Source organism: Rhinolophus ferrumequinum, chromosome 23, assembly GCF_004115265.2.
Source record: "Rhinolophus ferrumequinum isolate MPI-CBG mRhiFer1 chromosome 23, mRhiFer1_v1.p, whole genome shotgun sequence".
NCBI classification, from domain to species: Eukaryota; Metazoa; Chordata; class Mammalia; order Chiroptera; family Rhinolophidae; genus Rhinolophus; species Rhinolophus ferrumequinum.
Genome location: NC_046306.1, coordinates 43,805,293 through 43,876,988, shown reverse-complemented (window position 1 = coordinate 43,876,988; position 71,696 = coordinate 43,805,293). Strand labels below are relative to the sequence as shown.

General features: G+C 41.3%; 2 protein-coding genes across 5 annotated transcripts; one reads left to right on the top strand and one right to left on the bottom strand.

Annotated features, from left to right (window-relative positions):
* The first annotated feature begins 16,077 nt into the window (after nucleotides 1-16,077).
* Nucleotides 16,078-54,814, top strand: NAPB (NSF attachment protein beta). 3 transcript variants are annotated; one of them, XM_033094478.1, is made up of 11 exons: nucleotides 16,080-16,268; nucleotides 27,711-27,790; nucleotides 33,100-33,216; nucleotides 35,165-35,211; nucleotides 35,369-35,446; nucleotides 39,964-40,019; nucleotides 40,191-40,275; nucleotides 49,387-49,491; nucleotides 50,304-50,372; nucleotides 51,150-51,200; nucleotides 52,424-54,814. In XM_033094478.1, exons 1-11 carry the CDS (start codon nucleotides 16,171-16,173, stop codon nucleotides 52,532-52,534), a joined length of 897 nt encoding a protein of 298 aa, XP_032950369.1. In that variant the 5' UTR covers nucleotides 16,080-16,170; the 3' UTR covers nucleotides 52,535-54,814. The 3 variants fall into 3 exon arrangements, with proteins under 3 accessions (XP_032950370.1, XP_032950369.1, XP_032950371.1); XM_033094480.1 differs by lacking the exon at nucleotides 35,165-35,211 and having other exon boundaries at nucleotides 16,139-16,268; XM_033094479.1 differs by lacking the exons at nucleotides 39,964-40,019; nucleotides 40,191-40,275 and having other exon boundaries at nucleotides 16,078-16,268.
* On the bottom strand, nucleotides 52,818-67,585 carry GZF1 (GDNF inducible zinc finger protein 1). 2 transcript variants are annotated; one of them, XM_033094475.1, is made up of 6 exons: nucleotides 67,452-67,585; nucleotides 63,677-65,047; nucleotides 62,181-62,275; nucleotides 60,438-60,605; nucleotides 59,507-59,664; nucleotides 52,818-59,092 (listed from the first exon to the last, which is right to left on the bottom strand). In XM_033094475.1, the coding sequence occupies exons 2-6, from the start codon at nucleotides 65,026-65,028 to the stop codon at nucleotides 58,742-58,744; spliced, it is 2,124 nt and encodes a 707-aa protein (XP_032950366.1). In that variant the 5' UTR covers nucleotides 65,029-65,047; nucleotides 67,452-67,585; the 3' UTR covers nucleotides 52,818-58,741. The 2 variants fall into 2 exon arrangements, with proteins under 2 accessions (XP_032950366.1, XP_032950367.1); XM_033094476.1 differs by lacking the exon at nucleotides 67,452-67,585 and adding an exon at nucleotides 67,232-67,431.
* Nucleotides 67,586-71,696: the final 4,111 nt, after the last annotated feature.

The window sequence follows — 71,696 nt, the reverse complement described above, 5'->3', positions numbered from 1 at the left end:
AAATTGTAACTCCACCACTTTAATGAGTTATGTTAATGACCATCTCAAATTGCCAGCTGGATGGTTTCTCATTTGTGGAAGGGTTGACTACTCTTATGTTCCAGCTCGCAGTATTGGGGGACCGTGCGCTCTTGGATGATTAACTGTTTGTCCCCTCAAAAGCCCCATCAATGTAGATATTGCAGAGAGCTCACTTTAGGTCCTAGCTGCAATGGTGATGTACATTTATTCAGCCCAGGTGAATATGTATCTTTATCTCTTTTTGTGGTACCTGCTATGACCATTGCCCTAAATGTAGAAATCAGTCACATGGCTTGCTCAATGGCAAAGGCCCTGAATGCTACTTCACCGGCACTTCCTGCCATGGGACAAGAGTTAGGACAGGTCAGAGAAGCAGTTCTCAAAAACAGAGCTGCCATAGACTACCTACTCCTCAAACATAATCAAGGATGTGAAAATTTTAAAGGATTATGCTCTTTCGACCTTTCTGACAATTCTTACATAATTGAGAATAAAGTTCAACAAATTCATAACATAGTTTCCAACATTAAACAGCGGATAGGATTTTTCAGCTTGGATCTATCCTTGCTTACTTCTTGGCTTCCTAGCTTGACGAGAATTAAAGAAGCTTTTCTAATTTTTCTTCTATTCATTATTATAGGAATTACTTCATGCTGTTCCCTGCAGTGTATCTCAGCTTGCAGACCAGCCCTCGGTGGCTACAATGGCCTGGGAAACAACGCTGCCCCCATTTGAAATCGCCCATCTACCGGGGTCCTTTGGAGACACCTCTGGACCAGCCCTACCTGCCGGTCCCTTTATGCTCCTCCTCAGCCTGAAGCAGCCAGAGCGGTCAGCATCCCCACTCCTTAATGGCAGTTAGGATTTCGTCTGCAGGAGGAGATTGAGGCAGGTTAGTTAGTATGAAATCAGGCAGTTAGAAATTCCTTGGTAGACTGAGCAAAAACAGAACTTACCCATACCAGGGCAACCATACCAGGACCATGTACCAGGGCAAAAATATCATCAACCATGCTCTGGGGCGACTAAGTTGTTTCCAAGGTCTCCCCCAAGCTGAGCAGTAGAGCAAGACTGGGAAACATTGTATCTATAGGCACTGTACATACTCCTCCCAGGCAGAAACAAAGGTATATAAACAGCTTTTTGCCTCAGCTAGTAGGCATCCAAATTTCGCGTACCCCATCCTGCTCGGGAGCTATAACTCTTTGCTTGCTATAATAAACTATCTTCCTGTGCAACTCTGTACCTCTCCCTGGTCCGTGTATCCATTCTTTGGCTCCACGAGACTACAAAGCCGGCATACATTAAGGAACATCCTACATCAGCTTGTGAGGGGGAGGATTGGGTTACCACTTTATGAGGGGTTTAAATGTCTAACTATTATGTTGCTTTGTACACCTAAAACTAATTACAAAATTAAAAAAATAAAATAAAAATTAACTTGTATTTCAAAATATACAGACAACTGCACCAGAAAATGTAAAATAGTCAGGTCCTGCTTGTATAATACCGTAGGTATCTATAGTCTGTGTATATTTGCAATTCTTCTACCATAAAGGTCTTAACTTTAAAAAAAAAAAAAAAGGGCTATAACAAGAGACAAAGAAGGACCCAGTAATACCACTTCTGGGTATTTACCTGGAGAAATTCAAAATGCTACTCTGAGGGGACATGTTCTTCCATTTGTTCATTGCAGCATTATTTACAATGGCCAAGATATGGAGGCTGCCTGGGTGTTCATTGATGGATGAATGGATAAAGAGGATAATGGAATATTGCTTGGCCATGAAAGAAAATGGGTTCTTTCCATGTGTGGTAGCATGGAGGGTATTGTGTTGAGTGGAGTAAGTCAGGTAGAGAACGACAGATGCAATGTGATTTCATTTATATGTAGAATCTAAAGAATAAAATAAACAAACAAGAGAGAAACAAACTCATAGATACAGAGAACATTTTGTTGGTTGCCAGTTGGGAGGGGTCTGGGAGTGGGTGAATAAGGGGAAGGGATTAAGTAGTACAAACTGGTAGTTACAAAATAGTCATGGAGATGTAAACTATAGCTTAAGGAATATAGTCAATAATATTGTAATAACTATGTATGGTGTCAGGTGGGTACTACATTTATTGAGGTGATCCCTTAGTAAGTTATATAAATGTTTAATCACCATGTGGTACACCTGGAGCTAATATAATATTGTATGCCAAATGTAATTGAAAAATAAAATAATCATTAAAAAAGAAAACCCATAAACATACATAAAAGTACATAAAAATAAATCTGTTTAGGAAATCTGAACCTTGGCTATATGTCCATAAAGTAAGATAAAAACGAGTCCCTGGTAATTTCTATGGAATAAGAACATATATAGACCCTGACTATGTCCTTACAATAAAACCAAAAATGGAGCCTTATCATGTCACTCCTGGCATTCTTTGGCTTGTGGCAGCATTAACTCCAATCTCTGTTTCCATTTTCACATGGCCTTTTCTCCACACCCCCATATCAACCCTTTCTCTTTTAAGAACACGAGTGATTGGATTTGGGACTTACCCTAAATCCAATATGATCTCATCCTAAGATTCTTAACTTAATTAGATCTGTAAAGACAGCTACATCCAGAAAAGGTCACATTCACAAGTACAAGTGGTTAGAACTTGGGCATATATTTTTGGGAAACACTTCAACCCACTAAATGTCCCTGGAATAAGAAGAAAATAGGAAGAATGGTGTCTCTGTGTGTGTTATGGTATTTTGCCGTGCATAATGTGCACCCTCGTTTTTGGCCCAAATTTTCTGGGGGGGAAAAAATCTTTCATTTTAATTTTTTAATTCAAATTTTTATTGTTTTACATTTAGGTACTTGTTTTTTGTATTATAAAGGAATTTTAGCATTTATTTGTTAACATATTATGGTACAGGAAATTTTATGTAACAAATAATTACAAAACACAATGACAGATACAAGATACAAGAAATTTTATGTACCGGTAACAAATTTATGATATTTACGCATCATGGAAAGCCAAGAGCTCTTCATTGTTGCAAGCTCGTAGGAAGTTCAACAAAACTGATTATCATATTGCAGGGTATTATTTTGCATGCGGATATCGTTATTGATTTCTAGAGTTACACTTTTAACTCATAAGCATAAATGAAAAACTTACATTTACATAGATACAGAATTACTACTACCAATGTATAATGTGCATCCTTATTTTGCCCTCACAAATTTGGGCAAAACAGTGCCCATTATACACGGCAAAATACGGTAGTTTCCTATGGTTACTGCAACAAAGTAGCACAAACTCAGTGGCTCAAAATGACAGAAATTTATTTTCTCACAGTTATGGAAGCCAGACATTCAAAGTCATTTTCACTGGACCATCTCTCCATAAGCTCAAGGGGAGAATCTGTTCTTTGCCTCTTCTAGCTTCCACTGGCTGCTGGCATTCCTTGGTTTGTGGTCACATCATCCCAATCTCTGTTTCTGTGATCATGTCACCTCTTACTCTTTTGTCTGCATCAAATTCTCCTCTGGCTCCCTCTTATAAGGCTACATGGATGTGCCAACCTGGAAATTCCAGGATGATCTGTCCATCTCATGATCTTGAACTTCATCATATCTTCAAAGTCCTTCTTTCCCATGTACGGTAATGTTCACAAGTTCCAGGGGTTAAAGTGTGTATATCTTTTGGCGGGCCATTATTCAGTCTATCACATTGTGGATTAGAGGGAAATAGGAGAGCTGATTATTTCCGTGGAATAAGGAGAAAACTTGGATATTGGTCTAGTCCACATAATAGGAAAAACAGGAGACCTGGCTATATTTACGAGATAAGATGAAAACAGGAGATGTGGTAATATCTGTGGATTAAAGGAAAACAGGGGCACTGATTTTTTTTCCATGAAATAAGGGGAGAATACGGGTCCTGGTCATATCTCTGAAAAAAGGGAAACGGACACATCCAAGGAAATGGGGGGAAATAGGAAGCCCCATCAATTTATGCTTACGGAGAAAATAGGTGGCCAGGCCGCGTTCATGGAATAAGGGGAAAATAGGGCTCTGGTCAGGTCCATGGAATAAGGGGGAAAGGAGGAGCCTGGTTAACTGAAACATCGGGAGCCATCGCATAACTGGAAAATATGCAGCTGTGTAATATCCATGAGTTAAAGGAAAAATATAGGAGGACAGACGATTTCTGTAGACTAAGGGGGAAATAGTGGTTTCGGTCATATCTGTACAATAAGGGGAAAACAGAAGGCTGGTCATGTTTATGGAATGAGGAGAAAATAGGATTCCAGCAATGTGCATTGTATAAGGGGGAACAGGAACCTTGGTTACGATCATGGAATAAAGACAAAATAACTGGCTTGATTATACCCATAGAATAAACTGTGAGGAAAGCCAGCAATTTAATGTCTATAAAATGAGGGAAACCAGGAGGCCCATCATGTCCATGGAATATGGTAAAAATAAGGGGCCTGCCTATGTCTATGAATTAAGAGAAAAATATGGAACCTGATAAAATCCATGGAAAGGGAAAATATTAGGCCAGATTATTTCCATGCAATGAGTAGAAAATAGGGTGCCATTGTCCAGGTAACAAGGGGAAAGTAGGAGACCTGATTAAGTCCACAGAATAAGGGAAACAGCAGAGTGTCCTGATCATGTCCATAGAATAAAAAGAAAATATAAGACCTCATTATGTCCATAAAAGAGGAGAAAAATAGAGACTGTGACTATGTTCATGCAATAGGGGGAAATGGGGACCCTGGCCGTGACCATGGAACATAAAAAAAGCCCTGATTGTGTACATGAAAGAGGGGAAATAAGGACTGGCTTGTCCATGCATGAAGAGGAAAATATACAGCTAATAACGTCCAAGGAAAAGTACGAGGTCTGATTGTTTCTATGGAATAAAGGCGAAATAGAAAGCCCTAAATGTCCAGGAATAAGAAGAAAATTGGAGACATGAATGTGCCCAGGGAAAACATATGGTCTGGTTAAATCCATGACATAAAGAAGAAATGGGGGAACTAATTACATCCACTTAATAGGAAAAACAGGGAACCTAGTCATGTCCATGGAATCAGGGGAAGGTAGGGTTTCTGGACATTTCCATGGAAAAGGGGAAAATCAGGCACATGGCTATGTCCAAGAAATAACAGTGAACTAGATGCCCTGGCTCTGTCTGTGGCCTGGGGAAAATAGAGGACCTATTTATTTCCATGAAATGATAGGAAAATTTGTTGCCTGGTTACAGCCATGGACTAAGAGGAAAAAAGGGAGCCTAGTTATTTCCATGCAATAAGAGTAAATTAGGAAGGCTGGTTATGTTCATAGGAAAAGTGAAAAATAAGAGCCCTGCTCCTTTCAATAAAAGAAGGGGGGATAGGGGCCCTGGTTGTAGCACGAATGGCAGGAAAAATAGGGCCTGCATACATCCATGGAACAAGGAGAGGCAGGAGGGAGGAAGTGCAAAAGGGCAGAGGAAACTTTGGGTGATAAATGCGTTCATTCTACATGTTATGGCATAGAATTAACTCCTGGTCATTCACAAAAAGTGAAAGCATTCACAGACTCTACAAAGGAAGTTTTTTTATTAAAGTTGGGGCAGAGAGAGAATGCCCATGGCAGTGTCCAAAGATGACGGCAGCCTCGGTTAGTAAGGAGAGAAACACCAGCAGGATTGGGGATGGGGGTCACCAGGGCAGAGTCCAGACAGAGTCTGGGAGTGGACAGCTGCTGAGACAGAGGTGAAAGAGAGAAATACTGGCAGACTCCTTTGCCAGGGTAGAGCCCGATAGGAAGCTGCACCTAACTTTAGGTTAGCTTTTTCTTATGTAGGAAAGGGGGAGTGAGTTAGGCAGGTCTGGGGGCTGGTCAGGCAGGTTTGAGGGCTAACATCCTTCCTGGGGTCTGCTCTGTTTGAAGACGATGTTGTGTCTGGACTCTGGACTTGGCCTGGGACTTGAATGCATCACCAGTAAAAACTTAAAAAAGTTGTAAATTGGATTCCAGTGTCTGGGCACCTGAGGATTAAGAAATTGCTCTTTCCAGGTTAGAATGTTGTTTATTAATGAGGTATGGGTTTACTTCAGAAATGGAACAAACAGAATTCTTCAGTTAATCAGTGAGTGAGGGGAGAAACAAAAAGAAAACAGATGAATATCAGGATGGATCAAACTGCAAACAAATTAAATATAATTACAGGTAGCTAGATAGTGAGCTATGTGGTGAGTTAAACTGCAAATTAGCTAAGTCTAAGTGCGTTATTGATTCCCTGAATTTCATTCGTACAATATGGATCATAGTGATGATTTCATGGTGACACATTAGTCAAAACTCATCAAATTGTGTACTTTAAATGTGTGCAGTTTATGGTATGTCAATTGTACCTCAAGAAAGCAGTTTGGATGGATGGATGGATGGATGGATGGATGGATGGATGGATGGATGGATGGATGGATGGACAGGTGGATGGATAGAGAGGTAGACAGATAAATGAAGGGTGAGCAGGAATAAGCACAATGCTTCCTATGGAATAAACACTTGGCCTGGTGTTCCCTTCCTGCTGCCACTGTTCCCCCTTTCATGACTAGTACCTGGGGCACTGAGTGAGAAAAGTCTACTGTTGGCCAGAGCCTCACAGGGGCAAGTCTGAGAAGAGTAAGGCCTGCACTGCAGCTCTCCCACCTTCCTGTGCCCAGGCTACCTTCTCAACTGCAGCCATTCCACCCAGAGGAAGATGGTTAGCCCTGCTGGTAGTTTGTTTCTTAAGAAAGAAGAAGCATCTTTCCCAAGAGCCCCACAAACCTGGCCTGACTCACAGGCTCAACCTGGTAGCAGGGATACTGCTGGACCAGTCATGGTGGCAAGTGGGTAGGATTTATCTCAGGTCAGCCCGTGGCTATGTGGTGTGCCAGTGAGGTGCTGGGGTCCCAAAGGAGCCCTTCTATGAGCTACACACTTTCCTGGTTCTGGCTGTTGTCGTCAGGCTGCTCCCAGGGGAAAACAAGCAGGAAACAAAGGGAGAATGTGTCTTATTACTGCAGGCAGTAAGGTTGTGCCTGTATGGGCTGAGAGGTCTGAAGACCAGTTTCCTCGCTGTGGCTTTCAATTCCCTGCTTCCTCCTGCCTTGTCATTGATTCCCCTCCCCCACTTGAGATGAACTTCTCAGGCTCCTCCTTGACCCCAGCACTCTCTGGCCCGCACAGATCACCCATCAGCCTGGTTAAAACCATTGGACATCACGTTATACTTGGAAAGTTGCAGTGGGGTGTCCTTGCTCACCAAAGTAGGAAGGCACCTAGAGGTCATTCAGCAGGTAAGAATCCATGCCTTAGGATGCCGGGCAAGTTTTGGTACAGGTAACTGGATAGAGCATCCCCTGCACAGATAACAGCCCTGACATCCAGGCTGGTCAGTCCTGGTCTTGCTGTGGGACCTGGGTCAGCTGTGAGGGTGGGAGAGCTAGATAACAAGGCCAGATATGGGGCAGCCTCTCAACTATTGTTTAGCAGTTGCTTCACTTTCTAAGTCTCAGTTTTCTCATCTGTAAAATTGGTATAATAGTAAAGACTTCCAAAGATTGTGAGGATTCAATTATAAAAGGTACAAAAGTGCCAAGTACAGTGTCTGGCACACAGGGCTCAATGGTGTCAATTATTTCAACAAGAAGGGGAACCTCCCCTAGTAGCCATGGAGGTGAAGCAGGTGCAACTGCCCTGGGGTTTCAGGCTATTTCCTGTGAACTCCCCCTTCCTGCTCTCTTTGCATCCCCATGGCCATTGACAGCATCCCATAGGGGCTGAAATAAGGGTCAGGGTGTGACCCTCTCTTCATGAGCCTACATCTGCTATTGTGCATTTCTCCTCACTCTCGGAGAACAAATAAGCCCTTGCAAACAAGGGGACTGACCTCAGTTGAATTATTCTCTCCACCCTCTATTGTGCTTCTTTTGTAGCATTGTTTGATAAGCTCTTCTTTGTCCCCTAAAAAGTGCTGCTCTGAAATACTGACCGGGATGTAACTCAGGCAGGAAGCAAATTTGTCTGAGATCCACTCTACTTCCAGAAACCTTTCACACCCAGTCCATCAAGGAGCAATCTGCAATCTGGGAACCTGCCAGAGTGCTCTCCCAAGAGAGGTGCTGGGAGCATTGCCCAGGTTGCCAGCAGCAGCCCCCACTGCAGCCCCAAGCACCCTTCCCTGGGGCTGCAGAAGAAAGACCTGACTGACCTTCGCTGGAAATGCCCGCTAGTTCCAGGGAGCAGGCCAGCTGCAGGCACAGCATGTTAATAGTTACGAGGTGGTACTACAGATGCCTTATACTGGCACAGCCCCAAAAGGCCCAGTGTACATTTTCTCTTTCCAGACTAAGAAACCTGAGAAATCACGAGGCTCAGAAAGTCAGAGATGTCACAGGAGACCGGACATTCTCACTGTCTGTGTAGGACTCTCACCTGGGGATCAGAGGTAAATAAGGGCACCGAGGATGGAGGGGTTTATTGGCAGGCCATCGTCCTCATGCAGCCTTTGGTCTCCTTTCTGCAGATATTTTTCATAACACAATACAGGTTTTCCCCACTCTAAGAAAGTAGAGCATTACCATAAAACCTTTCATAAGCTGAAATGGCATAAAGTGAAGAAGCAATTACTATTAATTTAAATGGAAGAATTTGGGAGCATTTCCAGACCACAAAATAACCTACCAAACCACACCAAACAACACATAAAACCTAAAATGACACTAACACGTAGTAAAAGTAGGAAGGCTATAATAAATACACATGCTTTTTACACCCATCAATCATTCAAGCAATAGACTTTCCACTTTACCCATTACTGGATTCGACCAAAAAGAGACCACTTTGCCCTAGCGGAACCAATTGTAACCTCGGCAGCTTTCAAGATGCTTTCCCTCTGAATGTAAATAGTATGAATAGGGGACGCAGGCAAGTTCAATGCACAGTATCTTTATTTCATTCACCACGATTGAAATGTTTAATGATGTCTAGTTTTATACTAAAGGTAACCCTCGTAAGAGTTCTCTTAGACTTTTCTAATACCTTAGGACACATTTTGCTAACCAATGCACAAAATAAATCGAGATAAAGCACAGATGCTCAGACAGTTCAAAGACTTGCTGAGATGCTGAGTGTAGTTCGTGGGGAAGGAGATTTGTAAGGCCACTCTTGCTGCTCAGAGTGCACCCTGCCTATATAATGGCTCCTGAAAAACAAATGTGGAAGCTTTTTGCCTTTTTTGCATAAGTGAAAATCCTCTTTGTATTTCTTTCTGTTAGTGAAAACGGGTACTAATGTAGGACTTTCATCAAAGCAAAGTGGCTATAATGCAAACTTTGGAAAAGAGATACTTGATTTGGTTTGCCAGCTCCTAAACAGGCTACTCCCTTTAAATAGCCATCAGATCCCATTTTGAAAGCAAATAAAAAGCACAGAGGCTCTGCAGTGCTGCTCTCCTGCTTCTAGTTTCCCTATCTTTCTATTTTTCTGAGAGCAGACATGCTGTAGAAGCAATAAACAGCCAAGACTTCGTTGTGACTTTCAAGTCTTCAAGTCCTTTGCTCATTTTTCTATTTGGTTGTTTGTATTCCACTGAATTGTAGGATTTCTTTATCCTTAATCATAACTATTATGGGGTATACTCATATGTGCTGCAAATATCTTTTTCTGAATTATGGTTTTATCTTTTCATTTGACTTATGCTATGTTGGTGAAAAGAAATCTTTAATCTTAATGGAGTGAATGTATCATTTTTTTCCTTATAATTTGCAGTTTTGATGTCTGATTTAGGAAATCATGATCATGAAGCTACTTCCCTGTATTTTCATTTAAAACTTCTAAAATTTTTAAAGTTTAGCATTTCACATTTATGTCCATAACCATCTAGATTTTTGTGCATGGTGTGTTTGCTAATATTTTCTTTAGAATTTTTGTATCCACGTTCATGAGTGAGACAGGCCCAAGATTGCCTTTTCTCATACTGGCCTTTTCTGGTTTGGGTTTCAAGGTCATATTAGCCTCATACAATAAGTTGGGGAGCATTTCAGTCAGGGTTCCTTAGTAAACAGAGGCACACTTGCAATAGGAGGATTTATTTACAGAAGGATTTACAATGTTACAGGTATAAGGGGACCCAGGGCACGGGGCCATCATATGCAGCTAGAGGCCCCCATGCTAGCACTCTTGAGCCTGAAGGATGAGGGCAGCCACCTAGGAGTCAGGAAGCCTCAGCCAGCCCACTTGTGGAAGAACCAGGGAACAAATACCATGACCGCAGTCACCTTTTGCCCTCTACCTCACTCTAGGCACCCTGTTTGGCCAAATGCAACAGTCAGAGGGTGCAGATGCCCCACTGATGGAGTCCACACAGGCCAGTGTTCTGGGGCAGCACAGAGAAGGGTATGAGTGGGACTGAGGGGCAAATGAATGATCCAGCACAGGGAGATTTCCCTTTGTCTTAATTCTCTGGAAGAGTTGCTAATTTTTTACTTTTTTGTCCATTTATTTTAGGATTGTGAAAGGGAGATTCTTTGATCTGACTTCACTTAATTTTCCTTATCCAAACACACTTCCAAAGTACAGTTGATTCTGTCATTGCAGATTTGATGGGTAAAGATTTGATGGGAGTACATATGCATAAAAAATGAAAACAGTCTTGGTATTTAGAAATATGAGTGAAATTTTTCCCCTAAAACTTCTTTTAATGCAACATTAAATAATAATATGAAAGGAAATCAAAAGACAGTCTAGAAAATAAACGGTTTTTCCCTTTGAGCCATTGTGCATTTTAGAATCATAACTTCAAGAATAGAGAAGGTCTTAGAATATATCATATAAATAAAAGTTGCGTCATCTTTGTTTTTATGCCCTCTGCTATATTTAAAATCATCAAGTTTCAAAATGTTTGTGTAATTTCATATCAACTAACGAAAAGAATAACATTAATTGACATTAATATTATTTTTTCATAGGTATTTATTTTAACTTAATTTACCATTGTCTAACAGATATTTGTGTATATTTAATTTTACCTTTTGCAGCTCTTTGGTCTAAATTTTATAGAATAATTTCTTAAGGAAATGCTAAATAATATTAACAAAGTTACCTTTAGAAATATTTCTAGCAATTTTGACATGGTATGAAATGTCTCAAACACACACACATATACAAACTAATGCCGTTTAGAAAAGTTAAAAAAAGTATTTGTAATAAAAAACTCTTACCTAATTATTCCTCTGAAGTTTCCCATTCAAATACCCCTGGGTTTTGCAAGTTATGAGGAAAATGAAAAGGACTATTATAAATAGAATAATTAAATTCTACACTTAAAGTTACACAAAGTACAGAAGCCCAACCTCATCAACATGAATGGAGAACATTCATTTTCATAAATTCATTACTTTAACATTTTTGGATGAGGAGCCATCTGGAATGGCTTCCTTTCTTCCCTGCCTTCTAACGGGAGTACACTAGATGAGCCTTGGCCTTGTCTGGATGTCTCTGAGCAACTTTTGTGTTGCAGACAGAAGTGAGCCTGAGATGTCATTGAAGGAGCCAGCTGAAGATGGATAAGAGCCCCTCGGCCAGCTCAGAGGCTTCAACTTCACAGCTTTGTCAATACAACCAGAGTGGATTAAGGTGGGCACTGACTCCCTTGAACCTAATTGTGTTGGTTTTAGAACATCTGCAAATCTTTTGAGACTCTCCTATTTAATATAGGTGAGCTTGCATGATTTGCTTCAGGGAAGCAGAAGTGATACCTTGGAACTTTGAGGATTAGGTTATAAAGATGATCCCAGCAGTTACCTAGCTCCACCCCCCCACCCCGCCAGCACCTTTGGAGCCCTGGACACCACATGAGACTAGAGAGAGATGCAAAGAGCCTTGGCTACTCCCACCTTTTGAATCTTCTCATCCCAGGCAACAGGCGTGTGAATGAAGTAGCCCGAGTAGACGCCAGCTCCAGCTACCACTTGACTGAGAAGCCCTATGTGAGAACCACCCAGCTGAGCCCAGTCAGCCCCTAGAAGCACAGTGACAGTAACGATAAATGATTGTTGTTGTTTTACACCACTAAGTTGGAGTGGGAACTGGAACCCTAAGTAAAGTTATCCATAGATAAGAATGCCAATTTATAAATTTGTAATGAACACCATGATGTCTTTGGGGACCAGAACACACCTATTGGTCCTCAGTGCATAGTCTCCCTGTCTTAGTTTGTGTCCTCCCAGAAGTGGACCTTGAGACAAGGATTCTAGAGAAAGCAATTTATTGGAGGTGACACTGGGCATCACCAGTAGGGGTATGGGGTCACAGAAGAGAAGGAGGCCAAAAAAGGGTACAGAACAAGCCAGTTTCTACTGTCAGCAACTAGAGCTCATTCCCACTGGGACCTCCGGGAGACTGTAGAATATTGTTCAGAATTGTCCCGGCAGATGGGTATTTATCCTCCAACTTCCCAACAGTCACTGATTGAGGGCTGCTCCCAAGAGGCAGAGACCAATTAATTCCCATATTGATGAAGTTAATTTACCACCCCTTCCACTTACTCCTCTAGCATTCAAGCAGAGAAGACTGAAGTCCAAAGAGAATTCGCAGGAGAATTGCAAGTGCTGGCAGTTGGGACCAGGAGGCATAGGAATATTAAGTGCTAGTCATGGTCAGAAGTTTCCTACTGATTTTGGAATCAGAAGGAGAGGAGGAGGGTGACACTAAGTGAACTTAGTAACTGGTAGCTGCTGTTGCACCGTTGAGTAGTGAGAGTCAGCTGCACGCAGCTACATTGCAGGCACTCGCCCAGTGCACTGGGTACCTGCGCTGGACAGTGAGGACACCAGCCATGCAATCCTGGAGGTGCACTGCATTTGTACCCACTGCACTCTCCATTGGTACCAGAATCCACACAGGACTCTCTTTGCACCACACTCCTTCTATGAGCACATGCAGATGGATGGCCACACCTTGTTTTCCATGTAGGTCTGACCCTGCCTCTCTTAGAGCTGCATGTTCTCAAGTGGCTTCAGCCTTGCCTTTGCAGACCACCTCTCAGGATGGGTAGTTGAACACTTGACATTCCAATCTAGCTTCTGTGTGTTCACTCAGTCTGAGTGTCTGTGTCCACCCTAATCTGCTCATAGGGAAAAGCCAGAGATTCTGTTTGGTTTTGCCTCGTTCTGGGTACAGGGTCTTTCTTTCCTGCTCCATCTTTTCAGAAACTGTCTGAAGACTTTTCCCTTTTTCTTTGTCTCAGTGTCCAGGGCTGCTGAAAGGCATAGGTGTACAGACCAGCATTGTCCGTTAGAACCTTGTGCAATGACAAAAATGTTCTATATTTGTGCAGTCCAATATGGTAGCCACTAGTTACATGTGGCTATTGAGTAGTTGAAATGTGGCTAGTGTGACTGAGGAATGAAATTTTACATTTCATTTCATATTATTTGATTTAAACTAAAATGGCCACCTGTGGTGAGTGGCTTCCATCCTAATCAGCATGGGTGTAGATCCATGGATCCTTTGGATCTACTCTGGGACCAGCTTCTACTTGAGGGTCTCATTCCCTCTCTATTCCACACCAGAGCAGGTCTCCTTTAGCCTCCTCCTGCAAGGATTCCTCATCTTTTTTCTAGTCCCTACTCTGTGAGGTTTGTCTCTCTGCTCTGTTATCTCCACTCACCTACCATAGCCTCTGGGATAAGAAAACACTTGCTCTACACAACAATTAAGGTTTGAAGTTTTTTGCTAAATCTGATAGATAGCATGGGGTGTGGGCTGGGGGAAGGGTGGGAGTGCCTGTTAGGTTTCCTGTGAGAAAGAAGAAAATGGGGGAAATACCAGGAAACATAAAAAATGTCAATATATACTTTTGCAACCCTTAACTGCAAGTTCTAGTTTAGAGGAGGCAGTTAATTCTATCTCCGTTTTAGTTGACTACAGGTTTGAGAATCTAGAATTGTAAGCTTTAGAACAGTCATGGAGAGGTGTTTTTAAAATGTGTACTTCCTGGACCCCAACTCTAGGAAATACTGATACAAAAAGCTAGTGGCTTAGGAATCAGTATTTCTGGGAGTTTCCGCATTGAGCTAAGTCTGGGAACTGCTTTAATCAACAAACTGATGCTGCACTTCAGAGCTTTTGAGTTGGCCCCACTCTATTAAGTCCCCATGGACTGCTCTGCTTTTCAAATTCTTATGTCCACTTTTTTCAGTTTTCTTTTTTACTCCTGCATTTACTGCCACCTCCAATTTCCTTCCCTTTTTTTCCCCCATACTGCTCCAAAAGTTAGAATAATGCATGTAATAATAGTAAATAAACTCTGCCTTAAGATCGGAGATTTCCTTCTATCTCTAGAGTGTCCTGCAATGCATAAAACTGTGACATTTGCTTTAGTTATCTTTCTCTCTAGGAGTTTGGCCCTTCTTTCCTTGCTCTCTAAAGGCAAACTACATTTTCTTAGATATATTTTGTGTGCCAGTGCCCACAGTGTACTTACTAATAATTTGAAATTGTCACAAGTTTTCATTTGGCAGTGATTTATATGTTTGCTTTGCCACCTCTGCTTTAGCATTGCCAAATGTAATGGTCTAGACTTTGTATTAAAAAAATAATAACTCCTTCTGGGACAGTTCTGGAAATGTTTGGCATATGATTAGCATCTATCTATGGATACTTCTCTTAAGAGATTAGAACTCTTCCTGGCATGCAGGAATTGTGTCCCAGGAGACCCACCCCCTACGGCCAGCATTATATAAAGGATAAGACAGCTCAATGGCAAACATCCACCAAAAAGAATTCAGTCAATAAAAAGACTGGAGTATGTATATATTGCATATATGCAACTTATTTATAACCAAGGAAGAGAGGAGCAACAGAACGTTGCAATATGGGAAGCCTGAAAAATAACTCTGAATTTATATCGGGGGAAATGATACATTCTTAAATGGCTTGCTCTAGAAATAAAAATGGCTCTTTCTGCCAGCTGTTGCTTGTGGGTGGGTGGACGCTACACATTTAATGAAGTTGTTTTCTGTGGCTGCTGTCAATGTAAGAAACACCCATACCTGTAGAGAAGTTTAGAGTTTTTTGAGCCAAACTGATGACAATTGCTAGGAAGCAAAATCTCAGTGGGTTAATAAAACTCCAGAGAATGGCAGTTTTCCAGCTTATTTCATATATTAGGAAGGAAGAGGTGTAAGGAAGGTGGGAGAAAGCAAAGAGGGGAAATCTCTGGGATTGGTTGAAACGGAGAGACACATACTTCTTTTACATTGGTGAGTACAGGATAGTTAATAATTAACATTTTACAGCACATAGAGATGGTATTCTGGGAACAAGAGAACAATAAGGGTTCTGTCTGGTGCGATGGACTGTGTCCTGAGGGGTCTGGAAAAAAGGATTGCTCTGACATTCCAAGGGTATGTTATCTTAGATATACAACAACAACAGACTCACTTAAGATAAAGATCGGCCTTTGTTTGTCAGGGGAAGTACTGGCCAAGGATGTGACTACTCACCATGACCCCTTTTAATTAGTAATTTTTTTTTTGTTTAGACCATCCTATATGGTTAATTTCAGTCTCTGAGTTTGTAGGACCTACCATGCTGGCCTCCTCTGAGTTTGTCAGATTTAGTAGTATGTGGCCCCTTTTTCATCCACACTGCATTAGATTCCCTTTTGTGGAACTCGACTGGCCTGCAGGTGGAGCACTCCATTATGTTATCCTGTTTCCTCATCCATCCCATTGCCAACTGTCAGTCCTACTGAGAAGGAATTCCTGAACCAACTGTGATGCTGAGGGTTGAGGCGATCCTTACGGAAAGCCACGGGTAATTTCCCAATTCCCCGCATACTTAAACGATTAAACTCACCAAGGCTTAGGATCACCCTTCGGAAACCACCGGTGTGGGCGGTTTGCAAGCTCGGATCCCATCCCCACCCACTCTGAGCCCTGCTGGGAACTGTAGTTGATGCGTTGCGCAACCTGGCCGCCAGGGTGGACCCGGGACTACAAATCCCGTGAGGCAGAGCGCGCCGTGCCTGCGCTCCCCGCCCCTGCGAGGGTAGAGCGGGGAAGACGCTCCCCTGCCGGCTGAGGAGGCTGTGGTGGCTGCGGCTGGCGACATGGACAACGCGGGGAAGGAGCGTGAGGCAGTCCAGCTGATGGCGGAGGCCGAGAAGCGAGTCAAGGCCTCCCACTCCTTCCTCCGAGGGCTGTTTGGGTAAGCGTCAGGCCGCGCGTGCCCTGAGGGAGTTTCTGTCCCAAGCTCCTTCCCCGCCTGGCTGCCCTCCAAGCTTCCCTTGGGGCCTCCTAGATTCCTCCAGAGATTCCCTAGCGCCCCCAGGCCTCGCCATAACGCGATCTCTAAACCCCCCAGATCGCCCCAGGCATCCCCTACGCACCCTCCAGAGATCCTCTGGGACCCCAGAGCCCCCCCCCCCTTCTTCTGATCCCCTGCCCTCTCCGTGACCCCCGGAGCACGGCGCTATTCTTGCATTGGTGCGGGGGTTCCCACGGCCTCACAGGTCCATTGCATTCCAGGGTGTGCGTGGGCCTTCACCGCAGTGGCGAGGCCGATTTGTTCATTTCACCGCATAGCTCGGGAGACCTGTGCCAGGTCAGCGGGAGGAGCCGGAGGGACGGGTCCTGGGACTCCTGGCCGGTGCATCTGGGGGTGGGGGGATTGTCCCGCTGGGCGGTGGGCCCCGCGGAAGAGCAGACGGCCGCAGCGACCCCACTCCAGTGTTCATATGCCCATTTGCCTTGCGCCAAGTAGGGATTTAATAAATATTCGTTGTATGAACGAATATGTTTTCTCAGCGTAATATTTTTCCTTCACCAGAGATTAATGTAATAGCCAGGGCCTCCTGTTTGGTTAAGGATAATGCAGCTCCTGTTTAAGTCTGCATCTTTTGGGAATCCTTTAATTTCTTATAATTCTTCCATGTTCTTCTAGGGAAAGTTTTACATTCGGACTTCCCAAAAAGCACTGATGGTTTTGGAAGAATTATGGGTGGTTGAATATGAATGATTCAGCTGTTTAGGATAAGAGGCAGAAATTTCGTGGTGATTTTTGTTTTTGAAAGTGAAAGATCCTCTGTAGACACCAGGAGCATATTCTTGAGAAGGACAAAGTGGCAGTTTTATTTCTGTACAATTTCAGTTTGGAATTTGCTTGTTTTGCCACCTCTGTTCTTTTGGTTATAATGCTTTGCCCTTGTTGACACATCTCCAGGAAATGCTTAAATGCAGGTTTCATGCAATGCAAAGTAGTATGGGATACAAAGATGCATAAAGGTAAGGGTTCCTGTCCTCAAGAACTTCTCAGAGGGCATTTATCCCAGCAGGGTTCTAAGTTTCTCATGTATGTGTAGTTTGAAATACGTATAGCAATGAATTGTAAGTTTGTTCCCCTTTAAAAGTTACCACAGTACATAAGGAGTACTGCCTAATACTTGATGTGAATACTAAGCAATTGTTCCTTTTTCTGATTCAGAAAATGTTTAAAATTTATTCAGATAAAATTTAATGTCATAGCACCTAATGCCACGTCACAGCGTATTTCAAGTCAAGATATCCTTTCTTGGAAGAGAATTTGTAATTGGCAGAAGAACAAAGCATTTTAGCACTTGATGCTTGTTTCAGGGGAACACACTGCTTTTTGTGAAGAGGTGTTGCATTACTGTTTTTTATGAAACTACACCAAATAATTGAGTCAATAATCCTAAAAGGATTTTGAAGCAGCTGTTTTGTTTTTAAACATCTTTTTTTCTTCTTGACTGTTGATCACCTATTTCATTGACAGGCCATATAGGAAGACTTTCATCTTCACCATTCACACTCAATTTGTACCATCCTAGGCCTGACCTGGATACAGCAGATCAGTTTATTGTCCTAGCTTTCGGACCTGAGGCAAGTGACTTAGCCTCTCTGTGCCTCAGTTTCCTCTGCTATAAAAAGAGGGTAAGAATAGTATATCTCACAGTGAAGGTTCAATGAGTTTATGTTTGTAAAATGTTTAGAACAGCTGGAAATAATTAGCATATTCATCAAAATTGTCAGTCCCATTTATTTGTCAAGGAAGCAGAAAGCCCGGCAGATTAAATGACTTTACCAAGATTTCAGAGCCAAAGACCCTATGGACTGGATCACTGTGGTCTTTTAATGAAATAAAATATTTGAAAGAGCCATACAAATGTTATTTATAAATGTACCATATAAATGTTATTTATATTATGAAGGACTGTGTTATTGGATCAGTGATACTTGGCTGCAGGAAAGGTTGGGGAAGAAGAGTACTCAGAGTTCTGTGAGTTTTAATTGTATAATTATTTGAAGTAAAAAACTGCACCTAGTTTCTTTCTCAGTTATAATGGAAAGGCAGATTTTGTATCAATTTTGGATGTTTAGAATCTTACATTATATCTGGCATCACTTGGACCTACCGTGTTTCCCCGAAAATAAGACCTAGCCGGACAATTGGCTCTAATGCGTCTTTTGGAGCAAAAATGAATATGAGACCCAGTATTACATTATATTATATTATATTATATTATATTATATTATATGAGACCCGGTCTAGTAAAATAAGACCAAGTCTTATATTAATTTTTGCTTCAAAAGGCGCATTAGAGCTGATTGTCTGGCTAGGTCTTATTTTCGGGGAAACATGGTGTCCCTCTTTCTAGGGTGGAATACATGTTACTCCATCCTGCTTCCCGTTCCTCATCTATAGAATTTTCCCATGTACTTGTTATTCTTTATTTAAACCACAGTGTACTCCATCTCCATGTCAGACTTCTGAATTAACAAAACACACATACTGATAGGAGTGTCATCTGAGACCGTATATTTAAGAGCTGACCAATTAGTACTTTAAAGGGGACAGGTGATGCTGTTTTGAGGATGTAGTAGCCATTAAAATTTGCTCAGTATTTTGCAGATATTTCACATCATAGACTTCCTCTTAAACTGCAGATTAAAACCTATTAGTTCAGAAGGAGATCCAAGATGGCAGACTAGATAAATGCTGTGCTTGCCTTATCCTGTGAACATATCAAAATTACAACTAAATTATAGAACAATCAACCTGGAGAACCATCTGAAGTCTAACTGAATGGAAGTTTTATAATTAAGGATATGAAGAAGAAGCCATGTTGGGACTGGTAGGAGGGGCAGAGACGTGAAACGGGTTGGTCCCACACCCACATGTAGTGGTTGAAAATTGGGAGAGATATCTTGGCCACAGAGGTTCCCCACGAAGGAGTGAGGGACCCGAGGAGCCCCCACAACTTCTGGATATGGAAAACAGTGGGAATTCTGACTGCCCAGGTGGGACGGAAGGTTGCGGGAAACCCAAACATCCTCTTAAAGGGCCCGTGCAGGCACACACCCTGGGCTTTGGTGGAGGAATGATGACTCTGGTGCATCAGAGACATGTGGTGAGAGACTGAGTTGTGTAACTTCATGATGAGGACTGAAGGGATAGTCCCGTTTTCTCTGTGGGGCCCATCTACCGTGCAGCCAGCAGGCGGGTGCCGTTTTCCTGTGCTGAGCCTGCCCCCACAGGCCAAATCTGAATCTGACTGGCCTGGTGAGCTCTGCTGCGCAGTCGTGCTGACTGACTGAGACCCTGCCTTACCCAACCTGCGCACCACAGGAGACTTCAGCAGCAGCTGAACCTTACGAGAGCTGGCAGGTGGCAGCAGGTCCTCAGAGTGCCCTGGCTTTTTGCGGAGCCACCCCAGACCTGCTACTGGTGGCAGCTGTCCTTGGTTTGTAGCATGGCCTCTCCCACGCACCTCCAGATACAGCACAGGCAGTGACCAACTGTGGATCACTTTGTAGCTCCTATCAGGTAGTCCCCGGCCGGTCACAGGCAGTGGCTGCCCTGGCCCTGCACCGAGCCCTTCCCAAGAGCCTCCAGAACCAACATACTTGCGGTTTGTCTTTAGACCATAGCAGAGCACCACCCAGTTAGCCACACAGGTGGCACACTCAAATGGTAGTCTCAATAGGCACCAGAGCCCACTTGGGTGGATCCTGCTCCCTGGGGTAAGCCCCCTGCACAGCAACCCACAAGCTGTGGAAGAGGCCACACCCCACAGCCAATCGGCAAGAGGGTCAGTACTATCCACTGATATGCCAACAGCAATAAAGGCTCAACTGTAACAGGAGGGCACACACAACCCATATAAGGGACACTCTTGGAGTACTTGACTTAGGTGACCAGGGAGACTGTGCCACTGGGCCCTATAGGACACCTACTATCTGGCAAGACTGGGAGACACAGCAGCCCTACATAATACATAGAAACAAACACAGAGAGGCAGTCAAACAAGGAGCCAAAGAAATATGTCCCAAATGAAAGAACAGGAGAAAACTCCAGAAAAACAACTAAACAAAATGCAGGCAAGCAACCTTCCTAGGTACAGAGTTCAAAACAATGGTTACAAGCATGTTCAAAGAACTTAGAGAGGTAGCAAACATAAAAAGAAAAGGACATAGAAACCATAAAAAGAACCAGTCAGAAATGAAGAATGCAATAACTGAAATGAAGTATATAATAGAAGGAATCACCAGCAGACTAGATGAAGCAGAGGATTGAATTAGCAATTTGAAAGACAAGGTAGCATAAAACACCCAATCACAACAGTAATAAGACAAAAGAAGCCAAAAAATATGAGGATAGTTTAAGAGACCTCTGGGACAACATCAAATGTAACAGCATTCACATCATAGGAGTGCCAGAAGGAAAAGAGAAAAGCAAGGAATTGAGAATCTATTTGAAGAAATAATAACTGAAAACTTTTCTAATCTGGCAAAGGAAATAGATATACAAGGCCAGAAAGTGCATGGAGTCCCCCCAAAAAAACCCAAACAGGCCCACACAAGACACATTATAATTAAAATGGTAAAGGTTGGGCAGCTGGTTGGCTCAGTGGTTGGAGCACAGTGCTGATAACACCAAGATCGCCAGTTCAAGTCCCACATGGGCCAGTGAGCTGTGTCCTCCACAACTAGATTGAAAACAATGACCTGACTTGGAGCTGAACTGCGCCCCCTTCCCCCAGAAAACTAGATTGAAAAAACAATGGCTTGACATCCTGGAAGAACACACTGTTCCCCAATTAAAAAAAAAAAAAAGAAAGAAAGAAAAAGAAGGCAAAGGTTAAAGATAAAGAGAATCCCAAAAGCAAGAGAAAAGGAGTTAGGTACCTACAAAGAAGCTCCCATAAGACTATCAGCTGATTTCTCAACAGAAACTTGGCAGGACAGAAGGGATTAGCATGCAATAATCAAAGTGATGAAAAGCAAGAACATACAACCAAGAGTACTCTACCCAGCAAGGCTATCATTTAAAACTGAAGGACAGATAAAGAGCTTCCCAAACAAGAAAAATCTAAAGGAGTTCATCAACACCAAACTAGTATTACAAGGAATATTAGTGGGACTTCTTTAAGATGGGGGGCCGAGGGGATAAAAAATATGAATAATTAAGATGTCAGTAACTACATATCAACTATTGCTTTCAATGTAAGTGGATTAAATGCTCCAATCAAAAACATGGGGTGGCTGAATGGATAAAACAAAACCCTAACATATGCTGCCTACAAGAGACTCACTTCAGATTAAAAGACACAGAGACTGAAAGTAAAACAGGTGGAAAAAGTTATTTCATGAAAATGGAAATGAAAAAAAAATCAGACAAAGTAGACTTTAAAAAAAAGGCTACAACAAGAGGCAAAACAGGACCCAGTGATACCACTTCCTGGTATTTATCCGAAGAAACCCAAAACACTACTTCAAGGGGACATGTGTATCCATGTGTTCATTGCAACATTGTTTACAGTGGCCAAGATGGATGCAGCCTGGGTGTCCATTGATGGATGAATGGATAAAGAGGAGGTGGTACATCAATACAATGGAATATTGCTCAGCCATATTCCATGAAGGGAATGGGGTCTTTCCATCTGTGGCAGCATGGATGGACCTGGAGGGTATTGTGCTGAGTGAAGTATGTCAGACAATGAAAGACAGATGCAATGTGATTTTGCTTATATGTGGAATCTAAAGAACAAGATAAACTAACTAACAAAACAGAAACAGACTCATCGATAGAGAACATTGTGATGGTTGCCAGATGTGAGCGGTGTTGGGATGGTGGGTGAAAAGAGGGAAGGGATTAAGAAGTACAAATTCGTTGTTACAAAGTAGTCGTGGGGATGTAGAGTATAGCATAAGGATTATAGTCAATAATATTGTAATAATTACCTATGATGTGAGATGGTTACTAGATTCATCAGGGTGATAGATGAGAGGGAGGTTGTGGGCCAGGATGAAAAAGGCGAAGGGATTAAGAAGTAGAAACTGGTAGTTACAAAACAATCGGGGTTGTAAAGTGAAGCATAGGAAATATAGTCAATAATATGCTAATGACTATGTATAGTGCCAGATGGGTACTAGACTAGTCAGGGGATTCATTTCTTAAATTATATAAATGTGTAATCATATGCTGTACACCTGAAATTAATATAAAATAATGTTGAATGTCAACTGTAACTGAAAAATTAAAATGGGAGGAAATGGTGAAGGGCAATAGGTGGGTGGTCCAAATTTCCAGGTTTAAAACAAATAAGTCATGGGTATGTAAGGTACAGCACAGGGAATATAGTAAATGATATTGTGTTATCGTGGTACAGTGTCAGATGGTTGCTGGACTTAACGATGATCACTAGGTATATAAATTTTGAGTAACTTGTACGAACTCTGACAATTAAGTTCGCAAACTTGTTGCAACAGTGTTGCTACCTTTTCTGATATCAGAGGGATTATTCATTATGAATTTGTACCAACTGGACAAACAGTTAACCAAGTTTACTATTTGGAAGTGCTGAAAAGGCTGTGTGAATAAGTTAGACGACCTGAACTTTTCGCCAACAATTCATGGCTCTTGCATCATGACAATGCACCAGCTCACACAGCACTATCTGTGAGGGAGTTTTTAGCCCGTAAACAAATAACTGTATTGGAACACCCTCCCTACTCACCTGATCTGGCCCCCAATGACTTCTTTCTTTACCCGAAGATAAAGGAAATATGAAAGGAAGACATTTTGATGACATTCAGGACATCGAGGGTAATATGATGACAGCTCTGATGGCCATTCCAGAAAAAGAGTTCCAAAATTGCTTTGAAGGGTGGACTAGGAGCTGGTATCAGTGCATAGCTTCCCAAGGGGAGTCCTTCGAAGGTGACCATAGTGATATTCAGTAATGAGGTGTGTAGCACTTTTTCTAGGATGAGCTTGCGAACTTAATTGTCAGATCTTGTACATATTCTGTTAAACTTCATTTCAGGAAATTATGCTTAAACGTAGATACCTTTGTCATACAGCCCTCAAATGTCTCAGATTGTTTCGTGTGTCTGAGAATCTATGATGATTTTTTTATTTTTTTCGTTGGTTGATTGTTTGTTTTGTGTTTTTTTAATTAAAATTTATTGGGCTGACAGTGGTTAGTAAAATTACACAGGTTTCAACTGTTCAATTCTGTAATACATCATCTATATATCACATCCTGTGTTCACCACCCAGAGTCAGTTCTCATTCCATCACTATATATTTGGCGCTGTTTACTTAAATAAAGTGAAAATTTCTCAGAAAATTGAGTCCGAAGTCCAAGGCAGAATACTGAGACCATATTTGTCAGTAGAGGCATGTTCCCCTGCTCAGTGTCTGTCTGTTGCTCTGGTGGGATTTCTCTGAGGCTTGGGAGGAATGGTCTGTTCCATCCTGGAAGCAATAAATGACAGCATTTATTTGTAGGTAGTTTGACTCCAGAGCCTGCATCCTTGACGCTACACATCCTATTAATGGTGTGTGAAGAAACAGAGGATCTCAATCTAGTGGTTTCTGGTATTTGGTGTAAAAATTCAAATTAGCATTCTGAAAGTATCTCCCTGGAGCTTCTGTGTCTCCCCTGCTGTAGGTATCTCTACTTCTTGCACCCTGTGAAAAAAGTTTGAGTTTTTATAAATACATTAAACCCAGAAATAAAATAAGTGAAAAGGGTTATCTAGGCAAACTCCAAATTTCTACAAGTTATGATTACAGAAATGAAATATCAGATGAAAAAAATTGCTTATGGAGGGTAAAATATATCAGAGAATAAATAGTTCTATATGATTGGGTTGTTATGGTATAGTAAGAAATACGTATTTGTTCTTCATCTTGGGTTTCTGGCACACAACTCAGAAAACCCTTGTAAGATCCTAAGTGATGAGGGTGAGAGAAATGCATCTTCTGTTATATATGCCCCTTTCAAGCACACCTGACTATATGTTAATAAGGTGACTCTTGGTAGGTCCCTAGATGGCTACAGGGTGTGGCAGGTTGTTAGAGGAACCAACCACGTGATAGGAGAGTTAGAACTGTCAGTCCCACCTCCAGCCTCCAGGGAGGGGAGACAGGCTGGGGATTGAATTAATCACCTATAGCCAGTGATTTAATAAATCGTGTTTGTGTAATGAACCTCCATAAAAACGAAATGACAGGGTTCAGAGTTTACACGTTGGTGAACACATGGAGGTGCCGGGAGCTGGCACTCCCAGAGACGAAGTAGCAGCTCTGTGAACGGTCTTCCCTCATACCGTGCCAGTGTGTATTCTCTCTTCCATTTATTTATTCTTTAGTTATGTCCTATATAATAAACTGGTGATAGTAAGTAAAGTGTTTCCCTGAGTTCTGTGAGCCATTCTAGCAAATAATTGAATTTAAGAGTTACGGGAACCCCTGATTTATACTCAAGTTAGACAGAGATGCTAGTGCCTTAGGGACATAATACTTGCAATTGGTGTCTGAAGTGGGGGGGCAGTCTCGTGGGACTGAGCCTTTAATCTATGGGGTCTGTACTAACTCTGGGTAGTGTCAGAATTTTAAATTGTAGGGCACCCAACTGGTGGCCACAGAAAATTGGAGAACTGCTTGGTGTGGAAAACCCACCACACATTTGGTATCAGAAATGTTTTGAGTAGAGAAACAGTGTTTCTTTTAATGGTAGAGGTATTTTAAGCAGAGTTTGAATTTTTCACTCCTTTTCTGGAGGCTTTCTATATTTGTTTGTTGTTTTGAGGGACACATGGAAGCTTTTTTTTTTTTTTTAAAGTCATGTAGATAGTTTCTTTCATCAAGACACAGAGGGATCAACATTATTATTGAGGCCTGTGTGGCAGGCCCTGTGCTGGTCACTTTCCCCAGAGAATCAGTGCAGTGGCTAAAGCGACGTTGCTCATCAATAATGTGAAGGAGCTATCGTAGTGGATGGGGTTTTCCTCAGAGGGGTCCTGGGCACTACTGAAAATGATCCTGTTTTCAGTCCTTTCACATAGTGTGATATCCCTTCAGGGTGTTCGGAAGGTAGAGCTGAATTTTGTCTTAGTTTTGCTTTCACATCATCACAGCATTGTCATTGTGTTTTAGTAATATTTCTAATCTAGTATTTTGTGATTTTAGAAGCGGTTTTATTGCTACCTCAGTTGTTGTCACCTTTTCTTTTGAGAGCATTTCATGATGTGTGTGCCATTAGTCTCCGTGGATTCTACTTTAATGTCTCCATCTTCCCACCCACTGTTTTAAAATAGCATGTACTATAGTGGCCAGTGTTTCACAGTGCTCCAAAATATTCTTTAAGTTGGGTGATAATGTTGATCTTAAAAATAAAACAACCAGATATTCTACCAGCAAAATTGGTTTATTTGGGAATACAGAATTTCAATTCGGGACAAGAAAGCTTTGGCAACCATAGGCCAATCTGGAGAACAAAAGGAGAGGAGCTTGTTTTTATTAGGTTTTAGAAGGAAACTGGGGAGGGTTGTTTTGAACAAAAATTCACGAGAGAAGAACAAGACTTTGAGGTTTTGGTGGTTTCTCATTGGCTGCAAGACGTGGTTAGTGTGTTGTTCCTGGGGCAGGGAGGGATCTTCCACCTTTTTCTTAAAAGCAGGAAACTCAATTCCCATGTGATTAATGTCCTCCCTTATCAAAATAATTCTTCCTTTTTCCTGCTGTTTATTCAGGCTGTAATGAATGGTAGGTGGGTGAGATGTTCCTCCCTCAGGGCTTACCAAGCCCATTTTAAATGAGGTTTTCTTTATTTTCACAAGGAAAAACGAGACTTTAGATTATTCAAGGATTAATTGGTTTTTAGAAGATAAATGACTTGTTTGCGTGTAGATGTCATCTGAGCTCTTTGAAATAATGGGCTATAATCTTTCTGAGCTGATTTTGCCCACAGACATCTAAATGGGAATAAATAGGATGGGGTAGTAAAGAGAAGCAGACTTTCACGCTGGTCTCAAGACACAGCTCCGCTACACTGGCATCTGGTGGGACTGACCAAAGAGTCCTCAGTGGAACATGAGGGGTGAAGGTGGACCCTCTCAGATTTTTTTCCAGACCTGAAAGTTTAATTTTTTTCCCTCAGCATTCTGATCTTCTATGGGCAGGAACTTTCTTTCCTTGGTGTTTTCTGGCACACACTGATCTCGATGTCTAAAGTGTAAGCCACACCTGGGCCTACCGTTCCCACTACTCTGGGACTGTATTGACACTGAGCTGCATGCCTCCAAGCCGGCGTTTGAGGCCTGTCTGAGGTCCTGGCACATGTGTACGCCCTCACTCATGTTCAGATCATGCCCACTCTCGTCAGCCTTGACCTCTCCTGTGTCTGAGTCCTTAGGCCCAGACTTCACTCTCAGTTACTCCTTATGTGTACTATACAGTTAGAGTCAGCTGAGTCGTGGTTTTCCTCTGTGTTTATAATACAGATAGACAAGATATAGAGACACCTTTAATAATGGGGCCTTCGCTTACTGAAAACAAGGTTGAATTTGAAAACTGGTGAAAGTTATAAAGGATTATTTTGGCTTTTATGTAAGAAGACATTTTTCTGAGTAGCTAAAGCTGTCCCTCAATGGAATCAGCTGCCTGGTAAAAAACTTTCCAGAACTTTATGTTCTGGAAGCAGCAGTGGAGTGCCCTCTTTTCAGGATGTTGTGAAACGTATTTCTACACTGGGTGAGCAGCTGGACCATAAGGCTCTTTCCACTCTGGGGAAGGGATTGTTCCTTGCCAGAGCTGACAGATAATACAGATCCTTCCAATTTTAATCTTTGAAAAATGTACTTCTCCTGTATATCATGTTGTGTGTTCACCACCCAGAATCATATAGGTGATGTATTACAGAATTGTACACCTGAAATCCAGGTAACTTTACTAATAATTGTCACCCCAATGAACTTTAAAAAAAAAGGAAAAATGTACTTCTAATTTCTCAGACTGATATAAACTTTAGTTTTCATGCATAGAAAGGACTCTGGTTAATGGCAAAGCCTCTGGGGTTAGCCAGATCTGTATTTGAATCTCAGTTCTGTGGTATCCTTGCTGTGTGACCTTGGGTTAATTTACTTTATTGTTGTATGCCTTAGTTTCCTCGAATTGAAAACAGGAATAAGAGTGTCCTCTTTGCGCAGCTGTTAAGATTCTATACTGCTTGTCTGGCACATAATACATGCTCATTAAATATTTATTATTTGAGGAAGGGATTATTAGGGACATGGATGGTTGTTATAGTAAAACTTAATCTTATTTTTACATTTTTCTTAGAGGAAACACAAGAATAGAAGAGGCTTGTGAAATGTATAACAGAGCTGCAAATATGTTCAAGATGGCTAAAAATTGGAGTGGTATGTATGCAGTTTTTGTTTGCTTTTCCAGCAGATAACTTTAAAATCATTTTGAAGGCGGAAATGACTGTCTACTTTCCCCATAGAAAATAAGACTCTTGGCCCATAGACAGATGTCAGCGCTGAATAAGTGGTGTGGCCACTGTGCACTAGGATTAAGGGACCTTGATTTAGTGAATGAAGTTGAAATCCTGACAAATTTTAAACATAAGGAACAGGTCTGTTTTAGTTTCTATAGACCACTTCATATAATAGGCACAAAGTTACTAAAAAGAGTTAAAATTACTTACAATTAAGAAGAGTAATTTTTGCTTCTTACTAATGTGCTCAAGTAAATCCATTGCCATAAAGAATGAAAGTTGTAAAACTCAATGAAAACAAGTAGGACAAATAGAAATACCTGCTTTTCTTTACCTAAAATTGGTTGAGAACTTCTCACCATTCTTTACTCTGAGAACAGCTCTGTAATAACTGATTGTGGTTCCATTGAGAAACATGACAGTGGGGATGTTATTTGTATAAACCCAACATTGTCATTTTTTAAAATAATGCTTTCTACCCAGTGAAATTACACATAACAAGATCAACAGAATTATTATTTTCATTGGTCTGAGAGGGGATGTCTCTTTCTAATACTGATTTGAGAAACAAATTCATCCCCACCTCTAGAAAAAGTGCTTGTCGTGGCTCAGTGGTAGAGTATTTCAGATGGAGATGGCCTTCAACCAGAGCAGGGACATGGTCTCTGGCCCTGGCTCTCACCTGCTGTGTGACCTACAATAGGTTCCTTGCCCTCTACAAGGCTGTTTGCTCATTTGCTTTTGCTCCCCCCGCCCCAACTTTATTGAGATATAATTGACACAAAACATTTTATAAGTTTAAAGTGTATAATTAAGGTGTTGATTTACCCATTTGCTTATTTAAGGCCAGCTCTTTAAAATCATTTCAATGATGGAAATGCTATTGAACTAGATGAATCTGAAAGGTCCTTTCTGGCTCTAAAATTTTTTTATAGGTTTAGTTTTAGGTGAAAAGGATATGTTATGTGTTCAAAATGTACTTGTGTCTAAATTATAACATACTGCAAAAAAAAATGGAGGAGAAAAGAGTGTTACCTCAGCATTCACATCTTTTGTTTTGCTCATGTCCTATAATCATAGATGAAAAGTGATCTTATCGTAAAAGACCACTTAAATTTATTTTATCTGGTGACCAGATGTTCTAACCTTAAGGAAATTCCATTTCAGAGAGGCCATTAATATCAATATAACTAATGAGGTTTTGCATATAGCCCACCACCCCAGTCATTGCTTACTTGCTCTAGCTTCTGCATTTTTCCTGTTCTGATTTAATGAACCTCCAAAGTAATCCTGTTAAAACATAAGTCATCTTATGTCATTTCAAATAAGAGCTAAAGTTCTTAACAGTGATCTTTGAGGACCTACCTGATCTTTGACCCTGTTATCTTCCTGTCCCTGACCTCATCTACCCACTCCCCTCATTTGCCCGGCTCCCTGCTCAGAGCCTTTCTGACGATCTCTTCTCCAAAATAGAGTGTGACTGATTCTCTTCCCTTTGGGTCCTTCAAATGTTGTCTCCTTAGTGAGGTCTTCCCTGACCACCCCTTTTAAAGATAGCAATCTTCTTTTTCCTGGAAATCCCCTTCCCTTTTCTCAAATGCCCTTGTTACCATCCAGCAAAAATAAGTGAAATATGTTTACTAATATTGTTTATGTGTTTCTATTATGTGCTATCCCTTTACTAGAATGTAAACCATAGAAGGCCAGGATTTTCTCTGTTTGATCGCTGCTATATCTGAAGGGCCCAGATTGGTGCTTGTAACACAGTAGATGGTGAGGACATTCGTGTAGTATATGAATAAATATTACATTCTGTGAGATTATTTGTATGTTGCAATGGTGGTGATCATAACATCACTGTATCTCTTTATAGTTTTAAAAGTTCTTTTGTAAAGATTAAATTAATTTATTTGATGCTCAGCTTTTGAGAGATCATCCTGGCAGGTATTAGACCAATTTTACAGGTAAGGAAATTTAGCTAGTGAAGTTGTGTGACTAGTTTAATATATGCTCCTTTAAAGACACTTTTAAGTTTAAAGAAATCGAGCTGGCATTTATTAGCAGTGATTGGAATAAGTGCTCAGAGCGAAAAAGTCAGCCAGCAGCTAGTTTTGGAATTTGGGAGCATGAAATTGCAAAATAAAAGCACTTAATATTATCTGGGGAAATGGAGGTAGCCTGAGAGGGCCTGGATGTTATGGTATTACACTCAGTGAGGAAAGGATATACCATGATTGCTTCTGGGACAGTCAATGTAGGTTAGCTATCAAAAATGAAATTACTGGTAGAAGAGGAAAGATGTAGGTTGTAAAGAAAATGATGACGTTTAGACATCCCAAACTACTGGTATTGGTGGTACGGTAGATTTGCCTATAATAACGATAATGGCCAACACATGTGTAACTGGAGCCAGGCTGTTCTAAGCACTTCAACTTGGGAGATCCAAGTTATTATTACACTCTTCTAATGCAGAGCCCATCAAAGCTGCCATTTGGCTGGTACATTCCTGAACTGCCACTTAGAAGTTAGCTGCTGCCCCAAGTACACCAGGGGCCTGTGCACCTACCCTTGGAGCAGCTTTGGCCCCTCCTTTGGGACCCCCAACATCATGATTCACCAACAAAAGGATTGAAGCCTGGTGAGCAGGGGTTCTCTGTTCCATGTCGGTGGTTAAAAATTTTAAAACCTGCCAGGGCCCTCTTTTTATCTTGCATGGAACAAGAATTGAACCTGGGCAGGCTGGCTTGGGAGTTTGTACTGCCTCTTTTTCCTCAGGTGAAAGTCCAGAAACCTGAGTGGGAGTTATGTGGTTACCTCAAGAAGAGGGGTCATGACTATGAACAGCAGGCGAAGCTTTAATGGAATTGAATGTTTTATCTCTTAAAAAGAAATTTAAAGTAAATATCTAATACCAGCAGTGAGTATTTAGGTGTCTGACACGATTTTCTATACTTTTCTGAATGTTTTTGAAAAAAAATTTTTTAATACCAAAAAGTTTTATGATATTCTTAATTGTGCTTTTTTTAGTGAAACAAATTCTTTCCCCTCCATTCCTGTCAGCACTGACTTCCCTATTCCAGACCTTACTGAGCTGTGTTTCCAGAGGTCTTTGTACTCCCTAGTCTATGGTGCTTATTGTTTTGAGGCACTTGCCATGGTGCTTTCTCTTTCACTGTAAACCTCATGATGAAGTAGATTCATCTTTGTCCAGATTCTTCATGTTAACATTTAAAGCCTTCCCTGAGCTGGCCTGATGACATCTTCAGTCTTGATTTCCACTGCCCCTGCACTTTCATTCCTCCTCCTGCAGGCAGCATGGGCTTGTCATTGGCCTAGTTCCAGCCCCTTCTTGCCTTCAAGCATTGTTCCTTGTTTGTGTGACTCCTCTGCTAGATATTCTTTTTTTGCCATTCCAGAATCCATGGTCCTTGATCCAGTACGTTTTCTGAAAAAATTCACTGCATAAACTTTTCATGTTGCTGTGTCCCAGTGGAGACCTCGGCAGCGTCCTGTGATTCTGTAGAGAAGTGTAGAAGAGTTTTCAGACTAAGTGAGATATAGACAGATTAAACCTCATACAAATTTCAGTTGATTTTGTCATAAACTTAAGAAAAAATTTTGAATTTCGAAATTGTAGGCCTGATTTTCACTCTTTGAGAAACTTATTTTGTCCACAAAGCCTTCATTAGCAATTTTTTTCAACAATCACAGCTAAGTCCATGGACAGTGTAAGATAGAAAGTTAAGCGAATAAATATCCTTGACCTCAGTGTTCTATTTTGTCTTTGGATACCCCAGACAGTGTGTAAGCCAGAACTGGTGCCAGTGATTAGCCTAAGAGGCTCCAGTGGCAGAGACAAGGGAGCTCCAGTGCGCTTGCTGCTTTGACAAATTCACAGCTTGCGGAATAAAGGGGCACCTCCTGTGGCTGCTGGGGTAGTGGTTAGTGATAGCTGGGCCAGGAGATCGAGGGGTGTCCCCCTGATTCTCCGCCAGAGTCTCTAACTCTGGAGTTACGGAATATTGCACTTCTTACGGTGTACTTCAGAGAGTGTGAGACAGACCGTTAGCTGTGAGAGTGTCCCCAGTACTACTAAAGTCGGGCTCACGGACCCAGCCCATGGAATTCCCAGGACCCCACAGGTGTCCCCAGGTATATCCACTTACCAACTGATGCCCTGGCTAGACCACTGGAGGTGCCTTGTGGAAAGTGAAAAAGTAAAGGAGACAGAGAAGTGGGAGGGTCTAACACTCTTCAGTGAGAGGCTCCTGAGGGAGAGGGGAGGAAGTAGAGTCGAACTCCTGGGTTTGACAAAACCAAATGTTTTGTCTTTGGATACCCCTGGTTGTTTGCAGAATGTAAAAGGATTCACAAGACTCAAAAGGAATGGAAGTTAGAGGTTTATTCAAGAAGAAAGGCTGTGGTAGAGAAGCTGGGAGCAGAGTCTTGGGTAGACAACTTTCCCTAACTTCAGGTTAGCTTTTTCTTATATAGGACATTTGACATATAAACTGAGGTCATTTGATTGACATATGTTGGTTATGTAACTAGTTTCTTTCTGTGCATGCTCTTACCCAGAATGCAGACAGAAAAATCCATTGGGGGGAGCCAAGCCATAATATTCATTTTATTTTGATTGTATTATAATGAGGCTGGAGTTGAAACAACAGGCAGGTTGCAGCAGTTTATGCAGGCCAGCCGTTAACACTTGATCACTCTGGGCAGGGTCTTATCTCCTCTTTCTAAGGGTGTTTGGACAGCCTAATTTATGTCTAGGCGATGAGGCTGGGCGGTTCTTGGGGAGGGATGCAGGCCTGGGCAGTCCCCCTTTGGGCTCACTTTTATTAACTCTTCTTCTGCTTCGTCATGTTTACCTTTCTTTAAACATTAGTAGCTTGAATCAGCCAGTGAAAGTTCAGTGTACACTGGGGAACGGAATTGAATGAGCTGGGACTAAGCTCTTGCTTCTGAATGGGGGCTTATTGCTCAGAGGCCACGGGGGAGCTTCACCTGGGGCTGAGAGAACCTTCTTTTGCTGTTTGACTTGATTCTGGTTATTTTTACATACACTGAAGATTCACTTGGTCACATTTACATGCGCTTCTGACTGGAATGCTTCTTTTCAGTGGAATGGAACTTTCTAGGTGTAAGTCCAGCACTAAGGGCTCAGGCCGTTCTGTGGGGATACTTGTTCCTCTGTGGTTAATTGTGGTAATTTATCTTCCTCAGCTGCAGGAAATGCGTTTTGTCAGGCAGCCAAGCTCCATATGCAGCTTCAGAGCAAACACGATTCTGCTACCAGCTTTGTGGACGCTGGGAATGCTTACAAAAAGGCGGACCCTCAAGGTAAGGCACATCTCTGTCTGGGCAGCAGGACTCATGGGGGGACGGTTTTCACAGGTTACACTACTGGACCTTTTGAGTGCTGGTAAAAAGAAATGTTTGTACTTTAGAATAATGGATATGTTGGTAATTAGGAATTTTTCTTTAATCATTTGGAGCTTTAATGAGGAGAAAATATGTTACGTTTATCCTGGCTGTTTAATTAGTCAACAGTATTTTCTTAAACTCCATTTATATTGCATTTTGGAGAATTTTTTGGAAATTAGCTTTAATTTTATCTAAGACTTCTTATATCCTAATTTTATGAATACGCATACAGAGGGTGCCAAAAAATGTATATACTTCTAAGAAAGGAAAAAAACTGTATTCAAATCGTAGAACTCAATGTATACTGATAACAAAAGATGAATACAAGTCATGTGTATGTATTTTTGGGCACCCTTGGTATTGCTTATTAACGGAAACTCCAGCGTTCCTTCATTCCTAAATACCTAGTGTAGTTTAAGATCCAGTTAATGGAGATTATGATATCCAATGGTTAAAAACAACTTATTCACACAGGATTCATCTCACTTTTTAAAGTATTTGTCAAAGTTCTTGTTATGAGGAAAGAATGAACTTGGGTATTTGAAGTGGTAAAATTTTACGAATGTTATTTCTTTTTTAGTGAAAAGAGTGCACACTTAGCAATTAAAAGCATTAATTTCTTCCCTCCCACACATGCAACTGGTAGTGATGGAGTCTCCTTTTTTTCTTTTAGCGGTCCATTTTAACATAGAAATCCAAATTTTATGACTATATCATACAAAAATAAGATATCTTTAAGGGCTTTTGTATAGAGATTAATCAGTTTATTTCCAAAAGTGAAAAACTGAACACAGCGTAAATGAGCAGTAAGATGACAATGGTAAAGTTATAATGCATCAGCATTTTAGAATATGATGCAGGCATTACATTCCCTGGTTTCAGAGAATTTTCAGTGACCTAGTAAATGTTCACATTGTAACTAAAGAACCACATGAGAATTGAGATCTCAAATTCATAAAACAGATACACAGAGGAATGCATCTAGAAAACACTGGAAGGAAAACATCAAATACTAAAGAGTGGGTCTGAGTGTGATTATAGGTAGCTTATTTTTCTCTTTTTATTTTTCTGTATTTTTAAAGTTTTAACATTTCTTATATAGTATAGGAGGAAATTGCTTTTAAATAATTTTTGTTTATCCACTTTCTAATTCTTAAGCCAGCCCTTTTTACTCTGCTGCCTTTTAAACCTAAAGTACTAAATGTGGAACTGTGAAACACATGCCAGAATTACGAACACTACCATTTTGTGACAGGATATGTGCTGGCTCACTGTTTTAGAAAATTAATACACTTTTTTTAGCATTGTCATTTATTAGATATTTTTCCTTTTATGTATATGTTAGTGCACCAAAAGTTAGCATCTTGAACATTGTACAAAATGTTGACTTTGCTTAACAGTTGTCTGAACAGGGATTTCAGGGCTTTTGATTTTGGCTACATGAGTCTATTGAAGTCATCCTTCATGTGAAGTGGTCTTCCAAAATTAATATATATATGATATCACTGAAAACTACATTTACATTTGTGTTTTAGCAGATATAGGTGATCAATACTGATGACAACCCCCATTTGTCTTCTTTCCCCTGGATGGAGTCCTCACTGTCAGGTTACGAGTAACTGAGCCAATACAAACCACTCCAGCTCTAGTTCCCTAAGTTGCACTGTAGCTGCTGTGGACAGAGCATGCTGGGGAGTCTTGACTTGGTGTGATTTGTGTTTGCTTCTCACTAACTAATTTGCCCACCCTCTGCCCCAAATGGGACCGCCTTAACATTCTAGTAGCAGCCAGGAAGATAGACTCACCTGAACCCTCTTTGACTGAATGGATTTTTCATTGTTTTTCTTAAATGCCTACGCTTCAGAGGCTATCAACTGCTTAAATGCAGCCATCGACATTTACACAGACATGGTAAGACATTGCCTTGCTCGAGTGGCTGTGGGGTGGACTCCTTGACATGGCTTAGAGGTGTATTTATTTATTTTTTATTTTTTTGTATTCTTGTTCCCAAACTGATGGCATTAAAATAGGTAGAACATGAATGTGACTGTTTTTTGTTTTCTCCCAGGGAAGGTTTACAATCGCAGCCAAGCACCACATTACCATTGCTGAGATTTATGAAACTGAACTTGTAGACATTGAGAAGGTAAGCAATGGATTCACTTACGTCATAAACTTGTTGTGAAGCAGACAGTTGACTCCAGGAACCCTCTACTCTTCCAGCAGATTTGAGGGAGTATAGTGATCATACATGGCTTCATATGGAGGTTTTAGGGGCCTGGCAGCTAAGGAGTAGATGGGCTGTTTTCCTGGAGTGAGTGACTGAGACGAAAGCTAGTTAAGATTTACTCGCTATTTCTGTTCTGTGTGATTCATGTCAGGAGAATCTTCATCTCTTTCGCTGAGGCCTCTGTGGCCCTGTGAAGGAAGCTTAAGTACTATGGGCATTTGCACACCTTTATCTTCAGGCCTTGACCCTGGGGAAGAAGGTAGGTGAATACCAACTTGGCCACATATGTGCATCACTCAAGTCTGGCTTTCTAAACTATGGTTTATATAGGAATACCTAGGAAATATTGTGGTTTTGGTTCTAGACCACTGCAATAAGGTGAATATTGCAATAAAGTGAGTCACAAATTTTTTTGCTTTCCCAGTGCACATAAAAGCTATGTTTATACTACACAGCACATCCTAGAATAATATCGTTTGTTCAACATCGTTTTGTTGTACGTTGATGAGATATTGTAGGAACTTAACTCTTGTGTATATCAATTGGCCTATGGTAAAATTGGTTTTGTTATGTCGTTTCACTTAATGTGGCCGTACCTACTGACAGTGTCATTTGAGGACTTACTAGTAGTCTATTGAGTGTGCAACAGCATTATATCTATAAAAACAATGTATTACACATACCTTACTTAAAGAAACATTTTATTGCTAAAATATGCTAACCATCATCTGAGCCTTCAGTGAGTCGTAATCTTTTTGCTGGTGTGGGTGTTGCTTTGATGTTGATGAAAACGCAGTATCAACCAAACACAATAAAACGATGCATGCCTCTAGTAGTAGAAGAAAAAACAGGGAGGAGGAAACACTTAAGCATCTACTGTTTTCCACGCTTTGTCTTTGGTGGCATGCTGTGAAGTTTACCACATTTCAGCTTTATAACACCAAGGCCCCTTTATGAGTGTGGAAATTAAGACTCAAAACAGTTACACTGCCTAGGGTCACTCAGGTTGGAACCAGTGGAGCTGATGCAAAGCTGGCTCTAGCACTGAGCTTTGTCCTGTCTCCTGTTGTCTTCTCAGTCAGGGGATTGCCAGCAGGGTTGGAGTGTACCTTGGTGAGAGGAAAACATATTTGCCAGACTTCAGAGGCTGACTCAACTGAGACTGAAGACAAATGTTGAGTAAAACTGTCCTCCTGAGTACTGTGGAAGACAACAGGTGTGAATCAGAAAGAGAAATGATAGTGGAGGAGATCATGGCTAATCAGTCAGACTGATGAACACTAAGCGTGCTCTGAGAGGTTACAGTTGCAGCCTATCTGAATGGTCATGGTACTCCCTGTACCTGCTCTGACATTGGACACTTGTCATTCTTCCTCTCCTTTGTTTTCTTTCTAACCTTGGCTTTTGGAACATGGCACCCATCTGGTTCTCTGGCTACCTCACTGAGCACTCTCTTTCTGACTCCTGAACTGGTTTCTTCTCCTCACCCTCTAGTGTGGGGTGCCCCAGAGTTGGGTCCTTATCTTCTCTCAATCTGCACTTGCTTTCTTGGTACCTCTCTCTGCACTCAGCATCACAACTTTAAGTATCATCTGTATCCCAGATGATACTCGCAAATCTGTCTGCAGCCCAGACCTTTCTCTGAGCTTCAGATTCCTACCATGTTTCCCCGAAAATAAGACCTAACTAGAAAATAAACCCTAGCATGATTTTTCATGTCAGGATTTATTATTATGTGTGTTGTTGTTATTGGTGGCTGTGTTCTACTTTTCATTTTTATTATTGTCCTTGGAACTGTAAAATACAGCAGGCCGATTTCTCATGTGTAACGGTCTGTAAGTATTAGGTTAAACCAAATTGTTGATATTCGTTTTGTTTTGTTTTTTAGAAAAACCTCCAAAACAGCAGTTACATGTGATTCAACCCAACCCTATTCATTGAGTTCAAGATATTGGCAGTAGTTTAATAGGTGACCTTCATTTGAAATGCAGTTTGCATTCATTTGCTTAGCATTTATTTATTGAGCACCTGCTGTACTGCGTTTCACCGAAAATAAAACCTAGCCAGACCATCAGGTTTAATGTGTCTTTTGGAGCAAAAATTAATATAAGACTTGGCCTAATATAATATAATATAATATAATATAATATAATATGACATAATATCAGGTATAATATAATACTGGGTGTTATGTTAATTTTTGCTCCAAAAGACGCATTAGAGCTGATGGTCCAGGTAGGTCTTATTTTTTGGAGAAACACAGTATGATAGACATTATGCTAGGCTCAGGGACATGTGGTGAGCAAAGCCATGATGAAAGCTGCCTTCACAGAGCTCACATGTTAGTGGGAGATGTGCATCCGTCCAATAATCCAGCATGTGTGTGCATGTGACAGCTCTGCCATGTGCTCCAAAGGAATACGTTCCACCAGACGTTTTCTGCATATGTCTATATATTTGTAAAAAGAGGACTATAGTGTACCTGTTCTTTTATGGCCTTACTATAGCATGAAGGACTTTCCATATTGAACTTTCTATCCGTTACTCTTAATTAATATGTGGGCACAGTAGCTCATTATATTTAACCACTTAAATTGTTTCCAGTTTTTTTCCTATTATAAATAATGCTGAGAAAAGTTGTTGAAGGAGGGGCATATTAGTTTGGGTAGGCTAAGTAGCTGAAATAAACAGACCCAAACATAATCATTCAAACATAGAATGTCTATTTTTCACAGAACTGTCCAGTTTTGTCACAAAACTGCAGTCTATACAAGGCTAATGTTGGCTCTGCCCCCTTTCAGCCTGTGGCGTCAGAGGTGGCTCTGCATTCTTGGACATCACCATGACCATCTGCAAGAAGGGGGAGCAAAGCCTTTATGGGCCTGAATGTTTGCTCCCAGTCAGCTCCTGTGCCTATAACCACACCGAAGTGGTTTCCTAACACAGTTCCCTAGCCTGTTATATTTTATTTGTTGTGTTTTTGTCCCTGGGTCTTTCTCTTAACTCATTGTGAGGGCTGCCTTGAACCAGTTGAACTGATGGACATCACCTGTAATCTGATTTTCGCATAATACTAGCTCCTCTTTTAGGCGTACTCGAAAAACCTTGAAATTTGAGGCAAAGGTCTACAAACCCATCAAGTATTTAGGTATGCCTGCAAACTGAGAATGTTTTTCACATTCTTTAATCATTGGGAGGGAAAAGCATTCATGACACATAAAAATACATGAAATTGAAATTTCATTGTCCATAAATAAATTTTATTTTGCATATAGCCGTGCTCATTCATGTATGCATCATCTATGGCTGCTTTTGTGCTATCACAGGAGACTTATGTAATCACAACAGATTGTATAATTCACAAAGCCTAAAATATTTATCTGGCCTGTTACAGAAAATTTGCCAGACCTGTAATTTAAAATGTTCAGACTTACCTCTTGCCATTAGGGGTATAGAAACCATTGGCCTTTCCTATTCTACAAGGCCCGGCCTCTGGCCTTTGTTTCCTTTAATAATTGCCTACAAACCAGCTAATTCTTTCCAGAGTTCTTTTTTCTTATAAAACTTTGCTGAAAACACAGTACACACTATCATCTGGCTCTTTCCATGGACCTTCTTCCCATAGTTTCCAACTCCAGTAGGCATGTGTTGGCCTTCTGAGTTATCACATGCTTGATTTCACTAAATCTTATGCAACAGCAGGACAAGGGCTTTTAGCTTTCCAGCCTGCAACCTCTGTTTCCTTTCCACTTGACTGTTAATTCAGCACCACACATTTTAGATTAAAAACAAGACCTTTATTAAAGATGAAACTTACGGTATTAGTGAGGGTAGCCTGTACTGCTGTAACAAGCCATAAATCTAAAATGTAATAGGGCTTCATATGTCTCTAGAATAACACTCCAATGTACTGTTCTGGGTTCAACAGTGGTGGGGGCATGGGAGTTGGGGTATACATTCTACCCTAACTGTAATTACTTAGGAACCAGGTTGACAAAAATTCTGCCATCTTCAACTTGTGGCTTCCAGTGTTACTTTAGACTTGGTTATTGCCATTCTAGCTCATGAAAAAGGGAAAAGGCCTAGAGAAGGATGCCAAGTCACATGTGTGGACTAAGTCTGGAAGTAGTTCACAGCATGTCTGTTTACATTCCATTGGAAAGAATATGTTTCATGGCTACCCCAACTGCAATGCAGGCTAGGAAAATGGTGCAGCTGGTTATTTGCCGTGGGGGAAGCGTAATGTAAAGCAAGCTTTCTGCCATGAGGTTTCTAGAAGTGCGTGCAATTTTGTGTTCCCTAAATCAAGTAGGCTAAGTTGTGAAAAGTTTGCTGTTGGGGTAGATTTCTTTAGAAGAAAAATACCTATGTAAATGTTTTTAAATGCAGTCCTTCAAACAAGTAGTTTGAATAAAATATGTGTGTGTTTTCAGGCTATTGCACATTATGAACAATCGGCTGATTATTACAAAGGAGAAGAATCCAACAGGCACGTATTATTTTTCTTAATATAATTAAATGGATTTTGTTAAGTGTGATAAAAGACAAATATTCACTATGCTCTATGAGTGTATTGGACTGTACTAAATGAAGGTGTACTGGGATATCTTTTAGTTTCCTATCAGTTTGTTACTTGCTCTGCTCTGGTTCTTGATTTCAGTTCAGCTAACAAGTGTCTGCTGAAGGTGGCAGCATATGCCGCCCAGCTTGAACAGTACCAGAAAGCCATCGAGATCTATGAGCAGGTGAGACTACTGCTATGTTCAACTTCCAGTAGAAGTTACTGTGAATCTTATTATTTATTTATTTTTTTTAAGATTTTATTGGGGAAAGGGAACAGGACTTTATTGGGGAACGGTGTTTACTTCCAGGATTTTTTCCAAGTCAAGTTGTTGTCCTTTCAATCTTACTTGTGGAGGGCGCAGCTCAGCTCCAGGTCCAGTTGCCGTTGTTAGTTGCAGGGGGCACAGCTCACCATCCCTTGCGGGATTTGAACCGGCAACCTTGTGGTTGACAGCCCACGTGGGAATCGAACCAGCAGCCTTCGGCGTTAGGAGCAAGGAGTTCCAACTATCTGAGCCACTGGGCCAGCCCTCCAAAACATTTTTATCATCCCCAAAAGAAACCCCATTCTCCCTCCAAGTCTCTGGAAACCACCATCTGTTGTCTGTCTGAATAGATTTGCTTATTCAAGGCCTTTACTATATGTGGAATCATACAATATGTGGCCTTTTGTGACTGGCTTCTTTCACTTAGCATACTCGTAATTTTTTCAAGGTTCATTTATGTTGTAGCATGTATTGATACTTCATTCATATCCATAACAAATTAATACTCCACAGTTTGATTGTCTGTTTTTCAATTGATGGACGTTTAGGTTGTTTTTATTAATACTTTGGGGCTGTTATGAATAATACTGCTGTGAACATTTGTGTTCAAGTTTTTGTGGTGGTATGTTTGTAGTTCTCTTGGTTATATACCTAGGGTTTGGACTGCAGGGTCATGTGGCATGTCCATTTTTAACTTTTTGAGGAATTGCCAAATTGTCCCACAATGACCACCTATTATGCCATCCCACCAGCAATGTATGCATTCCAGTTTCTCCACATCCTCACCAATACTTGTTGTTTTCTTTCTTTTTTTATTTTATTTTTTTAATAATAACCACCCTAATGAGTGTGAAGTAGTATCTTGTTGTGTCTTTTATTTTTATTTCCCTAATGATTAGTGATATTGAGTATCTTTTCATGTGCTTATTGGCCATTCATATATCTTCTTGGAGAAATATCTATTCATTTTCTTTGCCCATTTTTGAATTAGGTTGTTTATTTTTTGATACTGAGTTTTAGAAGTTCTTTCTGTTTTCTGAATATTAATCCCTTATCAGATAAGTGATTTGCAAATATTTTCTCCCATTCTGTGGGTTGCCTTTTTACTCTGTTACTAGTGTCCTTTGATGCGCAAAGTTTTAAATTTTGATTGAGTCCAGTTTTTCTTCTTTCTGTTTTTTGCCTATGTTTTCCATGTCATATCCAAGAAAATGCTAAACTCCAGGTCATGAAATTGTTCCCCTGTTTTATTCTAAGAGTTTTATAGTTTAAGATCTTAGGTTTAGATCTTTAATTCATTTTGAGTTAATTTTTGTGTCAGTGAAGTGTTCAACTGTATTCTTTTGCCTGTGGATTTCCAGTGTTCCCACCACTATTTGTTGAATACACTGTCCTTTAGCCATTGAATGGTCTTGGCACCATGCTGGAAATTATGCGACCAATATGCAAAGGTTTGTTTCTGGGCTATATTCTATTCCATTGGTCTGTATGTATTTTTTATTTTTAGGTTTTTATTAAAAATATATAACCAACATATATTATATCAGTTTCAGGTATACACCATAGTTCTTCAGTGTTTATATACCTAAGGAAGTGATCACCATAAGTCCAGCAAACATCTGACACCGTACTATTCTATCACAATATTATTACTATATTCCATCCATCCTATACGTTACATCCCCATGACTTACTTGTTTTATATCTGGAAATTTGAATGTCTTATTCCCCTTCACCTCACCCCCCCACCCGCTTTTTAAATTTTTCAATTACAGTTAGCATTCAGTATTATTTTATATTAATTTCAGGTGTACAGCATAATGGTTAGATATTTGTATAACTTAAGAAGTGATCCCCCTGACTAGTCTATTACTCACCTGGCACTATACGTCACTATTACCATATTACTGACTATTTTCCCTATGCTTTATTTTAGATCGCCATGATTATTTTGTAACTACCGATTTGTCCTTCTTATTCCCTTAACCCTTTTCGCCCAATCACCCAACTCCCCTCCCATCTATCACCCCAATAAACCTAGTACCCATCTGACATCATAAATAGCTATTACAATATTATTGACTATATTCCTGTGCTATATCTCACATCCCTATAACTACTTTGTAACAACCAATTTGTACTTCTTAATCCCTTCCTGTTTTTCACCCACCCCCTCAACCCGCCTCCCATCTGACAACTATCAAAATGTTCTCTGTGTCTATGAGTGTGTTGCTGTTTTGTTTATTTTGTTCTGTAGATTCCACATATAAGTGAAATCACATTGCATCTGTCTTTCGTTGTCTGACATACTCCACTCAGCACAATACCCTTCAGGTCCATTCATGCAGCCGCAAATGGCAAGAACCCATTCCCTTCCATGGCTGAGCAATATTCCATTGTATTGATGTAGCACCTCTTTATCCATTCATCCATAAGTGGACACCCAGGCTTCCTTCAATCTTGGCTATTGTAAATAATGCTGCAATGAACATATGAACATATGGGTGCAAATGTCCCCTTGGAGTAGTGTTTTGGGTTTCTTTAGATAAATAATCAGAAATGGTTATGGATAAATAATCACAATCAGCTCTAATGTGTCTTTTGGAGCAAAAATTATTTTAAGACCCGGTATTATATTATATTATATTGTATTGTATTGTATTGTATTATATTATATTATATTGACTTGGTCCTACATTATAGTAAAATAAGACCCGGTCTTATATTAATTTTTTCTCCAAAAGATGCCTTAGAGCTGATTGTCCGGCTAGGTCTTATTTTTGGGGAAACATGGTAGATCCTTGCTTTTCATCACTTTGAGTATTTCCTGCCAATCCCTTCTGGCTTGCAAAGTTTCTGTTGAGAAATCAGCTGACAATCTTATGGGAGTTCCCTTATAAGTTACTAGTTGCCTTTCTGTCGCTGCTTTTAGGATTCTCTCTTTGGCTTTAACATTTGCCATTTTAATTAAAATGTGTCTTGCTGTGGGCCTTTTTGGGTTCATCTTGTTTGGGGATCTCTGTGTTTCCTGAGCTTGTATGTCTATTTCTTTGGATAGGTTAGGAAAATTTTCAGTCATTTCTTCAAAGAGTTTCTCAATCCTTGTTTTCTTTCTTCTCCTTCTGGTACTCCTATGATGTAAATATTGTTACCCTTGATGTTGTCCCCGAGGTCTCTTCAACTGTCCTCATTTTTTTTGGATTCTTTTTTTTCTTTTGCTGTTCTGATTGGGTGTTTTCTGCTACCTTGTCTTCCAAATTGCTGATTCAATCCTGGGTACTCCAGGAGTGTCCCTTGTGTGTGCCCTCCTGTTATATTTGAGCCTTGATTGCTAATGGCATGTCAGTAGGTGGGGTTGACCCTCAAGCTGACCACATGATGGGGTTGGGCCACATCCACTGCTTATGAGTTGCTGTGTGGGAAGCTTACCACACAGAGTGGGATTCCCCTCAGTGGGCTCTGGTGCCTACTGAGACCTCCCTTTGGGTATGCCATTTGTGGGTATAACTGAGTGGCACTCTGCTGTGGTCTGAAGCCAACCTTCAAGTATGTTTTTTCTGGGGCTCTTAGGAGGGGCTCTAGTCCAGGCCCAGGTCAGCCATGCCTGTGACCAGTCGGGGTGTACCTGGTAGGAGCTACAAAGCGATCCACAGTTGGTTGCTGCCTGTGCTGGACCTAGAGGCACGTAGGGGAGGGCACGCTGTGAACCAAGGATAGCTTCTACCAGTACCAGGTGTGAGGTAGCTTCGCAAAAACCCAGGACACACAGAGGCCTGCTGCTGGTTGCTGGCTCCCGTAAGGTTCAGCTGCTGATAAAGCCTTGTGCTGTGTGGAATTGTGTGGCGGGATCTCAGTGAGTCATCAGGGTGGAGCGAGTGGAGCTCACCAAACCAATTCAGATTCAGATTTGGCCATGGGCATGGGGGAGAGCTTAACATAGGAAACATGGCTCCAGCCTGCTGGCTGTATTGGAGAAGGACCCCACACAGGGAAAGTGGCGACTGTCTTCCAGCCCACATCCCACAGCCTCAATCTGCTCCCCGTATGTCTCTGAGGCCCCCTGAGTCACTGTCTCTCCACTGGAGCCCACAGTGAATGCCTGTAAGTGGATCTGTGCAGGCTCTTTAAGAGGTTTTCCACAGTCTTCTACCCCACCCAGACATTTGGAATCCCCACTGTTTTTCACAGCCAAACGTTGTAAAGGCTCATCTTCCCGGCACTAGTACTCTGGTCTGGGGAGGCTGGTGTGGGGATGGAGTCTCTTATTTCTCCATTGGGAACCTTTGTGGCCAACATATCCCTTTCAGTTTTCATCCTCCACATGGAGGTTTGGGGCTGACTCATTTTGAATCTCTGCCCCTTCTACCTGTCTCGACATGGCTTCTTCTTTATATCCTTAGTTGTAAAACTTCTGTTCAGCCAGACTTCACATTGGTTGATCGTTCTGTAATTTAGTTGTAATTTTGATGTATTCACAGGATGAGGCAAGCACATTGTGTATCTACTCTGCCATCTTGGATCTCTCGTGTATGTCTGTCTTTATGCCAGTATAACACGGTTTGATTACTGTAACCTTGTAGTAAGTTTTGAAATTGGAAATTGTGAGTCCTCCAACTTTGTTCTTTTTCAAGATTGTTTTGGCTATTTGCAGTCCCTTTACATTTCTGTATGAATTTTAGGATCAACTAGTCAATCTTTCCTAAGAAACCAGCTGGGATTTTGACGGGGGTTGCATTGAATCTGTAGACCAATTTAGAAAGCATTTTCATCTTAACAACATTAAGTCTTACAGCGTATGAACACAGGGTGTCTTTCCATTTATTTAGATCTTTAATTTTGTTCAACAATGTTGTATAGTTTTCAGTGTACAAGTCTTTCACTTTTTTGGTTAAATATACTCCTAAGTATTTTATTCTTTTTGATGCTATTGCAAATGGAATTGTTTTCTTAATTTCCCTTTCAGATTGTTAATTGCTAGTTTTATATACTGCAACCTTGCTGTACTTGTTCGGTGGATTCCTTAGGAATATCTGTGTACTCAATCCTTTACTGTATAGTCATGGTGTGTAATCTGTCTTCGTATAGAATTGACCCCTGGTCGTTCACAGAATGTAGAATTAACCCTTGGTCATTCGCAGAATGTTAAAGAATTTATGAGATTCTACAAGAGTAAACAAAGATTTATTGAAAGTTGAGGGAGAGTTCTGTTTGGAACTGGCAGAAGTTTTGCCAGGGCAGTCTGAGAGATAGAGCTGCGGAGACAGAGGGATAAGAGAGATATACTGGCAGGAGTTTAGCCAGCGCAGAGGCCTATGGGGGACAGCTGCACTGATGAGAAGAAGCACTGGGGTTTTATTTTTATTTTTCCATGTAGGTTGTAGGGTGCTTGTCAGCTTGCAGGGGGGCTGCCGTTACAATTATCGTCTTCTGGGAACTGTTCTGTTCCCACCTATGATGGGTGTTTGTTAGTTTGCAGGGGGTTGCTGTTGTGACTGGGAACTGTTCTCACCTATGATGAATGTAAGGTGCTTGTCAGCCTGCAGGTGCAGTGCTAGCTAGGGGATTCATGTCTAGCTTGTTCCTGTTCGCTCACAAGCTTGCTCCTGTTAACTCTTTACTTGTATTATCATAATCCTGTTTGTAAGGTGTCGGAATCAGTTTGCTAGTACTTTGTTGAGGGTTTTGTATCTATTATAAGGGATACTGATTTTTAATTTTCCTTTCTTGTGATGTCTTTGTTTTTGGTAGCAAGGTAATACTGGCCTCATAGAGTGAGTTGGGAAATCTCTAATTATAATTGTGGATTTGTCTGTCTCTCTTTTTACTTCTGTTAGTCTGTTTCACATATTTTACAGCTCTGTTGTTTGATTCATACATATTTAGGATTGCTATGCCTTCTTGGTGTATTAAGCCTTTTATCATTATTATATAATGTCACTCTGGTTATTTTCTTTGCTCTGAAGTCTACTTTATTTGATATAAATGTAGCGTCTCCTGCTTTCCTTTTTTTTTTGATCAATGTTTATATGATATATTGTTGTGCATCCTTTTTCTTTCAATCTTCCTGTACCGTTATAATTGAAGTTTCTTATGGACATCATATAGTTAGGTCATGCTTTTTAATTCACTTTGCCAATCTGTCTTTTAATTGACATATTTAGACCACCCTTATAGTAATTATTGATATATTAGGGCTTATGTTTGTGATTTTATTTTTTGTTTTCTGTTTATGCTATTTTTCATTTCACTGTTTCTTTGGGTTTTTTTTTTTTTCTGCTTTCCAATGGGTAACTTATCTCTGGTGTTTTTGAGTGTATCTCTTTGAATGGCTTTTTTTTAATGAATGCTCTAGGAATTATATTTATATAACTTATCGTAGGCTAATAAGGTCATTATTTTATCAGTTCCAGTGAACTATAGAAGTCTTACCATACTTTCTCTCTTTATCCTCCCCATTCAATATACCGTGTTTCCCTGAAAATAAGACCTAGCCGGATAATCAGTTCTAATGTGTCTTTTGGAGCAAAAATTAATATAAGACCCAGTATTATATTATACCCGGTCTTTTATTATAGTAAAATAAGACCAGTTCTTATATTAATTTTTGCTCCAAAAGATGCATTAGAGCTGATTGTCCGGCTAGGTCTTATTTTCGGGGAAACACGGTATAATTTTCTTTACATACTTTTAGGACCTTATCATTCAATGTTATAATTTTTGCTCTAACCATCAAACGTAATTTGGAAAACTCAAGAGAAAAATTCGTTCACCCATATTTTGTTTGCTGTGTTCTTTCTTCCTTCCTTATATTCTGAGATTCCTTCTTTTGTTGTTTGCTTTCTATTTAGAGAATATCCTTTTGCCATTCTTTCAAAGTAGGTCTACTGACAATATATTTTCATTGTTTTCCTTCATCTGGGGATGTTTTGATTTCATTCCTGAAGCATATTTTCTGTGGGTATATAATTCTTGGTTGACGGGGTTTTTTGTTTTGTTTCATTTCTTTGTTTTTTTGTTTTTAGTACTTGAAAAATGAGCCACTAACAGCCTCCATGTTTTTTGATGAGAAGTCAGCTGTCATTCAAGTTGGTTTTCCCCTGTAAGTAAGGAGTTGTTTTTTTCTGGCTGCTTTCAGTTTTTTTTTTTTTTTTTTTTTTTTTTTGTCTTCAGTTTACAGTAGTTTATGTGGATCGGAATGGAGATCTTTGCTTTGATCCTGTTTGGGTTTCACTAAACTTCATGAATCTATAGGTTTATGTTTCTTGCCAGATTGGGAATTTTTAGCCATTATTTCTTCAAGTATGTTTTTAGCCCCTCTCTTTTCTCCTCTCCTTCCAGAACGCAGGGGCCCCCAATGTTAGACCTTATTGCATAATTTCATAGGCCCCTGATTCTTTGGGGGGTATTTTGTTTGTTTGTGTTTTGTTTTTGTTGTTTTTTGTTTGTTTTTTTCTTCTCTCTGTTGTTCAGACTGAGTCATTTCTAATGTACTATGTTCTGTTAATTAGTTTGTTGATTCTTTCTTCTGTCCCTTACACTCTGCTGTTGAGCACATCTACTTTTTATGTGGGTTTTTGTGTTTTTCAGGCCTTAAATTTCCATTTGGTTCTTTTTTATGTCTTCTGGGACTGTTTGCTGTGAATTTCTTTTTGTTGTTGTTGATGATGCTTTCTGTTTTTTCTTTACTTTCAAGTATTTCTGTATTGCTCTTGAAGCATTTTTATGAGGGCTCCTTCAAAATCTTTGTTAGATAATTCTCACATTTCTGCTATCTCAAAGCTGTCATCTATTGTCTGTTGTTTTTTAATTCAGCTTGAGATCTTCCCCTTTTTTGGTATGGCAAGTGAGTTTCAATTGAAAACTGGACATTTTCACATTATGTTATGATACCGGATTTTACTTAAACTTTCTCTGTCAGCTGGTTTTCTGTGACACTGCCCTGGCTGGGGAAGGGGTATGTTGCCTCATTACTGCCAAATGGAGGTAGAAGTTCAGGCTCCTCACATTAGTGTCTGTGGGGAGACCCTTGTTCCATTCCAGCTCTTGCTTGTTCTCTATCAACACCATGCTGCGGTTGTCCTTGTTACCGCCAAGTGATGATGAAAGTCTTAACCCTCCAGTAGGCCTCTTCTGAAACCATGCCTGCTGGGAGATGAAAACTCCTGATTGCTGCTGGACAGAGGTGGAATCCAGGCTCCCTGTGGAGTCTCCACTGCCTCAGAGGCAGGGATGAAGGCTTGGCTTCCTACTTCCCCTTATCTGAGGCCACCTTGCCAGGAATGTTGGGCTTCTCCTTGCAGTCTTGAAAGAATGATTGTCTTGGTTTCCTCTTTGGCCTTTGATGATGTGAGTGGCGGTAGGGCCATACTTTTCCTATGGTGTTTGGCTGGAGTAGAGCAGTTATTATCTGAACATTTTCTGTCTTACTAAACTGCCCCTTTCCTATTCCTCTGGCTGGAGACGGCAGACCTTTGTCTATTCATTCTCTCTCTCTCTCTCTCTCTCTCTCCCCCCCCCTCCCTCCCTCCTTCTCTCTCTCTCTCCTTCTCTCTCTCTTTTGCTGTATCCACTGGTTTTTATAGGTTGCTGGCTCTTTCTGTGCCAAGTCAGGGATATATGAAAGAAAAAGAAAACCCAGGATATATGAAAGAAAAAGAAAACCCACTGCCATGTTTCCTCATATGTCTCAAGGTCCCTATCAGACTCTTCTCTCTGCCTTTCAGTCTTCTTATGTTTGTTTCATATACAATGACTGGGGCCTTAGTTGTACTGAGCAGGAGGGAGAGAAGAAAGTGTGTCTGTTTTATCTTCCTGCAAGTGGAAGTCTTCTGACTCATTTTTAACAGGTTAGCACTTTATGTATTAAATATTGTTTCTTCTAGTAAAATTATTAGGTTAAAAGAATATATTTCATAGCTAAATTAACATAAGATACAGAAGTATTTTCTAAAGGGCAACAGGTGAGAATCAGTTTGCCTAATAAAAGAAGGCAAACCTTTTAAATCTAACTCTGCTTTCTGTGCCTAGGTCGGGGCAAACACCATGGATAATCCTCTATTGAAGTACAGTGCAAAGGATTACTTCTTTAAAGCAGCCCTCTGTCACTTCATAGTCGATGAGTTGAATGCCAAGGTAAAGAGTCCTTCAGCGCTAGTTTTCTTATACACATTACCCATGAAAGCAGGCCTCACTCAGGGACTCTGTTGTTCTTGATATCCCTTTGTTTGGGCGATATTTATTAGTAGCAAGACTAAACTGAGTACATTAAAAATAATAATAATAATAATAGTACTATGATATGTGTCCCAACTGTAATCTTGTAACAACTGCCGAAGGTGTTCTCTTGAACTTCCTTGGTAGCCACGTTTTATTCAGTAGTTTTGCCTTGAAGAAATTAGGAGGCTAAGGGGGAGACAATAAAAGTAGAATAACTGCCTTTTTATTTTTAAACTCAGAAGTGGAATTGGAATGAGGATTGGGGAGAAAGTGAAAGCTGAGAGACAAGAGTCAGAGACTTGGGTAAATTGTCTGTGTCTGGAGTTGGAAGAGCAGAATTAAAGCCATTAAGAGGAAAAGCATTCTTCCCTCAAGCCTTGAGCAGTGGTCTAACTGATTTCTTGGGAATCTGGACAGTGTTAAGGAAAAACTTCTCCACTTAATGGATGAAAACAGACACCTGGTCTGTGAGTTTTTAAGAATTAGATTTGACTCATGACGTCTCCTTTACAGCAACCTAATTCAGAAAAATTTGTTTAGAAATTTATTCTTAACTAAAATTGAAAATCAAAACAGATAGGATTTCTATAATGATTTTGATGTTGAGTTTGACAGCATATTTCTTATACATTTAAATGGGATAAATCTTACTGAATTTAATAAAATATTCAAAGTTTTGTTTCCTGGTTTAGTGAGTCGGATATTAACAAGTGGTTTTTCTCTCTCAGCTTGCTCTTGAGAAATATGAGGAAATGTTTCCAGCATTTACTGATTCTAGAGAATGTAAATTGTTGAAAGTAAGTAATATTAGAATCTTGAAGAAAAAAGTCTTTGCTGTCAGGTGGGATTGCGTATGCAGTGAAGGTTTTTTTTCTTTTGTTTTTGTTTTTTTTGCAAGTGTCTTTTAAATTTGTTTCTGAGGCAAGGCAAATGGAAGGAAAATGTTTCTACGAAAAAAATACTGTGTGTGTAGGAAATTGTCACAATTTTATTCTACATGGATATAAATGATTACACTTTAATTTAGGCCCTGGTGGCTTAAAATTATATAACAAAATAGAAAAATGGAAAACTAATATTCCCTAGACCCTGTTTCAAAGGCAGGCTCTACCAAGATCAAGGAGATGCCACAGTGTTGGTAGAGGGTAATTACTGTTCAAAATATATAGCTATAATTACCTTCAGACTAAAATAAAATGCTACAATCCTTCTAAGGCATAGGTATTATGCAAACAACATTTACACATAATACATGTTTAAAACAAGACTTAATATAAACAATAACGAACAGGTCAATTTTTCTTCACTGTCTTAAAATACAATTTAACTACACTAGTGATGGAGCAACATATACATATATATAAATGTACTTGTAACTCTACAGTAAAGTTTTTTTTTTTGGTGCTTTTATAGCACATCAGTGTAAACAGTTTAACATGGCTTTGTTTTATATTTTAAAACATTCCTTGTATTTTCAAGATTTAAAGCGATTTTCTAGTTCTTCCTTTTCACAGAAAACGAAGTGGAACTTCTTAGCCCACCAAACTAGTTTTTTTCATATTTTATGTTATTAGAAACTTCTAGAAGCTCATGAAGAACAGAACAGTGAAGCTTACACTGAAGCAGTAAGTTATGTCCTTGTGATATAGTACATTCTTTAAAGGTTTAAGTTACAGAAACTTCTTTTTTTTTCATTGTGTAAATGTTGATCATTTATTTGAACATTCTTCCAGTATACCTACTGTGTTTCCTCGAAATAAGTACTAGCCATACAGTCAGCTCTATTGCATCTATTGGAGCAAAAATTAATATAAGACCCGGTCTTATTTTACTATAATATTTTACTATAATATAAGACCGGGTCTTGTCTAACATAATATAAGACCCGGTCTTATGTTAATTTTTGCTCCAAAAGATGCATTAGAGCTGATTGTACAGCTAGGTCTTATTTTCGGGGAAACATGGTAAGTTGTATTTTGCAAAGGTTGTGTTTTATATATCCATCCCCAATACAATTAGAAAGTTCTATTAGCCATGGTGAATTTAGCTGTGAGGCAAATTCAAGAGAGAATATCACTTATTGTTACAATTTGCTGTTTGAGTGTTTTCTTTTGAAAATAATCTGTTCTGTATATAAGTGTAAAGTAAAATCAGTTAAATACAATTTAAAATATAAAAACAGTGAAAATTTGCTATATTCCTGGCATACAATAAGTGGAAGATTTTTTCTTTATATTCAGCATTCTTCTGTTTTCTCATCTTTTCCCATCTTATGTTTAGAATAAGGCAAATTTCTCAGTATCCTCCGTTAATATATTCATCATGACTTTGAAGCAATAGTGGAAAGGAATGTTTTCGCATTTAACTATTGCTGCAAAACCGTTTTCATCCTATTGAAATGTCATTCTTTGGTAATGTGTTGGAAAGAGTTAAAGGAATTCTGCTGCCACCCATCCTCTCTCTGCAAGTATGTTTTTCATGTTCAGTGAATATTGGAGCAGTATTAATTTTCTTCTTCCCTTCTAATTCTTATACAAGGTCTAATTTCCTTTGTCACATTAAATGTGCTCTTCTTCCAATTATAAAGGCTCTCAGGAATTTTTGCCATCACATATTAACTAACATACAGAGCAGTATAAAAGAGGAATTTGTCAATAGCTCCATCAAAACAGGATAATGAAAAAATAAACGATTTTTAATGAAGAAAGTAATGAACTGGAATGAATAATTTTAAATAAAGAAAGTGGTGGATTATCACTGTATATGTTTAAACAGCTTGGGACATTGTTGTTTTGTGTTTCAATTGTATTTCCGTGGACTAATTCCTGTTTCTCTTCTCTTAAACTAGGTGAAGGAATTTGACTCAATATCTCGCTTGGATCAGTGGCTTACTACCATGTTGCTTCGTATCAAGAAGTCCATCCAAGGGGATGGAGAGGGAGATGGAGACCTAAAGTGAGAGATTTATAAGTCTTTGTGGCATGCAGCTAAGTTCCATCTTAGGGCTTTCCTCTTTAGTTTCATCTTAGGGCCAAGTGTTCTTTATGGGATGTCCATTTAATGGCTTAATTTTGTTGCACAGTGTTGTTTAAGCTTGCCATGTTTGTGTCACTGTTAGACAATGAATAAGAAGCTCCTGTGCCTATTATGGACGTGATGGGCTATTTCATGCTTGTCAGAGTCCCCAGTTTTCTGAGAACTATTTCAGAATTTTATTCCTGTTAATTTGATATTTGCAGAGCTCATGTTTTAATTTTACCATATATTTTTATGTCCTGTTTCTTGGACTTGAGTACCCAACCCAGTTGTTCTAACCAATATTTTGCATACTATGTAAATTTGCATCTGGATGTATTCTCTAAAAGTATGTATTTGGTTTAGGGTAGTTGTTAGGAATGAGTTTATGACTTTTCTCATTAGAAATTTTTGTTGTTGTTATCTTGTAATTATTTTGATGGTTCTAGTGACCAATTTCTTTGCTTTTGATATTGTTCCACATGTTAATGTGCATGCGAAAATTCAAAACAGCCAGGGTCTGCCAGCATCACTTACATTGTGAGAAAAAGGAGCTTTCTGGCAATGCTTGCCTACGTGTATGGACGAATGTCAGCATAGGTTTGACTGCATTGTACACACACACACACACACACACATACGCACACACAAACGAGAAATAAAGTTTTTCGTTTTCCTGGGCCTAGTATCTACTTTTAGTTGGGATGAAAATCCCTTTCTTTATATTCACATAAAGGTTAATTCACAGAAAGGAAAAGGGCACATCCTTTTTCTTTATCTCCATGTTTATACACTTTCCCACATGAGATGGTAGGTACCCTCTATGCCCCGGTCATGTACATCATCAGGGCTGGGAGAGTATTTAAGTCAAAGCTTGAAAAAGTGTTTCATTAATTTTATGGTTTTATTGAATGTGATGGGTTAGGTAGGGTAAATATGGTACAGAGCTTTACTGTCTGCCTCCAACTAGCAAAGAACTCCAACTAGCTCCTGAGGGGACTTTTTCTCTTAGCTGATGGAATTGTTTCAGCTTGTGTGTTTGAACTCTGTCCTTTTATTTTGATTTACACAGTATGTGCTCTATTGATTTATGAACTTGATCTCTACCCGTTATGTTATATGCTGACACTGTACTTTAGATGTGGCCTTGTTTTTTGAATCTCCTCTTCGATACATATTTTTAGGCTTAAATGATTTATGTTTGTTGTGCATAGGTTGCCAGCAATAGCCTATGTTTCTTTCTAAATTGTGCTACTGTCATTAATGACAGGTAGTGAAACTTTCCATGTTATGTTAGGTAGTAACTGGTATTTAAATGGTGTTTCTTTATTGGATGGCCCTCAACTGGGATTAGTAGGCTTTTGTTGGGCAGAAGTAGAGTGGGTGTGCCCAGACTACGAGCTCAGTGAGGAGGAAGGTTTGGAGGTGGTGAATACGTCAGTCTGGGATGAAAGAGCAAGTAGCAGGAATGGAAGTTGAAAAGGGCCAGCCGAGGGCCGATTGTGGAGGCTCTTTCTCAGGTGGCTGTGAGGATTTACTGGCTGTAGTTGTGGGATGACATGCATGAGGTGGACTGATGAAAGGAAAGGTTAGTGGTGTCACAGTGTCAGTTGAAGGTGGAGGGAATGGACCAGAAGACATGGACACTGGCGTTGGGCCCTGGAATCTGATGAGGATTTCTTTCTTCCTTCAAAGGTCAGGGATTCTTAAAAGAAAGCTGGCTATTACTTACAGTACAATTAACAGAGTTCGTTTAATTCTCATTTCCTGTTGGAATCTCTTACGAAAGTATTAGAGAGAAAAGTGGGTTTTTGTTGCTTTACCTAATACATTCTACAACCAGCCAAATGAACTTTTGTGAAAAGTTTTTCCAAATGCACTTTTGTGCAAGTGAGGCATGGGAAGTGCTTTTGTAGCTGGTGTCCTCTGGCCATAAATCTGTCCCATCTGGAGAGCATTTAAATCCTAGCCAGCCAGCATGCTTCTTTCATCACTAGTCTAGAAAGTTTGTTTCCACTTGTTAAAAGAATCTTCTGGTCTGGCCACTTAAAGTAAAAACCAAATGATTTCTTTTAAGGCAATTCCATTTAGCTTTCCTCATGATCTCCTGACAAACCTCTGTCTGAAAAAGGGTTATGGTTTTTAAAAATAGTTTTGGCAACATTTTCTGTCAATCAGAGACTTGCTTATTTGTGTTGAAATAAACACTGGGATCAGTGCCTGAGTTGAGAATTTTTTTTAATATTTCACACGAAAGAGTATAAATAACTATAATGACTAGAACAGACCTGCTAAAAGATAAAAAGAAAATGAGAGGGCAAATGTCGCATTAGCAGTATCCAAACTTCCTTCCTTGAAATGTCCCATCAAAGAATATAGGGTAGAACTCAGAGGCCCAAGCTAGGTTTTCAGGATGTATAGAATGTTATTTATGAACAAAATATGACTGTTTATGCTATAGTTCTTATATTTTAATAAATCTGGGGTTAGTTCATAGTCAGTTAAAATTTCTTATAGGAAAGCTTTGCTTTTTGTGGCAACATTTTTATAGCTTGTGAGAGTTTATTTTAAAACATTATTTTTGCACAGTCGTGACTGTGTGTAATGGTGTCACTGTAACCAAAATGTGTGCATTTATTGTTTCCTCTGATACTGTGCATTTAAAAAGTCCAAATGCAAACCTTTGGCATTTGGGGTTTGGCAGCACAGCATTGGTGTGCATGCAGGTTCCTGCCTGTGAAGTTATGAGTCAGTCACTGTGGTGTTCGCCCTCATGCTCTCCGGTGGACGATTGTATTATGAAAATTAACCATCTGACAATAATTCTACCATTGCAGAAAAGAGTATGTATGTTTTATGTGAACCTGTACAGTAAATAAAGTGGAAATTATGAGTAATATTTTGACAGATCTTTCTAGGTAAATTTACACAGATCAATAGTAGCTTCCGTTCGACATTATTCCTATTAAGTTTAAGGCAATGGGCATTAATATTCTCTAGGCTCTTTGAATCCATCCAAATATGAGTTTGGCTATGTTAAATCTGTTACTTGGTGGAAATTCAGGGCACTGGAATGGTTTTGCAAGCTGAGGGTTTATGAAAGCAGCCCTGATTAGTCTATTTTTGCAGTCCACTAAGTTTTCAGGATGACTGTAAGCCTCACTTCCTGCTGTTCTGTTAAGGAATGTTGCTTCCATCCTTTAGGCTACAGTCAGTTGCATAGTTGAGGGAGGATTGAGTCCTAGAAGACTCGTAGGTGTGTGTGTGTGGGGGGGGGTGTAGATAAGAAACCCCTGCAGTGACTCAACTCTGTTGGCAGTGTGGGCATTTCTTTAACTTTGCAGATATCTATACAGGTTTAGCACATGCCCCTGGGGAAGGTAAAGCCCACTGGCCACTTAGGTCCCAAGTTCTGTGGAGGAAAAGGTTGCCATAAGGGGTAGTGCAGGCCAGCTCATCCTGTCAGAGAGCAGTAATGTTTAGGTCTGTGAGCATATTCACAACTTAAAGATAATTCAAAGCAAATTTTGAAAACTGAACAGAACAGGCCTTCCCAGCCTAGAAATTCTGAGTTGTTGTTGATCATTTAAGGTTATCTTATTTCAGAATCATCATTTCCTAACAGAAAGAAGCCACCATGGTGGTTTAAAAATCTGGTTTTGCTAGCCTTGCTAAGAGTGCCTGTACATAGTGGGTGGTTTCTGGGGCTTGGCCTGGGTGATCTTTGTGATTTGAGTTGAGAATATTTCCCACGAAATGGTTGGAAGGCACTAAATCACCTCCTCAGTCACCTGTCCTGATGTTCTAGAAGCAGTGCCAGCACTAAGGGCACTTTCCCAATCAGGGACTTGGGACTGGTATGTGAGAGGGTAGCCTTACTTTCACTCAGGGAGGCTGTACTTGGCTTAAGAGAAATAGGGGGAAATACCCCAAAGATTCTTTCTTACAGGGTTTTCAGATTTCTGTTCTCAGGGGCAGGCTTACTTCCCAGGAAGCAGAGAGAGAAACAGATATACTAGAGAAGTCTCTGTGATGCAAAGAGCCTAAATTTGAACATGACATTGAAGAAACCCGTCCACTTACGCACTCCACAGCAGCAGCATGCATATTAGGTTTATGAAGCAGAGGTCAGTGTTACTTATCACCAGGCCTTTCACTTCTAAAAAAATAAAAGTGCAATCACACAATTAAAATTAGTTAATCCTAGGACTACGGACCTTGATTTTAAACTTCATTATTCATGAAATTAAGGAAATTATACTTGTTTCAATCTACAGAGCCTAAATTTTAATAATGGAAATAAACTTAAGACTTGCAAAGCACATTTTATAAAGCAAACATTTATTAACACATTAAATGATTTTTTTGTAGAATTTCTAAAGAAACAAATTCAAGACAAAAATTCTTCCAGTAGGTAACAAAATAATCTATTATTTAAATTTCTTCTCATTAAGATGACTTTACTCCATGAAACAGTACATCGGCTGGGCAGGTTCATTCTCTTACCAAGAATAAAATGGTTGTGTGACAGTCACTTTGTTTTGTAAACACAACTAGGATATATTGTCATAATTGAATTCGAAGTAGTTCAATACTGCTATCTTCAAGAGCAGGTGTGAAACATGTTATCAGCACCTAAAACACCTTATAGTGGCTTTAGTATGTAACATGTTACAAACTAGAATAAAATAAGCACTTAGGAAGAAAGTCTTCCCTCAGTTTCTGGCCTAATGCAGCTGTCTTCATCCTGGAATTTACGGATAAAGTAACTTTCTCTTAGCAAATGAAAGTGTTTTCACAGCAAGTTTAATAAATTAAAATGGAGAAAAACAACTGGTGAACAAAATAATTCTTCAAGGTTCTCTTTTAAATTAATGTTTAGGGTTACATGTGAGTCAAAGCATTTCATAAGCACACAACAAACAAAAGCCACTGGAACCACGAATCAGGCTTAGCAAATACAGCAGAATCATCTTCTCATTCATTACAAATTCATTCTGAGCAATAATTAAGTCCAGCATAAGAAAGCCAAAGGTGCATTTAGGACAAAAGTTACTGGTTCTTCACAACATACTCTTAAGGCATAATCAATGAGTGTGCCAAAGCTTTTGATCCCTTCTATATTCTCACATGCTCCCAAGGAAACAAGTGTGGCAATTACTTGCCTGTTTCTAGCTCTTGATGTAGAAATGAGGAAGTTTGGGTTGCTCAAGAGTTACAGAAATTAAGTCAGAAAAACCAAGCAAAAATACTAACACTCTGTGCTCTAACAATCACCTCATTGCTACTTGTAAATAAAATGACTACACAATGTTCTTAAGCCTCTTGCTTAATTTTTCACACCTCTTTGCAAAAAATACTACACTGTTTGCTGCTAAAATCTTTGGTAGGACAGCTTTTACATTATTGGATTTTTAGGAATGAAACTGAACAGCCACATTTCATTTTAAAAGCTATTTTCTGACAAATTTCCTAGCTGCATATGTACTTGCTGTGAGTCGAGATTATACTAAATTTTTTTGTGTTTGTCATTCCTTTTTTAGTTGGGGGGAGGGGAATTAATGCAGTAATCCATTTCTTCAGTCCCATTCAAGGGTCCCTAGAGCAAATCTGATTTGCTTCGATTTGACACAGAAGAAACAGCTGAAAATACATGGCCCCAGTTTTATTTCAGCTTGGCAGAAAAATACCTTAAAGGTACCAGAGAAATAAACCCAAATGGAAGCATAAGGCAAGCTGAGAGACCAAGGAGACCATAAACAGCAAGTTCATGAGCTGGATCAATGCTATATAGTCTACTATTATGGTAAACAGTTGTCCAAACTTCATAAACATCAAGATAATCAAGCATTAGAATGATTAATGCATATAGCAGCCCACACCAGAATTAATTGAGGTTATGTTAATTGCCTTGTTTGTTGATAAAGTGTAGCTGAGGTCATGCAGGTCAGAATTTTAAGGGAAAGCTTTAAAAATGCTTTGATAAAGACGTGCAGGTTATCAGAAATTGAGGAAAATCTGCGGCAGCCAGTCTTGCCCACTACTTTGCCTGCAGGCAGTTCTTTTGCTTAGCCCCTGATATCATCTTGCATATAGCTATTACACACACAAGACACAGGATGGGACCTGCTTGGCAGATATCTTCAAGCTCCTATTCCATGCTGGTCAAAGAGTGAAGTTGTGTGGGTATCGAGTCTGTCTGTGGAGTCAGCTCACTAAGCTCACTGATGGTGGTGGCCAACAGAGCGTCCTGGGATACCACAGAATCATCCGACTTGCAGGCTGTGTGTGCAGAACTATTCTCATGCACAGTAGGTACGCTGCCTTGGACTGTGGCCAGGTTGTGAAAATGGCCATTTTCTGCAAAAGACAGCAATTTATCTGAAAGTTTGGATGATGCATATTCTTCATCGGGCTGTTCAGTCTTGTGTCCTTCACCATTCTTTGGCGAGCCATCTACAATAACAAGGAAAGACTTCCATGGAGTATTCTTATCATGTATCTACAAATCAAACACAAAACAAAAGTCAACGAATGTATCTGAACAAATATCTATAAATCTTCCAATTCACAGCTACTTAGTAACAAGTACACCTTTAAAAAAATAGTCTCTTCAACTTAAGTTTCTACAGCAGCAGACTTTCACTAATTGTCTATTATCTTTTTACCATCACTATTGCTGTATTACTGTTAGAACGTTTATCATGTATTGTGCTTTCCTGGGCTGTGCCTTCCTGGGCCTCAAGACTTGTTCTTCATTCACATTGTGAATGCGGTCACTGAGGAAGACCTGAGGAAGAAAATACCTGTTGTCTTCTATAACCACCTTATGGAATGACAGGCATTTCTGACTATCCAGGGTTATGCATACCTATGGACCAGCAATTTGTCATTCTTAAGCCATACTGTTGCTTACTGAGGTATGTCGCCGGAGAGTGGACTTGTCAGTAAATGTCCGTCCACACGCATTACACATGAACGGCTTCTCTCCTGTGTGGATCCGATGGTGGCGCTGGAGAGCATTGAGTTGGGTGAACTGCTTACCACACTGGTCACAACAATAGGGACGTTCCCCTGAGACATGAAGAAAAGAAAATTGGTTGATCTCTTTAGCCTGCTGTATTTAATTCTGAATACAGTCTGGAATAATACTATTTGTAAACCACTGGAAAGTGTCAGCATTCCACTATAAGGAAGATTATGCTGGGAATGATTCACGGTTCAACTTACAGGTACAAATTTACTACCTCTATACTGGTTTCCCTGATCCAAAAGTAGGGTGTTCTCATGAAAACTTTAATAAGCCAAAATGGTATAAAGTGAAGAGTATCCTCCACTTTCTGAAAATTCATGTTACGCTTTTTTCAGTTAGTGAGAACGGGTACTAATGTAGGTAGGTCTTTGTAAAAGTGAAGTGGCCTAATGTGAACTTTTGGAAAATAAAAATACAGGTAATACCAGAGTTTAAGGCCTATGCCAAAGGAGGGCCAAAATCCATACCTGCAGCTAGTATTACATCTATAGAAATTTTACCTATTTTCCATAGTAATGGAATATAAAATTCTAAGTCCCACAATTGAATTTGCATGCATGTATATATATATATACTAATATGTATAGATTATCCCTAATTCTAATCTGAAATGTTAAAATGTTGACACATCCATACCTTTCCAGTTTCTCAGAACAAGAAACTAGAAACTCAAAAATTTTAAAATGCTATTATGACATACAAAGTTTGGCTAAAGTCTTTTCCTAAAGCTAAGTTCAAATTTTCTAAGTCAAAACCTTTGGGATATTTTTCTTGCCACACTGAACTCCCTTCTCTGGTGACATTCCAGCCATACCTGTGTGGACTTTAATATGCTGGTAAAGTGAATTCCGCTGAGCAAAAGTCCTGAAACAAATTTCACATTTAAAGGGTTTGGATCCAGTATGGATTCTATTGTGATGTTTTAAATACTCCTTAGAAGCAAAACTCTTGCCACATGTTTCACACATAAAAGGTCTTTCACCTACATGAAAAAAATGAAAGAAGGAGTTACAAAGGATACAGGCACTAGAACACACAGGAAGAGTGAGTCCACACTCTAAAACCTATACAAACTTCTCAAAAGCAGTACTTCTCAAAAGCAGCTTGGCGGGCAGCGTGTTACATTTTCTAGTTAAAACTGTTATAAAATACCTATTCATATAAGATGCTTGCTACTTGCTGAAAGTTGGTGTAAAATATCCTTGGAAATCCCAAGAAAGATTCCACTAGACTAGAGTTAAAGAAATCATTCAGACAGCTCACATTTTGGAAATTCAGTCATTCCAAACAAAGAAATTATACAACTTGTTTGGAGAAATTCAGATTTTTTTTCGAAGAAGCAATTCTATGGACATTTATCAGAATAAAAGTCCCTCTTGAAAGGAGAGGACTTCACGTTGGCTATGTTCACATAACTATTTTAAGAGTAGCAACTCCCAAGACATTTGGATTGGATTACAGAAAAGAAAAAAATGTTTAAATACCACTTTACGTTTAGTTTGAATCCTTTTTATTCCACAGATAAGACTCATCTGATTATTAGGTATACCCCTGATTTCACAAACATCAAAATAAAAATACTGGCTTTAATAAAATCTGAATATATTAATATTTTCATCAAATGACTGATTTTAACTTAATCTTTCAATATGATCTGACTTCAATATGATCTGACTTATGATCTAAGTATTAGACACCAATTCTGCTGCTCGTTTTACAGTCTAGTAATTCACATCATTAAATGCTTCATCTCTGTTTCACCTGCATTTGAACTTGAGGATCATGACAGTGCTTAGAAGTAAAAAATTTTTTAAATACAAGCAAGTAAGAAGGAACTGGGTTAGCATGTATACAACAGAGTCTGTGTCTGTACAGTTCTGTCATAAACAGGGTTTTCTGAACTTCAGGGTTACTATGCTAAATCCAAATAAAGCCAACTTAAATTTTCTCACTCACATAATAAAATTTCACAAAAATTTTGGAAAATAGAAATGAGATAATTACACCACCATAATACATCATATAGTTGGGATTAACTGTATGTTTAATTGTGCACTTTTCAAGTCAACATCCAAGTACAGGTGTTTTTCAGACGTTTAGAGCCCTCACCCCAAATGGCCAGGGTGTGAGCCAGGAGAGGGTAGATTTTCCAATTTACTGAACCACTGTGGTTGGACAATCATATTCTTTCTAATGATTTTTTTAGAAAAAGCAAGAGGAAAAATAGCATATAGGTTTTCCCATATTCTGAACAATTTATTTAGGACAGATTCCTAAAAATGGAATTTGGGACTAAAGTAATAGGAACTGTTTCATATCTTTTAATACATAAGACCCACTTGCCAGTTTCTATTACCTAGTGTGCAAAAGGCCATCACCACAAACACACCAGTACTAGAAGCAGTGGGCATATTTTGTTCATTTTTGCTGACTTTCTAAATGAGAAAGGTAGATCAAGACCTGCACCACTTTGGTAGATGCCAACTTCTAAATTAATAAATTGCAGTTTTTTTCTACAGCTAGGAAAGACATTAATCACAACAGCAGGAATATTTACCTGTGTGACACCTTTTATGATAAATCAGCATGTGGTTCTGAGTGAATCTTGCACCACATTCATCACAGACAAAAGGTTTTTCCCCTGTATGAATTCTGAAAGTACAACATTCATATGGTAACTTAGGATGTATTTCAAATCTCACTTTGCAATATAATTTTCACTCTAGCCTACAGAGATAGTTTATTCCATGAGACCTAATGAGAATGACTGGAGTAAAAGGTGAAGAGGCCCATAATCTCCATCCCCAAATCTGCCTGCACAAGGCCAATAGACTGATACACTTCCCCACTAACACTCCAGGTCCACCCACACTTGTTGTAGGGTTTATGCTGTATGGCCTGTGCAGGCAGACACCATGCTTTTACATATTTTTAAAAACACTAAACAGCACTGTGTCATATTTGTAAAGTTTCCTTATTCAGAATAATCAACCACAAACACCTTAGGAACTATAGCTGATGAAGTACCACATGACCAAAAATTTTACTATCATTTCCTAAGACTCTGTATGACAACCAGTCTAGAAAGAACTGTTCTCAAAATGCCAAAGAAACCTGGTTTCTGAAAATGTATAAGCATTTCAATTTCACAACTAGTATGAAGTAGCTATCAACCATAATTTACTGAGTACTGCCTAAGCCAAGTTTTTAAACTTGTTATAAAGAGTAAAAAGATGAACACTATGCTACCACTCCAGAGACTGGCCCAAGTGTGAGGGCAGATCTAGAATAGGGTAGAAAACTGCTTGTCTGGATTTGAAGCATAAATAACTGAGCACCATAAGGAAACTTATTTAAAAACAATGTCACCCACCTAACAAAATACTGTCCATCCTAACTCTGGAGTATAGACCAAACAGTGGCATAGCTTCCAAGCCTGGAGAATGAACAGATGACCAGAGAAGTGTCCTAAAACCCTAAATGTCATCTCACTGAGGTCTTTAATGGGACTGTGCAACCCAGATGGTCACAGGCCCAAGTTCTAAATGAAGTCAGGAAAGGAAAAATAAAGATAATTAGCCTCAGGTGTGGTGCGAAGTGTACACATCAGAGGCTCCTCTGGGAGTGGGAGAGCCCTGGCCTGCAGTATATGCCAGGTAAGACCTGCAGGGCCTGCGTGTTCAGCAGTCCTCTGCTGTGCTGGTTCTGTGCCCAGGTTTCTGTGCTGTGGCCGTGGACAGGAGCCAGGAGGTCCTCATTGGCCTGAGGCCCATAGGAACACTATAGAATTTCTGCAGTGTAGAACAAAACCATCTCATAGCATCTCTACCCAGAAAGAATTCAAAGATGCTTCAAAATAGCTTCCCAACTTTAGAGGGTACAAGTTATGAAGTGAAATATCCAGAGATGTAGCGACACTAGTCCAATCCTCAAACTACCTCAATTTCTGACATGCATTTCAAAAAAATCACGTTAAGCCACATTCTGGAAAAAATATTTTCAGAGGGTCTCTGCGATTTCCCACACCAGTAAGCTGGAGCCGGGTGCACATACCTCATGTGGGTCTTCAGTGCCGAGGGCTGCGAGAACTTGGCTTCACACTCGGTGCAGCCATAGGGCTTGAGGCCTGTGTGTGTCCGCTCGTGGAGCCGCAGGGCTGTCTTGGAGCTCAGGCCCTTGCCACACTGCTGGCACTGGTGCCGCTCACCACCACCCTCATGGACCTGCACCACGTGCCGCTTGACATCCTTCTTCCTCTTGAATTTCTTCCCACAGAGCTCACATGGGAAGTGGCGCTCGCTGCTGTGCACGTGGCGCTGGTGGCTCTTCAGGTTGCAGCGGTTGGCGAAGGTCTGGCCACAGGTATCACACCGGTGAACCACCTCAGTGGCCATTCCGTGGTGATGCCTGATGTGCTTCAGGAAGCTCTTCTCATACAGAAAAGCCTTTTCACAGACAGAGCACTTGAAGTTGCTCTTCCTCTTCTCCCCCTCCTCACCCTTGCCGTCGTCCTCGTCCCCCCACCCTGCCTCGTGGAGCACCTCCTCCACCTCAGTGCTGCCGTCCTCATTCTTTGTCCTTGGCTCCATCTCTGTTCCCACAGTGTCTGGGCTAGAATCTTGGAGACACCTGTAGTCCCCCGTGTCATCCTCGGCACTTTTCTGCTGCTCTCGGAGTCTCCTTGTGTATTTCTTTTTAGGAATTTCCACAAATACCTTTCTGCCAGCCAGCCTTCCACTAGCTCTTCTGATTTTAGGGTAGGAAGGCTTAACGACATCTTTCTTCTTGTCTGGTTTCTCCTTGGACTTCCTTGGCGGCATATCTGACAATACACCGTTGCTGATTCTCTGCACGGTGGGATCTGAGGAGTCCACGAGGCCATTGGGGAGAGGACTGTCCAGAGCCACACCTGCCCTGGCCTCAGGAGCAACACTGCCTTGGGAGCCACTGCTCCCTTCCGCCTCCTGACACTCAGAGAAATTCTGCAACTCCAAAAGTACCGACTCTAACATCTGTTTCTTTAATTGAAAACAAGTTTCTGATAAGTCCAAACATTTTAGCTTTTCAGCCATTTCCAGCATTCGCTGCACCCGATCTTCTTCCACCTGTACCTTTGCAGTATAGACAAACTCAAGAAATGAAGCAAAATCAACTACTTGCACTTCATTTAAGTAGACGTTAGTCCTGGTACCATCCACAGTCTTCTCATTAAGGAACATTTCCTTAAAAAACTTACTGGTGGCTGCCAGCACCGCCTTATGGGCCATGAATTCTTCACGGACACCCTGGTACTCCACGCTGACAGTCACGTCACACAGATGACCCAGAAGGCGTAGTTGATGCATTTCATGCAGAAGGTTAATCGGTGAGGATTTGGATTCAAGCAGAACTGCACCACTTTCCATGTTTCTAAAAGAAAAACAGCTTTGGAAACAAAAACAAAAATTATTTCATGCATGAGCAACCACCAAAATAAAAGGATGACAATTATGAGGATTCTTTCAGTTCTTGTAGAGGATATAAACTGATTTAATAACCTAAACCTAACTTTTCTCATGTAGAGATTCAAATCACACTTCACTTAGCAGTTTTCTGAAGTGAAGTCCTGGTGCACCTTCATAACATATGCATGAAAAAATAGCACATTACTAAGATTTCCCCCAAGGATAAACATAAATGATTAAAGTTATAATTAATGAAATACATTAAAACAGTAATTTGCTTATCTAGGTCATTTTCTAATTTGCTTATAGACACAGACCCCCAAACGGTAACAGAATTTATGGCAACAATGTCTAGTTCTTTAATCAGGAAACCAAACAATTAAAACACATGGCTGCCACTATCTGGGAGCAAACCTTAGAAAATCATGTCTGCCTCTGAAAACAACCAAATAATAAATAAATAAATACTTTTAATGGGGGAAAGAAAACTTCATGGAAAAGTAGTTCACAATCCATGGCCATTTCCAAGACCCCTAAATACCTCATAATTTGAATTACCGTTACACTATTGAAGTAGTGCAAGTCCCACAGCGTTTATAAGCTGTGTTAACTTGGGCCAGTAACTTCTCTGAATCCTAGTTTGCTTATCTGTACCATGTTTCCCCGAAAATAAGACCTAGCCAGACAATCAGCTCTAATGCATCTTTTGGAGCAAAAATTAATAGTAATTTGTATGGTATTAATAGTAATTTTAATAGTATTAATTTGTGCTCTAAAAGATGCATTAGAGCTGATTGTCTGGCTAGGTCTTATTTTGGGGGAAACACGGTAAAAGGCTGGCAGGTTGTTGTGAGGCTTCATTGAGTGCAAACATGTCAAGTGCTTACAGGGGCGCCTGAGACTTGTTCACTAGTTGTTAATGGCTTGCCATGCACCAGGCACAGGTGCTGTTTTTATCCCATTTCACAGAGGAGGAAAGAACTAACAAGATAACAGTAAGTGATTTGGCTGGGACTTGAGCCTGGGCCTGGTGGCATTCTGGACTCATACTGAAACTGCTCATACCCCTGACTTCAGCAGAGTTGCTTTTATTCCGTCTATCTGTCCATAGCCATGGGCACTGCAGATTTCACCTCCACCCCATCCTGAGGTTGCTCTCCTTGCTTCCCATGGTACCGCACACCATCTTGGGTCATTTCTTTTGCTTTGCTGGCTCTCCTCACACCTCAGGACTCCCTGAGTGTGTTCTCCTCAGGGTTCGCCCCCCCACCTTCTACTCCTGAATCTCCCTCTTCCAAGTTTGCTTTGGTTTCTAAGTCTCCACCCACCAATCCAAAGTGACCATCTTTCTTGTAGCTTCCTTCAGCCAGATTTTAGATGTCATCTCAGACTCAACACATTTAGAACAGAACTTTCTGCATCGTCCCTGAAAAAAGCTCTCCTTCCCTGAAGAAAGTTCTCCACCTATCCGCACTTGTCTAGTACCATCAGTGATACATGAAGCTACAACAGGCTCCCCACAACCAGCAGTCCTATAAACATGAAAAAAGGCTGCCTCAGAGGTAACTGTAAAAACGACATCTATAAGGCCTGAGCAGTGTCACCTGAAGGAGACTCCAAAGTAAACAGAAAATACTGCCCAAACCTAAGTCAAAGCTATGAGGGGAGGGGAAAGGACGCAGAACACTTGCCCATAGATTTTTATTGATTCCGGTCCCAGACTTGGGAGAAATGGCTGAGGATGGCTGTCTTAGCCTGACGCCCAAACTTGCCAGCAGCCCTGCACTTTCCCAAATCTCTGCAGTCCCAGCCCTTGTTCGCTCAGGGCAGCCGAACAGTAACTTTGGAGTCAATAAAGTGGTTTCTGAGCACGATTTCCCACTTTGTCCGAGCACGGGAAAGGAAGGAGAAAGGCAACAGGAATATTCGGATCTGGGCATCTGCCACTGTAATTGGTTGGCACCCTGGCAGCACCTCTGTCCCCGAGCATCGTCCTACCTTCGGTTTCTCTGCGCGGTGGCTCTACACTGGGGAGGCTGCAGCGCTACAGCCGGGCCTGAGCCTGAGTGGGCATATCACCTGACGACGCCCGCCTTCGGCCCCCCACCGCAAACTCGCCACCCGCCTGCGACCGCCCCTCTGCCCCGCCGACCCACACAATTACCAAGGACACACGGCCCCCGCTGCAGGCTGACCCGAGTGCCTGCTCCGCCGCGGGCATGTACGGCGCCCGCGTGATCAGGCCTGGCCCTTCGGCCCGGCAGCGCGGCTCCCGGCTCCTGCATCCCTCAGGCCCGTCGCTCCTCCGGGACGAGCCCGCGCGGACAGCCAGGAGGCAGCGCTTGGGTAAAGGGGCCAGGCGGACCAGCTGGCCGAGTACTCACCCCCCAGCCGCAGCCGCCGCCACTGCCGTCGCGCGTCCGCTGGACCAGGCCCGCGGTGTGGGCCGGCCAGCTGGGCGGGGCGCGGCACGGGCGCGGGCACCGGCGATTGGCTGCCGCCGGCCCAGCTCCGCCCCCGGTCGGCCCTTCCCCCTCGCGGGGCTACGGAAGGGCCTACGCCCGCACGTCCAACTGCGGAGGCCGTTAGGGCAGAGTTACGCGAGCCTACGTACACGGGGGCCACGCGTCAGACCGGCCGTACAAGATTGCGTCACTGGCCGCGAGCCAAGGTCTGCGCCTGCGCACAAGGCAGCGATGGATGCGCTGCAGCTGTCCGTTGCGTGGCTCCCGCCCCGCGGGAGGCGCGGGCAACTCCAGGTCACGTGAGCGGCGTGCTCACGTTGAGTCAATGCCAGCCGCTGTCGCGCGGCGCTGGCAGCTTTTGTGCCTTGTGTATCCCCTGTCGTGGTCTGCCCCTCAGAGGTGAGGCGGGTCTGCGAGGCGGTCCAGGCTCCCAGGCATGGCATTGGCAAAGGGCAGATGCTCTGCTGGCGTCCTCCGGCTGGCAGGCGGGTGATAAAGCGCGTCCACGTCCTGCAGAGTGTGGCCTGGCTAGGTCGGGTGCTCTGGCAGGCGCCTGCCTGGCAGCGGGCATCCTCCTACTCTCAATTGCATGGTGATTGTTCCGGGAGTCCCCAGCCACGCACATGGCTTGATGGGTCATTACGGAATTTCCTCCAAAGACTCATCAGCGCCTCCCTGGGAAACAACTTAAGCCCTAAAAGTCTAAATTCTTCTGCTCAAAATCTTGCTGCTACCACCCATCCTTAATGCAATTTTAATCAAAACCCCGCTGTGCAAGACTTGGCGGGAATTACACTTACAGTTGTGTTAATTCTGACCTGGGCGTCTGGCTTCTGGCCACTGCAATAGTTTTGCGAGGTCTTATTCTCCCTACTGCTGCCAGCATTACATTCAGCTTTGTCTTATCTACAGGTTGTGTTGATAACGTTTGGGAGTGTAAGGCAAACAAATTAAAACTAAGAGGCTTAATGCTCCCTGTTAAAAATAAGGGAAGGCATTGTCATGCAAGGTCTCTGCCTGCAGGGTCTCTGGCCCCCTCCCCACATAAGAACACAGGATATGGTGAGTCCAAAATGGAACACCCAGGGAGCCATAGATAGGGGAGTCACACCACTATATTCTCCCTGGCTGCTGGGTTGGAGACACAGGAAGCAAGAGCCACACTGTCCATAACCTGCCATTCACTTTTTTCTGCCTACCAACCAACCAATCAACGCATCCCGGCAGTTATCAGTAGCCAATTGGCTAACCGGTTACAGCTGATGGCCAACCAATCACAGTTGATGGTCATTCACTACCTGAGTCAGCACTTCCCCACCAGGCTGAGAGCCTGGAAACTGCTCTCTGGGACGCTACCCCACACTCCACCCCTCCAGGGACTCGCCTCACAATCTACACGACAAGCATCTTCCGTGAGGGGCCCTGTGCCATATGCCTACACGCAGAAAGAAATAGCAGTCTTAGGAACCGACAATGGCAAATACCTTCCATCTGGGAGGATACATGCTAGCTTTTTGTCCTGGGAAAAGAGGGTCCCTGCCACTGGCTTCTTTCCCCTTTTGTGGTACCAGACCTTTATGGCAGTGCTTGGGGTCCCTTGCGTAGTTTCAACATGTAACAGAACAGGAGACCCCAAAATTCTTCGGGTCATAGCGAGAGCCATAGCGAGAGCACATAGGTTCCCCGCAAAATCATCCTGATATCAGGACCTCCGTATACCACAGTCACTTGTGGTGGCCACTTGTCCACCACCCCCGGTGTCATTTGCAAATCATGAGTCAAACCAGCCCCCCATGGGGCTTTCAGGACCAACCACCGACAATGGGGGCTTTTGACCTACCAGGGCCTAGTCCATTTGCTGCCATTCCCCTGCTTTCAAGTATGTAGGTGCTGTCAGCAAAATGTTTCCATTTCTGCCATAGCCTGGCTTTAACAGAGTTTCACCTAGGGTAACCTGTAATTGAATGGGAGTGGCCGTTTGATGTAGTAAAGCTTCTACTGGTGCGGGCCCTCCCTTCTGTGGTCTCTCATTCAGGATTCTCAAGACGTCCCATAGACGGCGAGGCCCAGTCGCACATCGTGGAGGGTGTTTTCACACCCGGAGGCCTTGCTTCAAAAGGCCATTGTAGCGTTCAATCATGCCAGCTGCTTGTGGATTGTACAGGGTATGAAACAACCATTGCACGTCCATCCTGGCAGCCCAGCGCTGCACTTCTTGCCCTACAAAATGGATACCCCTGTCACTTTCAATGACTTGCAGGCGCCCATAGAAGGTGAACAGCCGTGTAAGAGCGACCACTGTATGCCGCTGATCTGCAGCTGGACACAGCCAAGCAAACATCAACCCCATAGCAGTGTCCTATGCTGTAAATGCGTATATCGCATTGCGGGCCTTAGGCAGGGGTCCAATGTAATCCACTTGCCAGCGAGTGAGGGGCACCCTCCCTCAAATAATCTGCTGTGTCTCCCAGGGGAGCCTCCACCTTTGGGGGCTATCCTGGGCACAGACGACAGTCATAGCAGGCATCTGCTGTCTCCTGCCATTTCAAAGGCAGACCCCAGCGTCTGCTCACCTGCCACGTGGTTTGGCTTCCAGCGTGCTGCAATTTCCTATGCAGCCAATGGGCCACATCAGTGGCAGGAGCCCGTTCTAACCATCGGACCCGTGCTAGGGCATCTGCTTCGTCATTACCTGGGGACACTAAGGGGGAGTGACCTGTGACATGCATTAGGGTCACCTCCTTTCTCTGCCCTAGGTCCCAGAGGTCCTGCCACATGGCTTGACCCAACAGTGGACAGTGTCCTACCAACCAGTTTTCGTGTTTCCACGTAGGGAGCCACAACGTTAGGTCCCGGAACACCACCCAGCTGTCAGTACAAATAACTAGGGGCCTGGGCTCATGGCTGATTATCATCCACACAGCCCGTAGCTCAGCCCACTGTCTATTCTGGCCCCTCCCAGTATCAAACCAAATGGTGTCTGTTTTGGGCTGCACACCAATAGCCGTTCAAACAGCTGCAGCCCCTCGGCTAGAACTGTCGGTAAACCAGGCATCCTCAGGTATTGGGGGCTGTCCTTCTGTGTAGGGCGAGGGCTCCAAGTCCTCCCCTCTAGGCAGAGTGCTTGGCTCAGCCTGGGCTACAAGCTCCACAGGCCCCAGGACCTGTTATAGCTCTGTGTTCAAAGGGCTTGAACTAAGGGTGCTACATTGCTCCAAGTAGGCACCCCACTTAGCGAGGGTGGTGGTCTGTGCCAACCTCCGTTTTGGGTCCCTGGGTCCATGTACAGGCCCACCCCTGGACAGGATAGGTTGTTCGAACCAACACCCGTGCCATTCCTGTGATGCTTCTGTGGCCACTAGGACTGCGTACACAGCAGCCAGCTGTTTCTCTATTAGAGAGTAGCGGACTTCCGCTGCTTTCGACAATTGGGACCAAAGTCCCACTGGCAACCGAAGATGCCCCTGCCGTTGCCAGAGGCCCCAAACCTACCCCTCTTGAGTTATGTGAACATGAAGTTCAAATGGGTGGCCAGGTTAGCCTGTGCCTGCTGCACTGCCTGTTTTGTGGCAACAAAGCCTTGCTCTATAGCTTCAGTCCTACCCCATGAGGCCCCCTTTTTTATCATGTTATACAAGGGACTTGCCATTTGTACTAAATGGGGTACAAATGCCCGTCAATACTTTAGCAGAGCCAAGTACACCTGCAGTTGGGAAACCTTGGTTGGCCGGGGAAAGGCTTGTATTTTGTCAGTAATCGCCTCAGGTATGATCTTTGTCTTACCCGACCACACAACACCCAAAAACTTGACGGATAAACCAGGGCCTTGGACCTTTTCCTCGTTCACCCCCCAGCCACGTGACTTCAGGTGGCGGAGAAGAGAGGGAGCTGCTTGCTCTAAATCTGAAAGAGAATCAGATGTCAGTAAAATATCGTCAACATAATGAAACAAGGCCACAGAGGACAGGTGATCCCACTGTGCCAAATCCTGGGCTACGAGCCCATGATAGACAGTAGGGCTGTGCAAGTATCCTTGCAGAAGGACTTGAAAAATCCACTGCCGCCCAACCCAAGCAAACTGCTCTTGACACTCGGGTGTAATGTCAGTGGAGAAAAAAGCATTGGCCAAGTCCATTACATAGTGAAACGTTCCCAGGCGGACAG

Excerpts from the sequence above, each read along its gene's own strand:
- GZF1 (XM_033094475.1), bottom strand. The coding sequence starts at position 65,028 with ATGGAAAGTGGTGCAGTTCTGCTTGAATCCAAATCCTCACCGATTAAC. Across the intron at positions 62,276-63,676 it reads GCACTGAAGACCCACATGAG|AATTCATACAGGGGAAAAAC; the intron begins GTATGTGCACCC and ends TTGTACTTTCAG. Across the intron at positions 59,665-60,437 it reads GCATATTAAAGTCCACACAG|GGGAACGTCCCTATTGTTGT; the intron begins GTATGGCTGGAA and ends TTCATGTCTCAG.
- NAPB (XM_033094478.1), top strand. The coding sequence starts at position 16,171 with ATGGACAACGCGGGGAAGGAGCGTGAGGCAGTCCAGCTGATGGCGGAG. Across the intron at positions 35,212-35,368 it reads TCGACATTTACACAGACATG|GGAAGGTTTACAATCGCAGC; the intron begins GTAAGACATTGC and ends GTTTTCTCCCAG. Across the intron at positions 50,373-51,149 it reads GAGAATGTAAATTGTTGAAA|AAACTTCTAGAAGCTCATGA; the intron begins GTAAGTAATATT and ends TTATGTTATTAG.